Below are 72,089 nucleotides of genomic sequence, written 5' to 3'. Positions count from 1 at the left end.
CAGGATATCAGGATGCTGATTAATTCCTGAATAATCCTTTGTGAATTTGATACATGGATTATGAAAGTAAAAGGGCACATTATAAGTTCCTGGAAAGAAAGCTTTAACCACTGGGCTACCCTACTACCGCTGGAGTCAGCTGAGGAAGTTGTTTTGCTGTATCAAGTCAGTAAAATAATCTGTTGCCCATGGAAAACGGATAAACGTGAGTAACGTGCATTGAGCAAAGGGACTATGCTATCCAGCCACATTAAAAGTCTTTCGGTCAAGTCAGAGTATAGCCATCACTCATAACTATTGTGACAAGCTTGGGTTGGCGTGGATGCAAGTAAATCCCACTCCCAATCCAATATCCAGACATTTGCAGTCCCATATTTACCTTAACTTCTGCTCCTGATGCACCTGGCATCATTTCGGCAATTTTGCGTAAATTGATGCCACGGGTCAGGTTCATTTTTCTTGAGTGGATTTTCAGGATGTCTAGTCGAGCCTATGAAGAGAGTTTAAACATGTTTAAACAAGCTACATAAAAAACACAGTGCATCTTATTGATATGATCAGGATTAGAAGAAAGTGTCCCACACACAAAGGCACAAGTCTTAATGAGAGAAAACCAGGTTTGAATCATAGATTTGTAAAGAACTCACAATGCCTTCTTGAAATAAAACATGTTACATTTGACCTCTTTCTAAAAGGTATTGGTGTTACTAGCATTACGTCATGGCAATTTACACTTGTCAGAAAGGGGACACAAAGTATATGATCTGAAAAGCCAACTTTTATTTTTCATCGAAGCTACAGGGGCTGAGTGGGTAAGGTCACTGACTTTGTGTGCTGGGCTCTTATTTATTCTCGAAACGTTCGTAACCCTAAGAATTCTTAACTTTGATCGTAGCCAATTAGTTAAAGAATAGGCTTAAGAAGTCTGTAGGGCTACGAACATTTTGAGAATAGCTAGCCTGGTGATTAGGTGCCTCACTCTGACAGTTTCTTTTTCAATCCTGGACCAGACTTAACCCCAAAAAGTACGAGAGTCTGAATATTACTGGGAAAATGTAATCCAAAATATACCTTGGGACTTGTAATCCATACATTAACAAAACTGATTTTCCTAAGTGCCACAACATCAGTGATAATATAAGAATGTCCAAACAAAATACAATCACATACACCCTAGATATCAACTCAACAGCATATTTAATGCTGCGTTCATTCTAAGTGACCAGGACTTGAACCTTCATTGTCAACTGAACATTGCAAGAAGTGCACAGGAAGTATACACGTTATAAAGTCTCCAAGTAAATTTCCAGGTGAGCTAGATCTGAGCTTTGCTCCTCTTTCTTATTGCAGTGGAGTGAAGTAAAGACAGCAGCCTGTACCCACCTCCTCATTGGGTGGGGAAATTCTATCTTTCTGTCTATACGGCCTGGACGTAGTAAAGCTGAGTCAAGGATGTCGATTCTGTTGGTGGCCATAATAACCTGTAATTAGAGATGAATGACTTAAAAGAAGAGCTGGAGGCATCTGAAACTGAATTACTTAATATGACAACCCAAGTCTTCAAATCAACCTGAGGTGAGGTGAGGTGAAATTGGGTTTTTACGTCGTGCTTGAGAATATTTCGCCCATATGACGACGTGCATGCGTGTGTATGTGTATGTGTATGTGCAGCTGCTTGTACTAGCCCACTCTTAAGCTGGTTTCATAGTGCTAGCCCACTGAGATACCATGCCGCAGTGAAGCATGAATACCCCATTCAGACACATTATACTGACTTCGAGCCGACCAGTCCTTGTTGTACCGATTAATGCCGAGCGCCAGGCAGGGACCAACAAGTACCATATTTTAACGTCTTTTGGTATGACTTGGTTTGGGATAGAACCTGCGACCTTCCGCTCTCCGGGCGGATGCTCTAACCATTACACCATGGAGGCGGTGCAAATCAACCTGACAAACTGACAAAGATCTGACATAGTGAACATAATTTAGAGTGAGTGAGTGAGTATGTTTTACGCCGTTAGTAGCAATGTCCCAGCAATATCATGGCAGGAGGACACCAGAAATGGGCTTCACACATTGTACCCATGGAGGAATCGAAACCTGGTCTTCAGTGTGTTGAGAGAACGCTTTAACCACTAGGCTACAAAACCGCCCCACTAAAATTAGAAGGGAAGGGATAGTAATAGTAGTAATAGTAATAGTCCGCTTATATGGCGCTCATATCCAGGCACATTGCCTGATCACGGCGCTACATACATTACTATCCCCGGTCATAAGACACTATCGTACTTTTCGATACTTCCTTCCCTGGGGAGTATACAGCCATGCTGCCTGTTTGGTGCAACAAACTAAACACTCACATTGCCAGCACATCCTCACGGGTACCCATTTTACAGCTGGGTGAACTAAGACAATGTGGATCTAAGAATCTTGTCCAAGGATACTATGCAAATGTGCCTACCTCGGGACCCAAACCTAGGTGCCTCCACCGGGGATCGAACCCCGGCCTTCAGTGTGATAGGCAGACGCCTTACCACTGCACTACTGCGCTCCACTGACCTGGGATACTGACCATGTTGAGTAGATCTAAGATCACAATCATCACACCTACTTTTTATGTTGTCAGCTGTCATTATTAAACATGCTGAGAAGGATCTTATTCTTCCTAAACACATTAGAACAGTTTGGCCAGATAAACTTGATGAAGGTTATGTGCTTACAATATTGCTCCAAAAGTGGCTATCTTGAAAACAAAAAAGTATGATAAAGGTCCCTTCTGGCTTAGATACCTGCATGATTTAAGTACATGAAATGAAACATGACATATTATGAAACAAATATTGCTCCAAGGGAGACAACTAGTGTTTCGGCTCCTTACTTTGATATTCTGTTTCGGTTCGAAACCATCCAACTGATTAAGTAGCTCCAGCATAGTCCTCTGTACCTCACTATCACCTGAAAAAGGATTAGGTAATGATGACAATATCAATGATAAATACTTTTAGATGGTTCCTACCCATCTCACACTGCCTGCTAAGGTTCATCAGCTCCTGTGAGTCAACTGGGTGCTGATTTTTGCAACTGAGTGTCAGGAGGGACTAGGTTACCCCATGGGACAATGGAAATAAATTCTGAAGCAATGACCGTTTCTTAATAAATACAAGGAACCCTAGAAGATGCAGGTTAGAATTGGTCATAAGTGGCGACTAACAGGATCAGGTGGTCAGGGCCCCGTTTCAGAAAGCTATCGTAGCGCTACGACTGTCGGAAGTCTGTTACGGTACATGAGGTACGACAGTTGTAGCGCTACGATAGCTTTGTGAAAGATGGCACTGGCTTGCTGACTTGGGTGACACATGTCAGCGTATCCCAATTGCATAGATTGATGGTCATGCTGCTGATCACCTGATTATCTGGTCCACACTAGATTAGTTACAGACCGCTGTCATATATTGGAATATTGCTGAGTGGCGGGGTTAAACAACCAACAAAATAATATAAGGGACATGAAGACACACGTTCATCCTCTTTCCTTCATTAACATTCCCCAAGGACTAATTCCTTGAGCATATTTGCCTCTTACTATGGGAAAACAAGAATCAACAGTATCAAGAATGTTAGAAGTCTAATCTGTGTGAGTGTCAATTAATCTGGCATAGTAATAGCCCATGGAAGCATGAGGTTCTTCTAATGGGTCAGTATGGTTGCAAGACCAACATAATCAATGTTCCTCTCAAACTGTACGGACAACCACAGCAGTCAGAATCACAGTAACAGTTCTTTGTGTTTTCACACACAGAATAAAAACAACTTTACAAAATGGTAACAGCTTGTATCTGTAAAATCATCACAAGTTTATTTGTGCCTTATTATCATGATTATTCATAGCACGTTTCTTCACTGTTGCATGAATAAATAATCTTGTCTAATGATGTTTAATTGCAAATTTGACGATTTTGTCAAAGTTGTCTTTCTTCTCTTGTTTGTTCACGCAAAGCGATACGATGCTGTTGTCTTACCCCCTGCAAAATGTTTGACGAAAGTGTAACCTGTAGATAAGCCGACCCCCTTCCACAGACTGCTTTTTCCCCGCTTAGGCTTATTGACGGTAATATATACGGTACTTAATCAATTATCTGATTTAATTATTGATACTTACCTCCTGAACCTCCTTCTAAACGTGATGATCCAATTGAATCGATCTCATCCATGAAGATAATAGAGGGTGCATGTTCTCTGCAACACATAGGACAATAGTCAATGTCTTACATTCTGGATAAAAAAATTATCAAACAACTTCCAGGGACAAAAAGAATTGATAATGATTCCCTCTTCAACAACACTGGGGTCAGAATTTGTTTGGTGCCATGACTTGCACAAAAGTCTTTTAAGTGGCAGTCCCAAATGCCAGCATGATTAGCATGCTGATCCAGTGCTTTAACATGTGTGGGGTAAGAAGCAGCTGGGTACCAAACCAATGACCTGCTCTCTCTATGCAAAGGATCCTTTGACGAGACTATGCTGTACCACATGTTACAATAAAATACAATTTCTGCAATCTTCTAGGAATCAAAGACTTCTTGAAATACCAACACTGCTTAGTTCCACTTGTCTTCAAAACAGCGCTATGCACTTAATAGCAGGTCAAGTATGATTAGCTTCAGCTATACTCAAATAAGATGGAGTTTCAAACAATACCTTGCCATGACAAAGAGCTCCCTGACCATCCTTGAGCCCTCGCCAATAAACTTCTGTACAAGTTCTGAACCAGACACTCTGATGAAAGTACACTCAGTGTGATGGGCCACAGCTCGTGCCAGAAGAGTCTTGCCAGTTCCAGGAGGTCCGTACAACAGTACTCCCTGTCAACAAGACATTCACATGCAATACACTGAGCACTGTTGAGCAAGACCAACATAATCAATGTGCGTAGTAACATGTTGAAGATTATTTCATTCATATAGTGATGTGTGTGTGTGCGTGTGTGTGCTAATACTAGGTGCAGTACAATGGTGTTCAATATTGTCTTCATGAAGTTTATTTCACTCACACACCATAATGCACTTGTCTGGACTCAAGATTGAAATGCAGTTTAACATGGATACTTCACTCAGTCTGGACTAAAGTCCATATAGTAAATATATTGCTGGCCCAGCTGGATGCAGGTCTACAATGACATCCTACTTAGACACTTTGACCGCCTCCGTGGTGTAGTGGTTAGAGCGTCCGCCCGGAGAGCGGAAGGTCGCGGGTTCGATTCCTGACCGCGTCATACCAAAAGACGTTAAAAAATGGTACCGGTAATTGTTGGTCCCTGCCTGGCGCTCGGCATTAATGGGTACAAAAGGATGGGTTGGCTCGGAGTCAGTATAATGTGTCTGAGTGGGGTATTCATGCTTCACTGCGGCATGGTATCTCAGGGGGCTAGGACTATAAAACCAGCTTAAGTCTGGGCTAGTACAAGCAGCCGCACATACACATACACATGCACATGCATGCACGTCGTCATATGAGCGAAATATTCTCAAGCACGATGTTAAACACAATTTCACCTCACCTCACTTAGACGCTTTAAACAACCTCCATACCGACCAGTGGCCGTATGCACATGTTGGGCGTAGCTAACGTCAGGCGTAACACACTACGTCGGACTTAGCAGCACTCTGCTCTTACACGTCATGCACAACGTCGGTTAAGCCTAGGCGTTACTACGCCCGACTGAACAGATTTACGTCGAGGCGTAGTGTGCTATTTTTAGATTTTCGAACATGTTTCAACCACCAAAACAAATGAACCCATAGCATTAAACCGTAAGGTTGCAAGTACCAGCATTTCCAGGGTAAGGGTGGAACTGCTGTACGAGCCATAATCATTATCACTTCTGATTGTATCCACTATCTTGAAAATGTCAATTCTCCTGAATCTAAATCTTCTGTACAGGTCGTCGTATATTTCTAAAGGGTTTGACCTTTCTCTAAATATACGGTTTCTGTAGAACTGTTGTGTGTGAAATCGGTATATTACTTCCGCCATTACAGGGCTATGCCTGGCTTACGTCTGCTTCGGTAGGTGGCGTAAATGAAGAGTGCTACGCCTGGCGTATCTTTAGCTACGTCTAAGATATGCATACTGGCTTAAGGTTACGCCCGGGCGCACATTTTACTTACTTACGCCCATGCTAGAATTTACGCCCGACATATGCATACGACCACAGTCCTTCATTTATCTCCCTTATTCTGAGTGCCAGGCTGGGTATCAACAAGTATCATCTATTGTAACATTATATGGTGCGATAGTCTGGGAATCAAACAACCAACCTTCTGCTGTCCAGGCAGATGCTCTATCCAATCAATCTTCAAGAGACTACACGTGTGGCCAATGATACCTTGTCCTTTACTGACACAATATGCACATAGTATTTGTAAAGGTGCACAAGCTGGTTTGATTGACACTGCAGACAACAGCATTTGAATTCATTCAAATCCTCACCTTGGGTTGAGCTATTCCCAGGGCTTCAAACAGTTCTGGATGTTTGACAGGGAGTTCAATAACTTCCTTGATCTCCTTTATCTGCTTGTCCAGACCTCCTACCATCTCGTACGTCGAGTCGGGGACCTTCTCCACCATCATCAGACTCACTAAGGGATCAACCTAAAACAATGGTGCATCACATTAAAACACACATAAACCTGAACATGTTAAAGACATCTGAATCAAATTTATTATTCTCAAAGGCAAATGTGATCTTCTTGTGATTACTGCATTTGTAACTACTCGTGTCTTTCCGGCAAGCCGGATGTCGTCTCGCACCCCTCTCGTGGCCATGTTAATGACTGGGTCCTGTCTAAGCGCAAACGGGCGCGTAAAAGGAAAGATAACTCCAAACATGGCTCCTTTTTCCCGTGGACAAAACAGCACTACAGTCATTCTCTTTGTAAATATATTTCAGTGTTTAAATCTGCTGATCCTTTAGCTCAAAGTTTATGTTTAAATTATGCTTTGCATAGTTTAGCAAAGTTTCAAAGTTCAACGGTGCCTCCATTGTCATGCTTCGAAATGCGTTTTACTACGAGCGATTTGATTAGTTTGCCACGATTCTTGGCAATAATGGCATACGATAGGGGTATGAGTCTTCTTGTAGGTCACGGAAAGAGGCGAGTAGTTACGAATGGTGATTACTTTTTAGAGGTAGTAATAATGAAAAGAGCACAGAGAATATGACTTTACAAGCAACTATGTTTGCAAACCATTATTTGCAGTGATGTTGGGGAACACACTGATCTAAGTGTCTTTCTGTCTTTCTCATATCGACATTGTACTTGCTAGAGCTGTGACGATATATTGTAGTATCGATAACCGTGATACTTTATCTGACGATAAATATATCGATATGTTTTTCGTATTGTGATGTGTATCGTTGACCTTAAAATGTTAATTTTCAATAGATATTGACGATTATGTCAATATTTCTTGCTTTTAAATATGATTTTTTAAAGAAAATAACAAAAGAAAGTCTATCGTGATATGCATCGAATCGAATGCAAGATATCGCGATACGTATCGTATCGTGAAATTTCTGAATCGTCACACCTGTAGTACTTGCATTGTTTTGGCATGAAACTCTCCAGATTTCATGTACCTTTGAAAGCTACATGAAATCGACATTTTGTCTAGGCTATTCTAACTGGTTTTAAGCAATCAGATGCTGCAACTAGTTTCATGACAGGAGGGGAGATATCTCTAGCCCAAGTCTCTATTTGGCAGGCCAACTGCAAAACTTCAAAATACAGCATTGTGCATGATTTTGAACCCATGATTAAACAAGTTAAAGGACATCAACTGAACAGCTTCAAACCATGTGTTCTACAAGCTTAATGGTAAAGCAAGGGGTCAGGGAGTGCAACACAAGTGAAGGGCGTCATAAAGTAAAGATGCATATTTTTGGTTCTGTGTTATGTGATCGAAGAGATGAAGGGTATTGCATAATGGTTTATCTGGATAAGAAATAATTACTGACTCCAGTTATCAGTATTGACAAACTTAATGGATGACAACTTGTTTTATTTCGTGAGTGTGATGTTTTGATATAGATTCTTGTACCGTTGTCAAGCAGGAACATTCATGAAATAAAAGAAGTTGATGTCCATCAAGTTTGTCAATATGGTACTTCCCAAGAAATGCCACTCAAAGATCAAAGAATTGTTTATATACATATAAATAAGTCACATGCCTTATCCCATCGGGTACCCATTTTCTGCTGGGTGGACGGAGGCAATTTTGAACAAACTCACTTAATGTGAGACCACATGTATCACATGTGTTTTGTTGTGGGGCAGGACTGAAGTCCTGGAAACTCTTAGGAGTCAAGCTGCCAAACACAATCACCCATCCAAGGACTCTTTCTGCCCAATGTTGCCTAACTTGAACTGATTTGTGACCCGAGCTCTATGCACAGGACCACACATCACCACAAAGAAGTTATCCAGTTATCATTATCATGATTGTTGTTATAATTACATTACTGCCAAATACTACTTCAACAATCAATACAAAACCAACAAGTGTTTGCCACTGATATGGCAATGTCCCCCGCCGCTAAAGAATGGAATATTTATATTTACTACTTTTTATTTTTGGGTCACATACAAGATGCCTGAAATGACTGGTGTCTGCATAATCACCCAATGTAGGCTGTCAACATACTTGCAAACATTGGGTGCAATGTTTTATGAGATATCGCCTTTAAAAAGTGGTCAAAGTATCGTGGTGACCTTGAAGATAAGGCCACGGTCACCCAAATAAACTGGTGTCTGTGTAATACCCCAATGTAAACTCACCAAATTTGAAGACATTGGGTACAACAGTCCATGAGATATCGCGTTAACAAGAGTTAAAAGTGTGAAAAGTGTCGTGGTGACCTTGAAGATAAGGTCAAGGTCACCCAAAATCAACCGGTGCCTGCATAATCTCCCAATGTAGGCTGTCACCAAATTTGAAGACAGTGGGTACAACAGTTCATGAGATATCACGTTAACAAGAATCGGGACGGACGCCGCTGAATACATAGTCCCCCGTTCCGAGTTGCGGCAGGGGACAACAAATGGAAGCTGGAAGGAGACAAACCGTAAGTAGCTATAGCTAACCACTAGACTACACACTGGCCTTCAAAGTGCAGCGTCATTTCAGCGTGCTTACCTTGTTTGGCAAAATCTTGTGGAGAACATAACTGTCATTTCTGAGGGCAACTCTACAGTTAGGTGTGACAGTGTTGATGTCAATGTTCTTGTCTAAATCAACAACAAATTTTCCTTCTGGATGAACCTGTAAAAGGAAAATACAGTCGATTTTGGAAAGTCTGCAAATATTTTAAATATGCAATACATAGGAGCTTTAAGGTAACTTCATGTGCAGAGAACACTGAGTTTGTATGTACTCAATTAGGCTACGTGGATAACATGAAAAGTAACAAGCAGATAACAGAATTCGAGTTTGAGGTAGGTAAGTTTAGTGTGATGCAGCTTTGAACAGAATCACGGATTTGAACCTACAATCAAAGATTCCAGGCAAGAACATGGGAGTTGGTGAGTTTAGTTTTATACAGCACTCAGCAATATTTCCAGCTATAAGAAGACAATCTATAAATAATTGAATCTGGACCAGACAATCCAGTGATCAACAACATGAGCATCGATCTACGCAATTGGGATATGATAACATGTGTCAACCAGATCAGCGAGTCTGACCACCCGATCCCGTTAGTCGTCTCTTACTACAAGTACAAGCATGGTTTACTGAAGATAAATTCTAACCCTTATCTTCACTGGTCAAGAACAAGGGAGAAAATTCTGCAAATCTGTAAAATCTGAAGAGCTAACTGTGGTGGAAAAGTAGAATATGCAACCCACATGACCAGAAGCACATAATACACACAGAAGCTTCCTAATGCACAAAAAACAAACTTCAGTGATTGAGAATAACTGTCCAGTTTATGTGACGTACCTTCACAAGCACTTTCTTCTTGTCCATTGGTTTCACTACTTCTCCAACATACGATCCCTGCTCCTGCAGCAGCTGTAACTCCTCTCTCAACATCCTCACTGACAAACAAACAACACTCATCTATATCCCACGTAACATGCTGGCAATGGCTACGCACAACATTCAAAATATCGTGAGAGATTTCAAAGGATAAAGGGACATCCCAGCGGCCTGGGAGGTTTGCTCTTAAAAGTATTTGAATACAGTGGGGCCCCCTAAATGATGGTGTTAGTAAATCTGAAAGTTGAAGTTGAAAGGCTTAGGTTATCATAAATATAATACAGACAGATCAACATGATCAAGTCCCTTTCCTTGGATGACACTATAACTACCACATTTACACTGATGTGTAACGAACGTCTGGAGAGAAATTATTGATTTAAGAGAGATAGCTATACGCTACTGAAAAAATGATATAGAACACAAGATGTTTTCATAAAACTATAGATAACCATGACAACATGATTAACCATGTTAACTGAACTGGTATGTCAAATGTTATTAACTCCTTTTGTGTTGCAAGAAATGTCACTACCAAACATGACAATGGTCCATATATGAAAGAGGTAGGTATGAGTCTGTGTGAGTGTGTGCATGTTTGTAATCAAGTCCGAACCAAACAATCCATTGATTGATAATTTGAGGCCTAAAAAAAATGTTGTGGTTCCGATTACCCGACCGACCCTTGAATTCTGGAGTCAACCCTATTTCAGATACCATTGTTTTCCCCCGGCACAAACGGAGATCTGTCAGTGTCATTCTGATAGAAAAAGTCGACATGATGGCCGCAAGCTTGATTGAATAAACAATTACACATTGATCAATGTGTTATTAGTTTGTTCTTTACTTCTAAATGAAATGACCGCCGTGATATTGCTGGAATATTGCTAAAAGCGGCGTAAAACTAAACTCAGTCAGTCAGTCTAAATAAAATGATTTTTTTTTTTTTAGAATCCTACCTACCTACCCTAAATTTTAGGGGGTAATCGTAACCACAACATTTTTTTTATTTGGCCTGATTTATCATACAATGGATAGAGTTCTCGACAGGATAAAGCCAACTGATATGTTTGGTATCTGTTAGGGTCATATGCGGATATCGATGCAAATTAGAGAGGTCATATGCAAATTTTAGGGACTACTTTCACAGTGTAAACAAACGTGTCGGCGATCGTGTCAGGACTGACGGACGTGGTACTCAGTCTGGTTATGATAGATGGAGTGGATTATGAAGCGAAGATAGAAATTCATAGGCTTACTAAGCTACCAACACCAGCTCCCCAACCGATATTCAGTGTTAGCGAGTAGTAGGCGGTTGGGTAGCCTAGTGGTTAAAGCATTAGCTCGCCACGCCGAAGACCTGGGTTCGAATCCCCATATGGGTACAATGTGTGAAGCCTATTTCTGGTGTCCCCCGCCGTGATGTTGCTTGAATATTGCTAAAAGCGGCATAAAACCAAACTCAGTCAGTGTTAGCAAGTAGACGTCACAGGAATCCAGGTGCAGAATGTCACGCAGACATTTAAGTGTATTTGCTGTTCAAAAGGTTAACTGAAGGTTTCTGAAGTTCCACACAAATTTGTTGTTATTTTTCACATGTAAGCTAAGATTTGTTGACAACAATATGTGCTTTAAAACAAAAACTTACTGAGAACTAGATGACCTAATGCATTCAATTGAGTGATCAGAAGAAACTTGTGTCACCGGCTTGTGACGTAATGTATTACTACGTGCATATTTGTGACATCATAGCTATCTAAGCACATTCCATGAAGTTTAGCTGCATGATTTGTGACCATTGAAATCGCATATTTTTAAAAATTATAAAGTAAGAATGACATTGTATGATTAATAGGTTATCACACTCGTGTGTTTTGGGATGGTTAATATCCTGCCTCTTACCTTTTGCATTCAATTCATTTCTCTGAGCTTCTAATCGTCGTAAGTTCTGGGTCTTTTCAGTCACAACAAGCTGAAAATAAACATTTTTGTTTACTTTTTAAAACAATTTTATATATACTACCCATCACAAGTTTAGACTCACTTAAACACACACTATATGTTATGTATATATGTATATATATGGTTACATCGAATATGAATTTCTCCACTACCTCTGGGGAAAACCAACTGCAAACCTTAAGCAGATGAACTGCATGAGGATCATGCATCAAATAGCTGAAAAGCATCTGCAAATATCGTGCATGTGAACAGCTGCGTTTTGTTAAGAATACTCGAATTTTCACTGAGTTTCATCATTTTTGAACTCATGACAATAATCTTTCCAACATTACGAATATGTTTTACAAGACATCAATTCATGTGTAAACAGTACCTTGAAACAGTATGGAATATTTTGCAAAATCTAGTTTGGAACAGTTGACTGAAGTAAGTGGCTACATTTACACGAGAGAGTCTAAACTTTTGATGGGCAGTATATATTGACAAACTTGAAGCATTCATAAGCTCAGACAAGATAACATTCTGCAGTTCAGCATTACCACTTTCAATGATTCATGAAGGTCATCTCACATCTTTATATTTGGGGTGAGTCGAGCAACAGTTCTACTCTAGATAAGTACAATAGAAATCCTCACCATGCATCTTGTATTTAAAATGTTGTGATAGGGATACAGAGTTCATTGATCAGAGTCAACAGCAGTGTTCAATATGGTACATATCTCCATATCTTACCTCACACATAAATGTCACTTTCTGATTGGCTGAGCGCGCTCTTCTATTATTTTCAATGTACCCCACTTACAAGCGAATAACATTTCAATGTACCCCGCTGTCAATGGCAACTCATTTGGTACTTCGTGGTAGTAATTCTTTATCTCGAATAACATTGAATCAGGTATGATGTACGGAAATTACCGATGTTTTGCGAATGCAAATCGATGGAAGGGAGATAACTCTAAATCTGTTTTTCTTGTCAGCAAAATCTAGCGATGGCTACAAAATTATTTGTACCCGCGGCTCAAATAATTCAAAATTAACATTGAGGTGTTCGGTAAGATAAATACGTTGTTCACTTGTCCCTCAGGGCCCATGGGTTGATGTAACCTCGATGTTTGTTTATGTTCGAGGGTACATCAACCCATGCCCCCCAAGAGACCCGGTGAACAACTTATAACATGTGACAAATAATCAAGTCTGAACCAGACAACACGAATGGACCAGTGGTCGATAGAAGTGATGCTAGGTCACAAATTGTGTAGTTTAGTTTTACAATCAACATAATTCCCACTACATCACTTCAGTTTGTAAAGACTATCAACAAACCAGCCTTGTGTGAGTTATTATATACTATGACTGAGAAATCTCCCACTCCACTAGGGTACAATGACATGTAATCAAACTAGTCACTGTGCCTCACCATCTGATCCAAAATAGGAACCGATATTAATTCCACATTTTCATAGTTCTATCATGATTCTGCTGGGTATAACAAACACAAACACTGTTCTGTTGTCTTCTTTTGAACTAAGAGGAACCTTTATATTTTTAATTTAGCCCTTCCAGTTCATTTTGAAAACATGTGCAAGCAGCACATTGTTTGTTTTATTGGTTTTATTAACTACTGTTGGTAAGAAAAGCAAGATTTAGGGATGTCATCTTCTTTATTGTGAATAACACAACGTTTTGGAGTATATGCTTGCTTTTTCATCAGGTGTCTTCTTTTGAACTAAGATACACTCCGGAACTTTGTGTTAATACTGTTATTCGCAATAAAGAAGTTGACATTCATAAATTTTGCTTTTCTTATGCATGCCCTTCTAAATGCATTCTATTATCCATTTACACATATTTAAGCTTGACCGACCAACAGAAGATTCCAGCTGTTATGGAAAGACTTCACGATGTTTACAACAAAATGCCACCAAGGATTTGTACCAGGCAAATTACTGCAAAAAGGTTGAATACTTACTTGCAGCTCTTCAATTTTACTGACGTAGTACTGTTTGATCCCTTCATGGTTAGTAGCTACGTCAACATCCATCCTCTGCAAAAGGCAAATAATTATAGTCATACATGTATTTTATGCCACAAGGATTATCTTCAGGGTCACTGATCAGTGGTGGTTGATAAATGATCACTAACCTGTGTTTAAATCAGTTGATATTCAGCTGGAACAAACTGATAACCTGGGTAATAACCAACCATTTGATTGATTTTAAACGACTGTCATGTCAAAATTGTAAACAATCATCAATCACAGATGTTTACAACTTTATTCAAGCTTTGGTTAGGGTTCTCACATTCCAAGAATCCTTATCATGTTAAAAACTAACAAACATCATAAGAGCAAGTCATTAGTGTCTAAGCATTTTAAAACAAAAATAAAGATAAAAAAGAATGGATATGACATTTTGCATTGTTTTATAAATTATCCTTTGGAGACTTAACCACCAAAATAAGGGAGATATAGAAACTGCGCTGTTCATGAAACTTAATAACTTATGAAATTATGTTGTTTAGGAAAATTGGTTTTTCTTATGACATGTTTAACATGTTTGTCTACTGTAGTGTCAGGATGTGTTTGAAAGTTGATTTTTTCCACTCTTACTACAAGGTGTGTTTTACAAAGGCAAACATGGTCACTTTATGTTGTGTATGATGCGAAATAAAGCGTATCTGAGAACACGACAAAGAGCGTCTCTCACGAAAACAGGTGACAAAACGTATATATGTTTGAGTAGGTGATGAGAAAACTTGGTACAACATATTTTCAAGACTAAAGAGTGTACAGCAACTATAGATTTCATAACTGCGTTCGTGGCCAGCCAAGTATCAGTGTCTTTACCTCTGAAAAGCTAAACAATATATTGTTTGATTTTCAATTCAAAGCACAGCGTTTCCCATCTCAGAAGGGTCCGAGGGTCAAGTTAGCCCATATTTCATCATTCTATTAACTAGAATTCATTCGAAAGTGAAGGTTGAATACGTATGTCCAATAAAACTGAACAAAACATCAAAACGAGCATCTGAAGTTTCAATTATGACAAAATAACATGACTAAACAAAACTACCTGCTCCGCCATGATGGGCATCTTGAACCGGAAGTAGTGCCGGGATCCCCATAAAGCTCCCGACAGTGGTGTCTTCAAACTCCGCCACAGTACGTGACAATGCGCAAATGATCATCCGTCACCTTTCAGGGAGAATCATTCAAAATAGCTTGATTTTTATATATTTTTCCAACAAATAAAAGGTCAATTGAAAGTCTACACAGCCTTGATCTGTTTCATGAAAACATACAATAATAGGCAATAATATTATGTCCATCATGATTCATTTATCATTCGGTTCGCAAATTTGAACACTTCTTTTTCAGTCTTATCAGGGAAAATCTACAGCGTCTTCTATTCTCTCTGGTTTTATGCACGTCTGGAAACCAGGCTAACACTGTTTGAAAGCATAACCCTCTTTTGAACCAGCAGCCTTGGTTTCATGTCAAGACTTTCGTCCGTCAATTTGTATTGAAAATATTCTGGACAAATGACGATAACAGGGGCATTCATTATATGCCTTGTTTATGTATTATAAGAGATTTTACACCACTTGCTTCAAAATGGTAGCGTCAACAGCTGGTATTTTATATATGGAATGTCTTTTCTGGAAGCAATGGACATTAGTGTGAATATTGTGACTGGTGTTATGTACAGCTTTAGTTTGGAAAAATAAACCCACTGCAAGGTATTTTAGGGAGGTGTGTGTGTGTGTGTGTGTGTGTGTGTGTGTGTGTGTGTGTGTGTGTGTGTGTGTGTGTGTGTGTGTGTGTGTGTGTGTGTGTGTGTGTGTGTGTGTGTGTGTGTGTGTGTGTGTGTGTGTGTGTGTGTGTGTCCCGCCAGGCAGACATTTGAACCACAGGTTCACACCCGGACTGTCGAATGTTTTATCGAATACACACCCGGACTGTCGAAAAGCAGTGGAGTGTGGCAATGCTCAACACTGCTATAATAACGGTTATGGCCCGGGAAAGCGAAATCTAGACTAAACCTCCTCAATTTAGCTTTCGCTTTCGCGGGAACAGTTAACACTGAATTTCGCGTTCCCGGGCCTCTCAATACACAAGAAAAATAAAGAAATGTGAGTCGTCGTCTGATACCGTAGTCATGGTAGAAATTTAATATATAAATAACAATTAATGTTTGAGCCACAGACTGTTCACCGATAAGTCACATGGATGGATCATGTGGAGGTGGAATTGAAAATATCGTGCATAGACAACTTACATCGTTAAGCATTCATTGACGTAATTTACGTTACCGCAATGTACTTTACGTTACTTATATATATAGGAGCGATAACAACCTAAAACTACTTTCACTTGTCAAAGTTTGATTCACATTGATATTTCGGCAATACCACACAACAAAACACAAAACTTTCCAAATATGGCGGTAACGTAAATTAGTTCTGGTAATGAATAATGTTATGGCAAGATGAATAAATACAGAATGCTTGGTTGGGGCAAATGTATAACAGACCGCCCTGCCCCAAATGTACAGTGATGAAAGACTATTACTGGGATGCTAGATTTTTAGTTATAACGGGAACGTATGATTACTTGCTTAAAAAATCTCTACTGCTGTCGAGCATATTTTTCCATATTGTAAGAAAAATCAATGTTAACGAAACTATATGTTTTAGATATCGAGAATAGATGAACAGGCCAATCAAGAAAAATTATATTGTGGGTCTGTGCGATGATTTACCACAAGAAAAGCTGTAAACAAACACAACGTAACGTAAATTACTCTGACTCTACCGACATAATCTAAACGTGGGTTTGGGGTTTTGGTTGGGGAACCATCGACATGCTAACATGGGCGAATTAACCCGTATGTATGTTGGTTCGTTCATGTCACTAAATATAAAAAAACTTCCGTTGGATAACATTTTGCAGCAAGCTTAAATGCAAAGAATACGCACTACCGACATAGCAAAGATGCCGTCATGGAACCAGATGTTTGCTTCTGACGCTGCAGTATAACTTCTGCAGTCTTAATGAAGGTTGATACTTATTGTAAATTTAGTGTTATTTAGCATACCTGCACAGATGCACCTAGATTTAATATCAAATTTAAAAGCACCGACAGCCAAAATGTCGGCGACAGCAATTGTCCCAGTTAACTGAGAATTAGTGAGATCTGCTCGAACAACCGTCTTTGCACGGTGGATTAAATAGAATAGTCAAATACCAGTAAGTCAAACAACAAACACATTTTACTACACAGCTCCAATACTTCTTTTCTCGGAGGGTTTTCCTACACCGATGCTTAAACTTGTCAAAGATCAAGTGCTGAAACTTGAAACAACTGAAACTTCATTTCAGGCTAACAGATCGAGTATTGGGGTCGCGCGCTAATCGAAAGTACGGTAATCCGATGTTTACATAGCAATTCGCTTTCGCGGCACTTCTAGCACAACTTTGGTTTTCGCTTTACCTGGAATAGGGAATATTGAAATTTCGCTTTCCCGGGCCGACACCTTAATAACACCCGGAGAGTCAACTGCCTTGGAGAACATGAACCTGCGAATAGCAGAAAGACTGCGCTAATCCACTCTCCTCTAATTAACGAGGGAGAAGACATGAATACTATAATTGTTGAAACGAGAAAGAGTTTGAGTTACCTAGATTTGTCACAAAACCATGGAGGGTATGGTTAACAAGCGCCTCACACAATATCTTGAAACACAACATGTATATAATACAACTCAATCAGGCTTTCGCAAAAAAAGGTCTAAAAGGGGCACTTCTAAATTTTGCATCAGCCTTTCTAACAGAGAGAGACTTTTAGGTCTCCATAGACCATCAAATCTGATGATATATTCAACAACCTCAGTAAAAATATAAACGAATCCCAGTTTGCCGACGATGGAGCAATATGGGTTAATGAAAACCAGCACTTAACGTGGAACAAACACACTCAATTCATACAAGAAAAATGCTAATCAGATCTCAACATTATTAAATACCTATCACATAGTAAATGGGGGAGCAAAAAAAAAACATTACTACTACTATATAAATCACTCATCAAATCTAAATTACTCAATGGCTGCGAAATATTTCAAGATATGGCACAAACACCAATTCCAAGCACATTCTAACAAACCCAAAATTAATTAAACCATTCATTAAATATCTCATTCATGCAAAATTATACCAAACAATCTAGCAAAAACCCCCAATAATACAATAGTTCCACCTAAAAGTTCGACAAAAAAGGAGCCATATGCTAGTGCATGCCCGTATAACAAAGTGGCCACAATAAAGAATGTACTGTACAACGTATTTGGTTTTCCTTAATGCCCGGAGCGTCGAACGCCATAGTGTTAACGCCTAATTACCTCCTTACGTAATACCCGAAACACTGAATTTATAAAATTTCAATTTTCGACAGTCCGGGTGGACACCGACCCAAATAGACATGCAGAGGGGTGCGCCAGGCCGACTTGCCGGTGTCCTATGAAGTAATTAACGCCAACTGGCATTGTTTTGACAGTATGGGGGTCGTGTCAGCTCATGACGAGTTCACCACTTTAGTGAGTTCTAACTCATGGCTTAATTAACGAGTTCACCACTTTCTGAATTTACAGCTGTGAACAGTTTGCACACTGAGTATAAATAAAGTGATGATATCGATATATTTTATGTGAGTATTTGAGTGTGTGACCATAGGCGGATCCAGGAATTTTCAAAAGGGGGTGAGGGGTGGTTTGGGTTCGAACCCCTTGAATCCCCCATAGCAAAACATTAACTTCATTGTGGTCTTTAGTCATTGCGTATATCCATGTTCATGCGGTTGATCACTGGATTGTTTGGTCCAGACTCGATTACTTACAGACCGCCGCCATAGAGCTGGAATATTGCTGAGTGCGGCGTTAAACCAAACTCACTCAATCATGCTTTCAGTCATCATTGGTATAGCTACCATTATAAAAAGAATGCTTACACATGATTGTTCCTAAAATGTTTGGGCTCGCCCTCATTACTATCTAAACATAAAGTTTGGCAACCTATCGGGTTTACACGAAAAAATTGGGCTGGTCATTGGCTTGTCTTGCTCAGACAGCAGGGACAAAAAATGAAACATTTGACAAATCACTTACTCACTCTGCTGCTTTGTGGAAACACACATTGTGTCAAAGGTATTTATACAGAATACAGTCCCTTACAGAATTCCATACATTTCCAACATCTTGCAATACCTACGAAATTCAAAAACGTGGGACAATGGGGGGTTCAGAGTTGCCTCCCTTGAACCATCTCCCCGAGGCAAGAATACCAACTTGTCAATATCAAGACCATTCGTCACCACTCGCCCCTTTCCGTAACCTCCAAGAAGGCTTGTCCTGGAATAACACGAGTTGGTCACGAATGTATCAAGACTTGTGAAAACTGGACTTTGATAGAGGCTAGTGGGCACACCCGGCTCGGGTAGTTGTCCTTGGGTACGCCAGAAACCTATGATCATAGGTTCCGATCCCGTTCGTCCCGAACATGTTTCTTTTTACTTTTGTCATCATGTATCTAAGGCCTACCTGTGCTCGCGTGTTTTAGACTGATAACAGAAACAAAGTCATCTCGTTGAAAAACATGCACCTATATATTTAATATCTAATTTATTATATAGAAAAGGAAGAAATAATACTAAATAGATCCCAGAATAATGCTTAATTCAGTTAATCTAAAAGTGTCAATTCATTTTACACTTCTTTTTACTTTATTGTCTAGGCCCTGGCTGACTACGTGGGTTTCACCCCAGCAGTGAACGTCTGAGATCTGCATTACTTCGGGTTTTCCTCCCAGATTAATCTGACACGCCGTTTGTGACTGGAATACTGCTCTAAGCAGCGATGAAAGCCCAACCAGCCCACGATCCATAGTCTAACTCACCCATGAAGATCCGGGCTGGAACTATCTTCAGTAACCCATGCTTGTTGTAAGAGGCGACTAACGGGATCGGGTGGTCAGGCTAGCTGACTTGGTTGATACATGTCACTGTATCCCCATTGCGTAGATCAATCCTCATGGTGTTGATCACTGGATTGTCTGGTCCGGACTCGATTATTTACTGCCGACATATAGCTGGAATATTGCTGAGTGCGGCGTTAAACAACAAACAAGCAAACATAACCAATAGGTATACAGTCCAAGAAACGAAATATGTTCGTCATTAAAATGAAAACTATTTTCTATACACTTTAACGGCGAAAAAAATTGGCAACCTTGATCCAAACAGGTTTATCTTTTGCTTTTCTCCTTTCTTTGCATTTGAATAAAAAGTTGAATGTACTCAGATGCATTTTCATAACCTCGACTTGTCTGCATCAGTTTGTGTAGACACCTAGAAACACAACATCGCAAGACGGTCCATAGAGATGAGATAACGTGCACATAGCGTTATCGTAGTGACTCATACTACCATCATGCGTTTAATGACATCACGGTATGGAAAGTAGTTGGCGTAGTCGCAAATCACGTTCACACAGGAATTTCCGGTCTTTTCACAAAGACCAGAACGCAGACACGTCACCGTGTAACTGACTGGCAGATCAACAATCTCATTATGTTCAGATGCATTACTCTGAGCCAGTGTATTTCCATGAGAACATCTGACGTCACTTCCGTATAGAAGGTCGCGTTGACCGATGAATCTTGGGCTAACATGACCGCAGTCTATAATCAGGCGTCAGCTTTCTAAAACAATCCGGTTTCGTTTCCTTACCACCTGCATTTGGACATTTAATTTCATCAAAGGCAAGCACAACTTGTCACGTGACTGAACTTATGTTTGAGCGTACACTCCACGAGTGTATGAAATATCTACAATGGCGCAGCGAATACCTAAACGATTGTAAGAATGCCTCGTTCCCGAGGAGAAACTGATTTGTCTGGTCCAGTGCCGATTATGTACATACCGCCGCCATATATATAGCTGGAATATTGCTGAGTGCGGCGTAAAACTAAACTCACTCATTCATGCTTTCAGTCATTGGCTTGACTGGTTCAGACAGCAGTGGCAAAGGTGAAATATTTGATAAATCACTTAATCACTCTACCGCTTTGTGGAAACACACACTGTGTCAATGGTATTTATACAAAATACTGTCCCTTACAGAATTCCATACATTTCCAACATCTTGCAATACCTACGAAATTCTATCAAAAACGTGGGGCGAGGGTGGTACAGAGTTGTGTCCCTTGAACCATCTTCCCAAGGCAACAATACCAACTTGTCAATATCAAGACTTGTGAAAACTGGACTTTGATAGAGGCTAATGGACACATTTGCCTCGGGTAGTTGTCCTTGGGCACGCTAGAAACCTGTGATGATATGTTCGGATCCGATCATGTTTCTTTTTACTTTTGTCATCACGTGCTTGCGTGTTTTAGACTGATAACAGAAACAAAGGAATCTTATTTAAAAATATGAACCTATATATTTAATTTCTTACAAATAAATTAAAGAAATAATACTAAATGGATCCCAGAATAATGCTAAACTCACTTAATTCAAACTTCTCAAATCATTTTAGACTTTATATTGTCCAGGCTCTGGGAGACCTTGTTTCACCCCAGCAGTGAACATCCGAGATCTGCATTACTTCGGGTTTTTCTCCCACATTAATCTAACACGCCGTGTGTGACTGGAATACTGTTCGAAGGGGCGACGAAAGCCCAACCCGCCCACTATCCATAGCCTAACTCACCCGTGAAGATCCGGGTTGGAACTGGTCTTCAGTAACCCGTGCTTCTCTTAACGGGATCGGGTGGTTAAGCTCGCTGACTTGGTTGACAGGATGTCGTGTCCCCATTACGTAGATCAATGCTGATGCTGTTGATCACAGGATTGTTTGGCCCGGACTCGAGTTTTTACAGAACGAAATATGCTCGTCATTAAAATGAAAACTATCTTCTTTAAACTTTAACAGCGAATAATTTGGCAACCTCGATCCAAATTTTTTGTTGTTGTTTTGCTTTCCTACTGTCTTTGCATTTGAATAAAAAGTTGAATGTACTCAGATGCATTTTCATAATCTCGACTTGAGTCTGCATCATTTTGTGTAGACACCTGGAAACACAACATCGCAAGGCGGTCCATAGAGATGAGATAACGTCTACATGGCGTTTTCGTAGTGACTCATACTGTCATCATGCGTTTAATGACATCACGGTATGGAACAGAAAGTAGTTGGTGTAGTTGCAAAGCACGTTCACACAGGAATTTCCGGTCTTTTCACAAAGACCAGAACGCAGACACGTCACGGTGTAACTGACTGGCAGATCAACAATCTCATTATGTTCAGATGTATTACTCTGAGCCAGTGTATTTCCACGAGAAGATCTGACGTCACTTCCAGTCGCGTTGACCGATGAATCTTGGGCTGACGTGACCGCAGTCTATTCAGGCGTCAGCTTTCTAAAACAAACCAGTTTCATTTCCTTACCACCTGCATTCGAAAATTTAATTTCATCAAAGGAAAGCACAGCTTGTCGCGTGACTGAACTTACGTCTGTGGTACACTCTATACACGAGTGTAGAAAATATCTACAATGGCGCATCCTTTATGATTCTATCTCGATTTTCGAGACTCCAAATACCTAAACGATCGTCAGAATGACTTGTTCTTTCCTGAGGAGAAACTGAAAGCCCCCACGATGATTTTCTGACTAAACAGTTCACCCGACACCACCCCGTCAACAGAGAGGCATTGTATGGGAACATAATATAGATTTCAGATTCGTTGCGGAGCAGGATTTCAAATAAAAGAAATATGTCAGGTTGCCGCACAAGGGACCTGCAGAAGCTTTAGAAGCTGAATAGGCTCTGACTGAACTCAGGTATTACAAATGCAGTGTATTGTGACATATATCTCGACACATACATTCACTGCTTGACATAGGGACCCATACACCGAAATTGCGGGTCGTACACATGATCTACCTGCCACGGGCCTAAGGGCACCCGACAATTTCCAGCTACATGGTGACAATCTGCAATTATTAGAGCCTGGACCAGACAATCCAGTGATCAACAGCATGAGCATCGATCTACGCAGTTGGGATATGGTGACGTGTCAACCAAGTCAGCGAGACTCACCACCTGATCCCGTTAGTCGCCTGCTATAACAAGCATGGGTTCCTGAAGACCAATTCTACCTCGGATCCCACGGATAGATAGGAAGCTTGACTCTCAAATGTTTCTTGGGCTTCAGTCCCGCCTACACTGAAACATATTCCAAGGTATCTCCTTCGGCAAGTTGGTTTGTTTGTTGTTTAACGCCGCATTAAGCAATATTCCAGATATATGGCGGCGGTCTGTAAATAATCGAGTCTGGTCCAGACAATCCAGTGATCAACAGCATGAGCACCTTCGACAAGTGACTTAATTTATTGTAAACTGCCTTTGTTCACCTACCAGTGAATGGGTACCCGGTAGAAGATGGTAGCGCGACTGTTCTAGCGCCTCAATGCAGCGATGTTATAATGATGCAGGCTATGAGCATGCAGGAACCTCGGGCGTCGATGTTTGTTTACGAAACTGAAAGGGCCGTCTTTGTCCTCAACTTGTGTGTGTGTGCGTGCTTTATGATAATGCTATGTTTGCAATGACAACATCTGGGTCCTATTCCACGACTCCGTCTTAGCGTTGCCTAGACTAAGGCTTAGTCTCTGAATATATATAATTTTGATAGTAACAAACAAGCCCATTTATATTGAAAAGGAGCCCTAGGGAGACCAGAGATTCAGAACCTGAGGAAATCTAGACTTGCTTTATTTAGAGCTTTAGCACTGCAGAGAGGGCTTGGCAGTAGGGAAAATAATGTGGTTCAGGGACTGTGAGACAGACTAAGCGTTGCCCTGCTCGCTAGTCTGTGTCAGATATTGGGAGTTATGGTCGTTGTTGCGCTTTGTAAAAGGGGCCCATGTCCCGACTAGTCGAATCTCCAGTAAAGAATAATGCAATACACACATGCAGTATCGAACACCGACCTACCAATGTGTATATTTATGCTTATTACCCATATGGTGAAACATAACCAGTGTCATATATATCATATGTGCACATGTATATCACTTTTGCCTAGCAACCATTGTTTCTGTATGTCGTGGTCTGTGACGTGAACAAACAATTGAACGTGAAGTGACACTGATGTCTATGAAGAGGGCCGTCACACTTGCTTACCCTGTTTTACTGGATTAATTGCTCAAATGTACATGAATAAAATAGATAATTAAAAAAATAGGTGGATCCAGAGGGGGTGGGGGTCAGGGGTGTCCCCCATCCCCCTTGTCCTGAATGTTTATTAAATGACCATTGTAACTCTCGTGAAAATTAAGTGTGCACACCCCCATTTCTCAAGAGTATGACTCCGCTCCCCCCTCTCTCAAAAGCTGTATCCACCTCTGTACACTGCAGCAAATGCATTATATGACTCATACGAAACTCGTGCAAAATTATGTATATAATAGCCCTGGCTCTCGCTTGGGCAATACAAAATTTCACAAGTCGTATGGCACACTTGCTCGTGTAATAATCTCTACATATACGCAGCCAGCTGTTATCTGATTTATAGCGGACACGGATATGGGTTAAACGGTTTCTATGAGTCGTCTGTGAATGTTTGCGAATAGCTGTACGCCCGAAGTGATGGAGAAGCTTACGTGTCGATCAGGGGCCCCGTTTCACAAAGCTTTTCTCGTAGCATTCGTGCCTCCTAAAGTGTAACATATGAGGTACTAATGCTACGAGAAAAGTTACGAGATCTTAGGCTTACGAGAGCGTTGTGAAACGGGGCCCTGAGCGGTAGTAGCGCTACGACTGTCGTAAGTCTATGTTAAAGTAACGGAGATACGATCAATCTAGCGCTAAATTCGCGTTGAAGACGGGGGCCTGGTTGACGACTTTGTTACAATCACAAGCAGAGGGCACTGAAAAACCTAGAAATGTTCACAGCATGGCGGGACTGGAATTAAAGGTCACAGATGCAGACGACGTGTAAGGGAGGCAACTCTGCACAGAGAACATTCACAACGAACACCAACAACTTAATGCTGTTTATTTTTTGTTCATTTCTGTAATACAAAGTGAAGATGAAGCACAAACAGTTTCTTAACTTGTCAAAAAATATTACACAAACAGACTTACATAGACAATTGACAGTTGCTGAAAGAGATGGATCAGTCGCCTGTTCCACTTTCTTCAAACATATCCCGGCAGTGTATTCAGATCAAGAATGCCATAGATTCTGTAGGGGTGAGCGATATTCCAGCAAAATATGGCGGGGGACACCAGAAAACTGGTTTGTGACGGCCTTGTGATGTAATATGTTAAAGCTCCCGTTCCAGGGAACAAATGCAGTTTTTAGGTACAGTTTATGAAAGATAAAGATAACCCCTTCGCCAACAGAAATAATGAATGAAGTCACATGTAAGATAAATGAGATTATTACGTTTACTAGTTGAGGCTCGCTAAATCCTATGATTGTTCATAATACAGGATATTAATTTTACTCACCCGAAACACATGCCCAACATAACCTCTGTACAAGCATAAGCGAAACAGGTGAAAATAGGTGATATATTTCACATTTGGGAGAGAATTTTACGCTGGTTTTAGCATTAAATACTGTGTTATGATAGTCAGATCAATACCTTAATTGAGCTTCACACGTTTCACCCACGTGGAGAATCGAACTCGAGTTTTCTGCGTGACAGGCAAACACTTTAACCACAAGGGTAAATATTGCTGCGATGTATGATCCCACTGGCAGCAAAACATCGACTTAAAACATATACTTTCGAGATTGACAAGCGAAAACACTATGCTTATGAAACTGACTGAATTGTACATTGAAAACCTACTGAAGCACAAGCTGCCATTGAGCGAGGGGCAGGTGCGTGGCTAAGACTGACTACGGAAAAGGGCGAGGAACTCGTTCACGTTGACTTTGCCATCGCCGTCGCGGTCAACCTCTTTGATAATACGCTGAAAAAAAGTCAAAATAATATTATTACAATTATTGCTATTATACAGATTAAAATAAACAAATACAACAAAGATGGTTTGGGTGATATTAGACTAACGCTTATACATATAATTTTGATATAAACAAATAATTCCATTTTAATTGAAAAGGAGCCCCAGTGAGATGGGAGAATGTAACCTGAGGAAATCCAGACTTGCTCATTTCGGGATTTAGCATTGCTGAAAGGGCTGGGCGGAAGGCAAAATGAGACTGTGAGACAGACTATCAGGCTGGTGGGGCTGGCTAAGCTCATCATCAGTTCACGGCCCATGCTCCCCTTTACTCTTGTATTACCGAGAGTGTCAGAAAAGCTGCAAACCCAGGTACTTCCCCAGTGTCAGTGAACAGATTAGGAAGTACCAAAACAGGAATCAAGAACAATGGCGAGTCGGACAACTAAGAACAAGGTCAATCACATTGGGGTCAAAAGGGACAGAAAACTCATTGATATAAACGATTTCATTGGAGTTATCAAAAACGCCAAGGTCGTGTTTATTGTCCTGGGCGTGTCTGAGATTGAATATGTGCTCCTTCCAAAGAATTTTATAATTATCATTTTCCATGACAGCCTCAACATATTGGGATCGTACCATTGATGTTCCTCAGAGCCAAAACAAGAAGCATGACCGAGATTGAGGATTGAGCCTCGCCAACATATCGCTAACAATATACAGTGTTTGTGGAAACGCTGGAATCCAGTGACAGGGAACGGGTTCATTAAATTCATTGTATAAAATTCATTTAATATTTAACATTTTAATGATTAGAATTGACCGGTCCTGTGCAGCAAACAGGATGCCTTCTGTTTCACTTTTCACGTCAGCCTATTGTTAATGATCTCAACTGGATTCTATATTTACTGGTATTATTATGAAATATAAATGGTTGTCAATCACCATAAAATATATCAAACCGAACACACATATATATACTTATTGCAGTTGGAATGAGTGAGTGAGTTTGTTTTATGTCGTTTTTAGCCGGGTGTTGCGTGACGGGCGAACGCTTTAACCACTAGGCTACCCCACAGCCCCCATATTGCAATTGGAAGTTGTGTAACGCGACAGAAGCAAAACGCAAGCTGTATTACGCTAGCCTGAATTTAATCAAGTCCTGGCAAGACCAATCAGTGGTCATCAGCATGACCAAAGTCAACGTAGGACAATGTAACCACCCAATCCTCATTAGCCAGCTCTTACGTTAAGCATGGGTACCCGTAAGGCCTATAATACACTGGAACAACCGTGAGTTTCAAAATACAACTTCTTCACACCATTGGAAGAAAGTAAATATACTTGAAAATGATTTTATTTCCTACCTGTGCAGTGGCATCACTTATTTTTGTGCCGCATGAACTCAAAGCTTTCTTTATTTCACCGGCATCAAGGGTCCCACTGCCGTCTTTGTCAATATCCTTGAATGCTTTCCGTAGTTTGGCCTCACTGGAAACATGACAAAGAAACGGTCACGGTTATATTACTGAACGCCTTGAAATGTCAGATATTCGCTGGATCAATGATCAACTCAGCTGTACATTGTGATAGTCAACAGAACAGGAAATACACGCATACGTGTGTGTGTGTGTGTGTGTGTGTGTGTGTGTGTGTGTGTGTGTATGTGTGTCTTATGACTCTATCTGTCCTAGGTGGATTAGTCCAGGGTCCGGATTTTCGATTTTACATAATCTCCTCCTTAAACAAGCATGGTAATTCGTGGAGTGAGTGAGTTTCGTTCTACGCCACACTCAGCAATATTCCAGCTATATGGCAGCAGTCTGTAAGTAATCGAGCCTGGTCCAGACAATCCAGTGATCAAGAGCATGAACATCGATCTGTGCAATTGGGATATGATGATGTGTGTCAACCAAGTCAGCGAACCTGACCACCCGATCCCAGGGCTCCAGATAATGTTTCATGATCAGGAGTACGTACTCCGTATTTTTCAATATAGGAGTACTGGAAAACAATAAGTACATTTAGAGTACTGAATGGAATTTAATGGAGTATCAGTAATCTTGTGTATCGTTTCATATATGCACCACAACATTGCTACTCTTGTGTAAACAGGTCAGTACACAATAAAATAATACTTTTTTCAGATAAATACATCTGTAGGTGATTCTAAGACCGTACACCATTGCTATGGTGCGTATCTGTTACGTTTTCTAAATTATTTCCTACCGTATCGCGCTTATTTTATATCCGTACATACGCCGATACGGTCCTTATCTGGAGCCCTGCGATCCCGTAAGTCGCCTCTTACGACAAGCATGGGTTACTGAAGATCAATTCTAACCCAGACCTTCACGGTCGTGGATATGACGTGAAAAATCTGTCCTTACACTTATAATTACACTTATAAACAACAAGGAGCCAACAGGTTTAAATATTTCCTTACTCAAGTCGTGATGGGGGCAGCTTGTTCAAAGCACCCAAAAATTCAGCCTTAGTCACTCTACGGTCACCATCTTTATCAAACTCCACGAACATATCCTGAAACCGAAACGAAGAATGAAATTCAACATTTTAAAACTACCTGGAGTCGATTGGAATGTACACAAACAAAACTTTTAAACTCCAAATAACAAGATTAAATGAGATCATTAATATATATTTAACTGAAAACCTAAAATGTATTAACCCAACAAATATTTGGTTCAAAGCACGTTTTTTTTCGGGCACAAAGCATGCACATTGAACAATGCTCTTGTCAAACGAGTCCAAAAACATTTTATGCAGGTATTTTCTTTATCAAATTATTGTTTTCAAAAACAGCAGAGGGCTGTGCGGGTTTACGAGTTTCCAACCATCGACATTTAGTTTGCTTTTTTCAAGACACCTACACTCCCCCGAAACCCTGCCGTCACAGATGATACTTGCTGAAAATATGAACTGTTGACACAATCTGTGCCTACTCATGTTACTGATCTGTATTATGACTTGCAGCTGCTGCAACTGATATTTGGGATTCTTTGCAACAGATGTTTAGAACGCAATGTGATTATCCAGTGTAATATAGCTGTAATCTGGTTTGAGTCAAGTGTGAATTTCACCACTTGAAACATGTCCGCCTAAATATGATTATGATGTTATGTTATCGCTGCACGATTCTTTTGTATCGGGTGATTTTACGCCGTATTTAGCAATATTCCAGCAATGTCATGGCGGGTGACACCAGAAATGGGCTTCACTGTACCTACGCGTGGAATCGACCGTGTCGCCCCTGGTACAACGGGTAGCATCTGATGGACGTAGGACGCATATCATTTAAACACTCTAGAAATAATCATTTTCAGTTTGTTTTAGCAATCTTTCCATTCCATAAAATATACCGATTGCTTGCTGGTACAAGGCTGCCATTTTAAATTACAACAATCATTTAGACTAACGCTTAGTCTATGAATATGTATAGTTCTGACACAAACGCGTAACTCCATTTAAACTGAAAAGGGAGTTCCGGTGAGCTCAGAAATTTAGACTTGCTTCATCTAGGGGTTTTGTTTTACAGAAGGTGTTCGTCGGAAGGGAAATAATGTGGTTCAGGGACTGAACAGGCTACACCCGTTCAGAGGAGTCAGTTTGATGGGTTGTCGAATTGAAGCCAGAGAGTAGGACAACATGTTGTACTCATCATTACTCCAGCTGTATGACGGCAGTCTGTTTCTAGTCGAGTCTGAACCAGACAATCAAGTGATTGAGAATATGAGCATCGATCCAGGCAATTGGTATACGATGACATGTGTCACCAAAGTCAGCGAGCCTGACCACCCGATTCCGTTAGCTGCCTCTTACGACAAGCATGAGTTGCTGGAGATCAATTCTAACCCGGATCTACACGGGTAGGACAAAATGTAAGATTAGTGACCGTTCATAATTAATGGCTAGGGGGGTGACTACTTGCCATAACTGAAGAGGAGCACATTTTAAGGTTTCAAAGCTTTATAGCAACAGATGCGACGTTTCGGTGCAAGCTCGTTCCTCTTCAAGCAAGCTCGTTCCTCTTCATCATACCAGCTTGAAAATGCCCTCATGGAGATACAAAATATTAAAGTGATTTGATTTGATTTAAAGAAGTTGTCACAACTGAATGGAATTATAAAACCTTTAATAATTCATGATGAGAATTTATACGCTTATGGGATTCTAACACGCCCACGCTTAAGAGGGGATTAATAAATAGTTTCTGGGATGGCATCCACTTACACCACGGTCGAGATAACAGGTGACCCTCGATGAAGTCATATAGGTGAATTACTTTTACCAACGCTGGGGAAAAGCTGTAAAATAGACACTGGTCAGAAACAGATATGATGGTCCCTTAAAAATATGCCTAAGGAGTGTACGGAAGCTGCTATCAAACGGAGGAAAATGATACGATAGCATTCCTCAAGCCTATCATAGCGTTAGGTGTGGGCTTCTTTACCGTGGTCCTAAATCAGTTTAGAAGTGAGTGTTGTGAAATCAGGACGCCTGACTCTTTGTTAAAATATGGGAACTCCTCCACAAACCCATAAGACTTGTCAATACAAACAGTATAAGATAGCGGAAGTCAGTTCGTACAACACTCAAGCATATCTTGAGTTAATGTGAGGGGAGATGTGTCTGTCATTAATGACGGGGGGCGGTGAAAGTATCTATTGACAAGTGAGTGAGTCAGTATGGTTTTACGCCGCTTGTAGCAATATTCCAGCAATATTACGACGGGGGGACACTAGAAATGGGCTTCACACATTGTACCCTAGACTAAGGCTTAGTCTCTGAATATATATAATTTTGATAGTAACAAACAAGCCCATTTATATTGAAAAGGAGCCCCAGGGAGACCAGAGATTCAGAACCTGAGGAAATCTAGACTTGCTTTATTTAGGACTTTAGCACTGCAGAGAGGGCTTGGCAGTAGGGAAATTAATGTGGTTCAGGGACTGTGAGACAGACTAATTGTACCCATGTGGGGAATGGAACCCGGGTCTTTGGCGTGAGGAGTAGTTGGCTACCCCGCTATTGTGTATGCAAAACACACACTATATGGCGTCACTATATGGCTGAAATATTGCCGAGGTGACGTTAAATTATAACGGACTCACTCGCTCATTTGTTACTCTTTTTAAATGTTTAAAGACATTTAACGGTGTTTAACTCAACGACACTTAGTTAATTCCAGGCCCCGATTTCTCGAAACAAACTTAAGTCTGAGTTTTGACTTAAGTTAGAATTTTACTCAAATCTGAGAAAAACTCATTTCCCAGAATGAACTGAAATCCATATTAAACTCAAAAATAGTAGACAATTTGAGTTTGGAGAATAGAATACTTAAGTTGTTTGGGCTTTTTTATTTTTAAAATGCAGCTGAGTTAAATATTCAGCTGTTTCAAATTGTCAAACTCAGATTGGAGTTTGAGTAAAAACTTAAGTTTGTTTCGAGAAATAGGGGCCAGACGTACTGTCAACCCTGCAGTTCATAATCACCATAACTACGAAAAGGTAATTTCTCCCGTTTTACACATGACAATACTGAACTCAATACGGGCACCGGAACGTGACGCACATCTCCGTATGACAGGTGTGTGTGACGGTCGGGCTGACATTTATATGTGTGAAATGGGTGCGATTTTGATCAAGAAGACCATACTCTATGATTCATGGACCTGAAACAGACCTTGAGGCTACGTTCTGATCGCTCTCCGAATACTGAGGCGACCTAATGGCCCCACGAATGCGGACTACTTGTAGCTTACGTAGATTTCCTTGAGTTCAAGGTTTTTCGATGTTATTTATATCTAGTTTTTACTTATTGCAGTTTAGAATAAAAAAGTAAGAGAAAGCGTTCAGATTAAAGGTCGATTAGAACAAGATTTCCGTTCATTCTCGGCATATCGGTTTCAGATGTGATGGGGATTTCGGATTTTGGTGGAACCTCTAAGCATGGTTATATCGGTGACTGATCGAAAATCGTAATCAGAATTAATATGGAATTCGAACCCAGACAGACACATAGGCAATAACAGTCAGACGGTTGTCGGACATCAAATTAATGTCGAGCCGCTCCATACCACGAAAAACTATTTTACGTAAAATACAAACAGAATTAAACACAGGAAACAGTGTTCCATATTTCATAATATGAATCAGGTATTTTGCATTATCTTGTGTTAGAATATTGAGTTTGGGCAGATAAAAAGGCCACATTTCAGGAAATGACAAAATAAACTCATGTTTCTCAACATCTTTAACAGACATGGAATGTCTATATGTGTGTGACCTATATTTGCAGGAATGTTCCGCTGCAAAAGGTTACCAGCGACCAACTAAAAGGATATGACGTTGTCATTTCATAAGAAATATTCGACTTGTCAAAACATAGAATTTCTGCATACATAAGACTGCAAGAAACTATGGATTCATCGGCCCACTTGCAGGTAACCTTAAGACCGACCTTCACAGCGACCTTGACATTAACCGCAGGTCACTAAAAAGTTTCATTTGCCTACAGTAAACGTTTCCGGGGCAGTCATGTGACCTTCAAAACGACCTTGACCCGTGACATAAGAGATTACTGTTAAAAGTCCCCAGGCCACAGAAGTCTATATACGTAATAGGATAACCTTGAGCTGCTTCAACACCCCATACTTTCAAACACAAAGCCGGGGGATGATAGTGTCTACTGGCAAAGTTCCAACAGCAACATTCTGTCAACGGATTATGTTCCAGAATAAACTGGGACAGTGTCCGTGTAAGAAGGAACAACACATTTACTATTCGCAAGGGAAACTAGAGTAAATGCTCTTTTAAATGGATTAGGTTTTTTTTTCAGTTTCGAGTGAGTGAGTGAGTGAGTGAATATTGCCTAACGCCGCATCAGCAGTGTTGCAGCTATTCGCGGCGATTTCGGTTTCGAAAAATAACCAGTATTTTGCAGAACATAGTAAGTAACTATTGTTTTGTTTGTGATTTAAACCACAAGCTTTATAGATTGACAAAAAATACTTTTTCCGTTCGCAAGCAAAACTGGTGTCCTAACATTTTTAAAACTAATGACCGCTTATTTTCAACACATCAAGAATATCCAGTGAATGGTCATTTCGCTTTTGTAATGAAGAGATAAAATGCGGAATATGTCGTGAGTGAATAAAAGATATGTTAAAGGATATGTTAATCGTTTTTCAAATGTCCTCCTGGCCCAAGATCAGTATCCCTTTAAATGCCTCTACGAGCTCACCACTCAAGCACATGTGTTCAACATATTAAATTCAGAACGAAAGTATTCCGCCCCCCCACCAACATTTGATGCCAATACGTGCAGGCTCGTTAAGGTCTAATGACTCATAGATTCACATGGGGCTTGATATATTTAAAAGTTGTTAAGGCTGATTATCCGATAACGCTGATATTTAGACGACATTTTACGTCGCCATTTAAAATTCTGATTCTAATGACTCACTCAGATATAATTTGTTATTTGTCCAATTTTTCATGCAGCAATACCCATGCAGTGTGAACTTTATCTTGACATTAACATGTACATTTTAGAATCTACAAACTATTCGTGTAATATTATAACATAAAAATAAATTGGAGTAATTATTTTAAATATGTAATAAACAAACAACATTTCCTCAGACACACACAAGAATAATGCCAAAAATCACTACGGTTAATAAAAAAATACATTTAATATGATATGGTCAATAATTAATACCACAGGATCGAAATCAACTCAAAACGTCAATCTACCTCTCTTTTCTTTGCAGATTTAAAATATTTCGGATTTAACTTATGACTGAACAAGACTTCAAAACTCAAAATTTCAAATTCATATTGTGCCTGGCAGTTGTGTTCTTACACAATACAGTCATTCCGACGTTGTTCAGCAGTTGAAAAGGAAATGGAATTCAAGCGGAACTTTTCTTTTTGACCTCAATAACATTTAAACTGCATTAAGTTACCGCCGTATGTCGTAATAAGGGTCCTAGCATACATGCATAAAAACCGAACAAGCATTAAGCATGAAGTCGGTATCACATAAATTTACAAGTGAAAACATAGATGTATTCATGTCGCGTATGCCTCCATTCTATACATGCCGCAATTCCCAGGCACGCTGTATAGTCAACAGCAAAGATTATTTTACAAAAGCCTGGGTCAACAAGACATAACGCCTGGATGCGGTCAATAAATCCCGGGTTTATCCTTAAAGTGAAACGCGACTACCTGAGCCCTGTCGGAAAAAGAATACTGAAAACTATACTTTTTATCATAATCAAGTTATGCGTAGTGATAAGGGCTGTGAACGTCGAGACTCAAAGATGAAATAGTTTACTTGACAAACGCCGTTGACTGCAGTGTTTGCCATTTTGATGTCCACCTTGATGTGATATTCGTCGTTGATTTGCCATCAAACATACAGGTAGTTTACTTTCACGTGTCAACACGACTCCGATGTAATAAAGTATAGATAGAAACATTTTGGGCTTACCAGAATGGTTTGATCGTCGAATCCGGAATTTTTGAGACATTTTTTTAACTCCTGGATGCTTAGACATCCGCTCTTGTCCGCATCAGCGTGGTCGAAGAAAGCTTCGTAGTTTTTCAACTCTTCGCTGGTCGCCATGTCGGTGTGTTTTGGATGGGACGTCTGGGTTGAGATGGTTGGCCGTGCAGCGCGACTTGACTGGCTGGATGGTTGACGGTGTTCGGAGTGAGATATACAGACAGGTTCAGACACACTTCACTGAGCACCGCTGCTTCGCGAGAATCCTGTCACCTGACCCGTTTTTCTGTGCAGCACGCCCCCACCGCTCGCATACGCAGGTAAACAGATTTACAAAACAACGGAAGTGTGTTTACGTTGAGGCGATTGTCGCGTGCGACTGTTGTAGTTATTTATGAACTGGTTGCAGGTTTTGCGTTTTGTGATGTAAAAACCTCTACATTTTACGCAGATCGTTTAACTTAAACACACCAACAGCCTGGATTTTAATCATATAAATATTTCATACAATAAACTGCAAACAACAACGCATATTTTGCGATCGATAAGCCCAATAAACAACACAGGCGATGAAAGTTCGTCGCTAGTGGGCGTGGCCTAATGATTCATTTAGGTTTATGAAGACATAAACACAAAATATTGCACGGCTGGTCACTGAGCTGTCGTGGAATTACTTGCGTTTTTTTAATGTCAGCATAGCATACTCAAGGCAAATGGAACTGTTATCGTGACTGCCGACTTTATATGTGAATGATGTTATTCAAAGATTTACATTACTACAAAACAATTCGAAATTTATTTCATGATGCCTCAGTAAGGTGAAGATGGACCAGAGTTTTAGTCAAGGATTCAAACTGCCCCCCCCCCCCCCAACCGCTAATATTAATGCACACTATACTGTTGTGTGTGACCAAAATATATTATTCATTAAGGCCTGTTTACATTTCCCAATTAGACATACACAATTTGAACGGATAGACAGTTTGACGTTCGCATTTGTGTTTTACCCCTGTAGACATGAACTGACATCAATATACACAGGCCTAGATAGTGACAAGATGTCTGTTGTTTGTCAAAATATGCAAGGGTTAACTGTTTGTTTGTACTGTGTTGAAAAGCAAATAATATCAAGTTTGAATTTCGATACTATTCAAACATATCATACAATAGTTGCCGTCTGGTCATACGAAAACCTCATTCAGTTCATACATCAACATGATGATGGCATGCTTGCATATGAGGTTAGCTGTAGATTTTGTATAGAGTGGCGCAATGCCCCCTAAAGAAATTTTACCGCGAAACTGTTATTCATCTAACAGATATTCCATATACCTCTCCTATGAGTAAATAGCGCCTGAGGATATCAATCGATACAGCAACACGACCCTTTGTGACACATTAGTATGTCGCGGTTGTGAATGTGTTGAATAAATCAACGACATAGTCATAGATCTCTGGCTCTGGTGCGTCTATACTATAGTGTCTTATAGCCTATTCATTGGAACGTGTAGTTATAACGCGACATAGCTGGCCACGTGACAGAGGAATGCGTGACGTCACGGGGAATCACCTTTCAAATTAGGCCATGGAAGCGTCGGTCTCTTAGGGTCGACCGCATGTGAGGCTCAATGTGTTTACCCTTGCAAGTTTTATTGAAAAATTTAAATAAAGTTAAAAATTATAACATTTCACTTGTATGGTTGATAAAATTCTCATTAATGTCTTGTTATATGGGCAATGAACGTGTTTAATTGTAACCGCACAATTACCATGGCGCTTATATACGTTTATATGAGTGAGTGAGTGAGTTTTAGTTTTCACCGCTTTTTGCAATATTCCAGCAACATCATGGCGGGGGACACCAGAAATGGGCTTCACACATTGTACCCATGTGGGGACTCGAACCCGGGTCTTTGGCGTGACGAGCGAACGCTTTAACCACTAGGCTACCCCACCGCCCAAAGTCTATATGATGTACATTTGAATATGGCATGATATTTAAACGGTAGTTATGCACGCTCGCACTCATGAATATTATACGTGACCTTCAAATATCCTGTCAGACCAGGGAGAATAATAAATTGGGCATCAATTCTAACGAGAAATATCTAGTCATATTATGTAATAAACAAGTCAATGGCGATTTCCTCGTTTTTTATTTATTTCAGATTAACTTTATCATAGGCCAAGTTTTGTGTGCGAGCTCATCGTGATTCCTTTTGATTATGAAATACACAATGCCATTTTAGATTGAAATACACAATGCCATTTTAGAACGTGATCAAATGTAACATATGTTATATTTGGGATTACACTTTCTTAGTAAAGTACAGATTCTAGTACTTTTGGGGTTGAGTCCCATCCGGGATTAGAATAGGTCTTCAGCAACCCATGCTTGCCTCAAAAGGCGACTCTGTTTGTCGTAAAAGGCGACTAACGGGATCGGGTGGTCAGGCTCGCTGACTTGGTTGACACATGTCATCAGTTCCCAGTTGCGCAGATCGATGCTCATGCTGTTGATCACTGGCTTGTCTGGTCCAGACTTATTTACTGACCGCCGCCATATAGCTGGAATATTGCTGAGTGCGGCGTAAAACTAAACTCACTCACTCCACAACATGGAAGTCGGACAACTGGTAGTCTAGATTGCGGACTTTGTGTACCACTCTGATATGCACGGCTCCCACGGCCGAAAACTATGAAATACACAATGCCACTTTGTGTGCTGGCGATTAGGTGCCTGACTCTGAGGGTGTGGGTTTGAATCCCGGATGGAACCCCAAAAGTTTAATCCCAAATATAACATATGTTACATTCTTTTTATTGTTGCAATAAACATTCCAGATACATACTTCCTTCCTCAGTGTGTGAAAACCAGCAGCGTGAATGACGATTATTGAAGAAATGTGCCCCTGCCACATAAAATTTGAACTCTTGTACACAGTAGGGTAGCCTAGTGGTTAAAGCGTCCGCACGTCACCCCGAAGACCGGGTTCGATTCTCCACATGGGTACAATGTGTGAAACCCATTTCTGGAATCCCCCGCCGTGATATTGAAGGAATATTGCTAAAAGTGGCGTAAAACTAAAACTCAGCTAACATTCAGATCACATACACTGCTTTCATGATTGAAATATATACATGATAGTGATAGTGATTTAGAATTACACAGATATTTGGTTTGTTTTGTTTGTTTGTTGTTTTACGCCGCAGTCAGCAATATTCCAGCTATATGGTGGCGGTCTGTAAATAATCGAGTCTGGACCAGACAATCCAGTGATCAACATCATGAGCATCGTTCTACGAAACTGGGAAACGATGACATGTGTCAACCAAGTCAGCAAATCTGACCACCCGATCCCGTTAGTCGCCTCTTACAACAAGCAGGGGTTGCTGATTTGTGACCTGAGCCATATGCGCAGGACCATAAACCATAAGATCGAAACGACTGTTGTCACACACCGAGATTCGAAGCCGACCAGGCCTTCATATGCCTTAAATGTTGATCGCTAGGTCACACTGATTCTAAATGTGAAATGTTCACCTTGTTTTGAGACAACGCCATCATATCGCTGACAGAATAATCAGACTCTATCAATAAACTTTTCATCTCGACCTAGAATGAAACATGTGTTACATCGATTAATTAATAAAATGCACTGCAGGAGAGAATCGTTTCAATATTACATTGCTTATAGATTTTCTGGACAGCACAATGAAAGTATTATTAACTTCCAACATCACATTGAGCGTCTGTGGCGTCTCATTGTGTCAACATGACAAAATAACATTTAAAAAAATAAATCATAAATAAATTAAATGCAATATAAAATACAATGAACCGACACGCCTACTTATCTATTAATCAAAGCAATTTTGACGTTATTGAACTGTTGGCTTGGAAACGTCAAAGCGATGCATGACTTGATGCTTATCATTGGCAGTGAATATGGTTGGGTTAAAAAAACTACAGGGGAGGGGTTGGGTGGATAAATCAACTTAAATTCTTTTTCGCTGGATTCCTACGAGTTTTCAGATCCAAACCGGATTCCACATCTTGTCGCGACACCTATACGGGCACATATTAAGAATTAAATCAAAACAAAACCAAACAAAACACCTGTATGTTTCGTTCCTGATCCCTATGAAATAATGGACTGATCCCCTTCCCCTATGACGCGTGGAAAGTGTCCTTGCACCTGTGAGAGCACTTCTTGAGATGGTTGTTGGATCCAAGAGAGAATTGATCACATTGTTTCCAAACTTAGATGTCACGGTTATAGCGTGTCCCGAGCTGTTGATCTATTATGTATAATCGCTATTTGTAAACAGGCACAACAGAGCACCACGGAGACTTAAGTCATTATTCATAACGAAAGCTTGTTTCGGTGTCAGCGAAAACTGTACAAGTCGGCAGGAGAAACAATCAATATCAATTCACAACAGTCAAGTGTAGGGAATAAATGATAATTAACGTAAACATATCTGACTTATTCGGGAAAGATTTCCTCCTGTATAACTACCGTTTTTTTTATCAATCAATGCCTAAGATTAAATAGTTATTTTTTTAAAAGGGGCGCTTATTCATTTTTGGGGGGTGGGGTGTTTGTTTGTTTAACTGACTGACTGACTGAGTTTGGTTTTACGCCGCTTTTAGCAATATTCCAGCAACATCACGGCGGGGGACACCAGAAATGGGCTTCAAACATTGTACCCATGTGGGGATTCGAACCCGGGTCCTCGGCGTGACGAGCCAACGCTTTAACCACTAGGCTACCCCACCGCCCCTCCGGACATCTGAATCTTTTTAGAAATCTTTTTATTCCCCCAAACTTCTAAACCCCCTTTAAACGCTTTAAACAAACAATGTGTGAAGCTCATTTCTGGTCTCCCCCCGCCGTGATGTTGCTGGAATATTGCTAAAAGCGGCGTAAAACCAAAACTCAGTCAGTCAGTCAGATGTCCGGACCGGACCTAACTTAACCCTAACATTTCAGGCGGGGATTACGGGCGGATCTCTTTCCTTTATTCGTGCACTGTGTTACAGTAACGTAATGACCTTTGAAGATGTAAATTCCAACATCATATAATCCAGAAAGCAGTGAAACATATAAGCAGGTCAATCTAGTGTTTGCTTATTGTTTAACGCCACACTAAGCAATATTTCAGGTATATGGGATGATCTGTAAATGATCGAGACAGTCAATTCAGTGATCATCAGTAAGCATCGGTCTATGCGGAGTGAGTGAGTTTAGTTTTACGCCGCTTTCAGCAATATTCCAGCAATATCACGGCTGGGGACACCAGAAATGGGCTTCACACATTGTACCCAAGTGGGGAATCGAGCCGGGACTTCGGACTTCGATGACATGTGTCAACCAAGTCAACAAGCCTGACCACCCGATCCCGTTAGTTGCCTCTTATGACAAGCAGTTGCGGAAGACCAATTCTAATCCGGATCTTCGTGGAAATGTGAAAGATGAAGGCGATTGTCATCTTTTCATCTTGTGAGTTGAAAAGCTTGACACACCTTGTCCTGTATCCCAACCCTAACTGCCATAAACTATACCGACTCATGGTACATTGTCTATCTCAGGCAGAACTGACATGCAACATCAGGAGTGCATACCCGAGGACTAACTACCTTGGTGAGACACTTTGCAGACATGGGGTTTCACAGGCACCAATCACTGAATATACATACCTTTGATAGAAACACACGACTGTTTAATTGAAAAGAAGCCCGAGTGATGAAAATATAAATAAGCTGACTTGGATCTCTTTACAATTTCAGATTTTTGTTTGTTGTTTAACGCCGTACACAGCAATATTCAAACAAGATGGCAGCGGTCTGTAAATAATCGAGTCTGGACCAGACAATCCAATGATCAACAGTATGAGCATCGATCTACACAAATGGGATACGATAACACGTGTCACCAAATTAGCGAGCCTATCCACTCGATCCCGTTAGTTGCCTGGGTACGACAAGCATGGGTTACTGTAGACCAATTCTAACCCGGATCTTCACGGTCAAAGGTATAAAAGGAAAAACTGTTGTTCAGGGATTGGGAGACAGACTAGGAATTACACAATAACATACTCAAATAAACACAAAGGTGAAAAAATAGCTAACAATGTCTGAATGGCTAATAAACACGGCTAGACATATTTTCTCCAGGCGTGCATTGACAGCACAACAACTGTTTATTGTACCCCGTCTCTCACTACACAGCAATATATTGTCCACACAGTGATGCTTGTCAGACTGGATGAATCACGTGGGAATCCCCAGGCAGTATAGCTCATGAATAGTGCTCGCAATTTGAGGAGGTATTGTATTATTTTCTGGTCTGCCCGACTACATCAGCCGTCAACAACAGCAGCGGCTTTGACGAACATGGCCAAATCACTCGGTGCAATTGTACTGTCAAAGTATCAAGTTATAATCAGTGTACTACATAATATGGATGTAATATGGATGTAATATGAAGCAATATATGTTAGAAACGTTTTGATGCATGTTTGTTCTTGTGCATATTACGTTGTTTTCCAGTGGTCTGGTAGTAGTGATGTTGAAAGGCTGGGTCGTTTATCTATAATGTCTTTTCTTTCATACACTTATAGTTTGTTTGACTCAAAAGCGGACCGATGAATTGCAATCTAACTCGAAAACTAATAAACATATAATACTCAATGAAACGCTGATCATAATTAAAACGTCAGACCAACTCTGTGAGGTTTTTGCAGAATGTATATCCTAAATATAAAAATGTTGTTTAACAAACTATCATTAAAATTTGGACACAGTTCACTATTTCTTACGAGGGAGGAGTGCAGAGAAAGGGACAGCCAAGTGTGCGAGAAAGGATGGAGACGGCACAGCACAGGTTAATGAATCAATAACTTGGTGGGCACTTGTGTACGTGCGTCTCTGGCTGTCCCTTTCTCTGCACCCCTCCCTCGTAACAAATAGTGAACTGTGTCAAACTTTTAATGATAGTTTGTTAAACAACTTTTTAAATTTTAGGACATAAATTCTGCAAACAAACCACAGAGTTTGTCTGATGTTTTGATTATGATCAGTATTTCATTGAGTATTATATGTTTATTAGTTTTCGAGTTACTTTGCAATTCATCGGTCCGCTTTTGAGCCAAACCGTCGACTATAGAATGAAGTGAATGTGACATAAACCGAAACAAAGACAATGCATGTATTTTGGCATTATGAGATGAAATATTTTTAAAATGGAAATAATATATAAACAACTGCGTAGAAATATTATGGGAACACGAAGGAAGGTTACAAACCAGTTGAAGTTAAGCAACGTTGAGCACGGAGAGTCCTTGGATGGGTGACTGTGTTGGGCAGCTTGACTCCTGAGAGTTTCTAGGACTTGAGTCCTGCCCCACAACGAAGCACATGTGATACATGTGGTCTCACCTTAGGCAAGTGAGTTTGTTCAAAATTGCCTCTGTTCAACCAGCAGAAAATAGGAAACTGGTGGGATAAGTCATGTGACTATTAACTTTCTAGCGTCTCACAGGCAGCCAGGGTAATAATAATCAGACTATATTTGTTAGCGCTATGAGCATTCAGCTAGTGAATGGAGTTGTGTGCATTATAAATGCATTCTCTAGAAACAGTAACGGTTATTACTTGACAGCTATCAATAGTTTGCAGAATTTTAAACACAAAAATACAACAGATACCTGCATGTACATTTCACGGACTATCGTCCTGACAAGGAATAAACGCAGTGTGAATTCTGCTTGTTTAAAAATCATCATGTGCGTTTGTTTCACCATAAAAGATTTAGCTGAGGGCAACCCATGCTTGTCGTAAGAGGCGACTAACGGGATCGGGTGGTCAGGCTCGCTGACTTGGTTGATACATGTCATCGGTTCCCAATTGCGCAGATCGATGCTCATGCTATTGATCACTGGATTGTCTGGTTATTTACAGGCCGCTGTCGAAATATTGCTGAGTGCTGGTTAAACAACAAACAAACAAACAAACAAATGCATTCAGCTTTAATCGGAATGCCCTGGTGTAATGTGGCTGGAATATACATAACAACTGTGATAAACAATACTCACTGACTCACATTCAGTGACAAGAATGCAATATGAAATCGTTGTACCTTACCAAAATAGACACCCTACCACAATACACACCCTACCACAATGCACACCCTACCACAATGCACTTTTCTACATATACTCTTCACAAAAAGTTAAGCAACACACATTTGTAGTCTCATTACATTTTCATTTATTGAAATTGCAAATCATGGAATGATGCAATAGAAAGGTGAAACATATGTACATACGATAAACAAAATGAAATGGTATTGAGCAATAATAGACTTACAAATCATCAAAAGCAACAAGGTTCAAGTCAGCTTTGGACAGTGAAGCTGTGTTCAGTAGCCTATGACAACCATGAGCACAAATGCAAGCTTCTACACGTCTTTTGCATTGACCAAATGAGCCTTTAAGTTGCTGTTGTGGAATGTTCTGCCATTCTCTCTGTAACGCCTGCTCAAGGTCATCCAGAGTCTGGGGGTGAACATGGAGACCATAAAGACGACGTCCAATAATGTCCCAAGCATGTTCAATGGGATTAAGATCAAGTGACCTTGCATGTCAGTCCATATGTGTGATGTTGTTGATCTATACAACATCGATAACAATTCTTTCCCGGGCATTATCATCCATAAAACTGAAGTTAGTACCCGCTTGTTGTGCCAGAGGAATGATTACAGGCAGGTTTACACCGATCAGAATGTATGTGTGAAGAGTGGAGCACATTCATGCCACACATTTTGCATGTTGTTTCTGAGGGTGGTTGTGTTCTGGTGATGTTGTCAATGTTATGAGATAAATCAATTTGATAGTCACTTAAGGTTATGTACTCTTTGAATATTTACCTTTCAGTAACATGTCGGCAAAAATCGCTATCGAGATTGATAAAGATATTACACTGAAAATACTTGTTGCTTAATTTTTTGTGAGGAGTATATATGATGTGAATCAAAACAGTTTCAGCTGTTTACATTATTTCATTCAATCTTCTGGACAATTCAATACAAACAAGGATAACAATGTATCACAAACAAAGTGGTCATACTAAATATATATTCTTGAAAGATCAGTAAAAAAGCATATAGTGACTCAGTCATGTCCATTTCATGGACCATGGGAGTTGGTGAGGTAGCCCAGTGGTTAAAGCGCAGCCCGAAGATCCACGTTCGCTTCCCCACTTGTGTACAATGTGTGAAACCCACTTCTTGTGTCCCGTGACATTGCTGGAATATTGCTAAAAGTGGGGTAAAACCCAACTCACTCACTCATGGACTGTGGTGATGCATCTGATGTTTCCACATGTAAGCACAAGAATATACTAGAATACACTCTTGACTGGAAACACTCATCATAGGCGGATCCAGTGTGTGTGTGCGTGCATGCGTGTGAGTGTGTGCGCACACACACACGGTTGTGCACCCCTCCTTTTGCCCTGAAAGTTGATTACATGACCATTGAAACTCTCGTGAAAAAGAAGTGTGCACCCCTCCTTTCTCAAAAAGATGCATCCGCCCCTACTCATCTCACATGGTAAAGAAGTCTTTGGACAGCATTTAGAAGGTAAGGGACCGTTCATAATTTATGGCTAGGGGGGTGTGATGATGATTTTTATGGAGAAGCATGTACAATGTGAATGACCCCCCCTAAAATTTATGTAAAAAAAAAGTGACCCCCCTGCATGTCATGTACAAAATCAATGCCCCACCCCCTAACTTTTAAGCTATAAATTTAAACATATTTTTATGTACAAAATTGCTGACCCCCCTAGTATGTGTGTACAAAATTGATGACCCCCTCTAGCTTCCCAGAACGAAATGGGTGACCCCGCCTTTAAATCACCCCTCCTAGCCATAAATTATAAACGGTCCCTAAGAATATATGGATGTCAACTTCTGTACGTTTCAGAGTATATTCTCACTTCTTCATCAGATCAATGATGATGATGAAGGAGTGGAAATGTAGTCCTAAGCGAAGTGTTCCTCAAAATACAAAAGTTGACATCCATAAATTCTCACCTTTTTGACAAACTAATCAAAAACACCTGCAAGGGCAACACTAGACATTTTCCATGTGCAGTGGAACCAACACAGAGATGGCCATGTTACATGGGCATAATATCCAGACCCGTATTACACCCCTTCCCAGGCTGATATTGTTTGTCAATGCATTTTGGGTGGAGCTAAATCTCTTTTCTGTGACAATATCTTCCTTACAAGGTGAAAATGCATAATGTTCACTTGCAACAAGGTACATTTGCATTTTGATGTTATGGTAAGAGATACAAAGGTTGTTGAAGGCAGTCTTCATATCATAACCCATACCAAACCTATACCCCATATCAGAGGGTGCCAAACCCTTTTCCGCAGGATGCCGGATGCCGAGCCTGGTTATGTGGTATCCCTAGAAATGTTTATCTGATGTGTGAATGCCAAAATGTCAGTGGCTAAATGATAAGCTATCTAGCTCTAAGCTCATGCCCTTGCATAATATTGCATTTTATGTGAAAAGCGAATCTGTGCACTCTGATATGACTCAAGCATACTGGAATTGGTTGCCAAGACAAATTATATAAGAGCTGGATGAAGAGAGGGGAGGGGTTGTCACCCTCATATTAACCCGCCCCTGGGTTAAAGGCCATACGCCCCCCATACCAGATCGAGGGCCAAAGGCCAGAGGGATACTGTAGGGTGAGGGTTGATATGATATCTGCACTATAATAATCTCTAATTACCACCTGTAGGCGTGGAAATATCAAGTGTCATTACATCCTGACATTTATACATGTAAATTTCAGTGTTTTGTCACATTGCATTATAACATTGTTTCAGTTGATTGTTTATTTTATATATTCAGTAAGTATCTCATGTTGTATCTCCAGAACTGACATTTCATTCATGTTTCTTTTAAAATGAAAATGAATAATCTATAGAATATTGTACTAAGAACACACTAATACTGATTGACACTGTCTGACTGTCCTGATGTAAGCCCCTTGCATGTACTCTGAGTTTGTTTCTTCCCACAATAGTCAGTGTGGGTAGCCTAGTGGCTAAAACATTTGCTCACCATGCCAAAGACCTGGGTTTGATTCCCCACAAAGGGCACAATGTGTGAAGCCCACTTCTGGTGTCCACCACCGTCGTAATGCTGGAATATTGCTAAAAGTGGCGTAAAACTAAACTCACTCGTTGTTCTCTGAATATTCTGTTCAATTGATCCACATGTATATAATACCATGTCAATGGTCACTACATCTTCACCAAACACGGAAGGAACAGAAACAATATCCAATCCATACACTCCTGCAATTCCATCAAAGTTTGGATTTCTTGTCCAAATTAAAACTGCCATGTTTGCCCGATCCTTTCACAAAGCTCTGTGCACCTGAAATCATGAATACATACATATAACATGTAGTATTAGTACATGACAGGTTTATATACAGTATGCTCCTTAATTCCAGTGTTCGCTCTTCATGCCTTGGGCCGACATGGGTACAATGTGTGAAGCCCATTTCTTGTGTCCCCCAGCAGTGTTGGGAATTGGTTAAAATCTAATAATTGATGATTGGTCCATTACAATTGATCAATCATCGAAAATAATTGGTTAGTGTCATTTATTAAATGTCCCTGTTATTTTTGTTAATGCACAAAAAAAAGAAAGAAAAAACATATAGTAATTTTTTTGGGTGCAAATTACTTAAAGTCCATGTGCAAATTTTGCATATTTAAATGATGATTAGTATGTTAGGAACACATATTTCCTGGATTCTTTAAGATAAATTCAATCATGACTTGGAACGAGCTTGTAGTGCTTATGAAATGTAAATTTAATGACACAGACAAAACCAGCCGTGTGAAAAATATTGTTAATACAAACAAGTGTTCCAAGATTGGTCGTGTTTGATTACGAGAAAACATGTTCGACTGCTTGGTCGTTTAGTCACTGCGACCAATCTTCGATTATTTCAATTAATCGGACCACCACTAGTCCTCAGCCATGACATTGCTGGGATATTGCTAAAAGAGGGGTAAAACCCAACTCACTCACTCACTCCCTTGTGAAACTATACAGATAGACACTTTGCTATCTAGTCACTGAATCTAAAGCAGCTGTTTTGTTCCAGTGAGGATGTCGATTGTTCTGACCGATGAGAGCTCAGATTACATCACGCATATGGCAATATGGCTTGTGTTGTGTGTTCTTTGTACTCATCTTATGTGCACATTCCTTCAATACCAGGCATGGAATTCAAGTCCAGAGTTTGGCATACTGGACCTTCAGGACCAATATTTGGAGTCACCACTACACTGATCTCAGAAGGAGTCACCACTACACTGATCTCAGAAGGAGTCACCACTACACTGATCTCAGAAGGATGCAGAGGGAGAGATCACAGTGTACATAAACTTGTGAAGTACTGATGATGAATTCCAGTGAGTGAGTGAGTGAGTGAGTGAGTGAGTGAGTAAGCGAGTGAGTTTTAGTTTTACGCCGCAATATTCCAGCAGGTGACGGTCTGTAAATAATCGAGTCTGGACCAGACATTCCAGTGATCAACAGCATGAGTAAGAGAGTGAGTTTAATTTTATGCAATGGGGATACAATGACATGTGTCAACCAAGTCAGCGAGCCTGACCACCCGATCCCGTTAGTTGCCTCTTCCGACAAGCATGGATTACAGAAGAATAATTTTAACCTGGATCTTCACGGGTCTCTTATGTCTCATGAACAGCTTGATATGCCCACAAATGCTGCCATAAATGAAACCGTTTTCAAGTATCCACTGCCAAAAGTGGTCAAGATCAGCTTAACCCCTGTTGCCATTGATCTGCTTTAACCCATAGACAGCCAAGTTAATTTTGTGAGCATATGTATACATGCATGTCCTTAGATCCAGATTCATTCTAACCCAGAATTAGTGCTTACCCTTGACTGATTCCTTTGCGATGACTTTCATTCCATTCTCAAATTCAAACTGAAATGCATCAAGTGTATTTTTGGCATTGAAGGAGCTGTAATATGCTGACCTCCGGTCAGTAAGCATGCATTCCTGGGGGAACATGGAGATGTCTTTGGCCAGCTGGACTGCCTCCTCTACAGCTGGACAACACAAGGACAGAGTTACAGTATTTTCACGGTCCATTCACATATGTGAAGCAACAAACAAGGTCAAGCTTTTCAGGACTATTTACTCAGGCCAGACAAACCTGGGTTGATAGCAAGAGTACTTGTTTTGATGCAAGGCAGCCACATTGAAAATTAGATTAAAACTTTTTGAACAAATTTATGAGTAATCATTAATGAGAAAAAGCTTTGAGGTTGCAGATTAATTCCTCCATTTGTCTCCGAGGAGTAAAAGACTTCATCTACACATAAACCTCTTACTCTCTTCTAATGCATTCCGTTCGTTTGTTTGTTTGGTACATTCAGCATCAATATTCCACATATATGATGGCAGTCTGTAAATAATCGTCTCTGGACCAGGCAATCAAGTGATTGACATTGTGAACATCAATTTATGTGATTGAGATACAATGACATGTGTCAACCAAGTCAGAGAGTCTGACCACCTGATCCTTACAACAAGCATGGGTTGCTAATGACCAATTCTAAACTGGATTTTCACAGGTAGAAGTAAATGTAAATACTTGGAAAAATATCCAAAAGGAGCCTAAAACAAATCTTAACTTCCGACCACACCAGAGAAATTTTGGACTTGCTAGACTTGAGCTGAATTTCTTAATTTATTCTCTTTGGACTGGGAAACAGATTAGAGACGGTAATGTTGTCATTGTATGGTGACCATGACATGACATCATGTATGAGCTAAATATGAGTTGTTTATTGAACAGAAATATATATAACTAATGTCTTTGAGTGTTTTAGATAATGATGAAATACATTTTCATGTCCTGAGTTGTACTTTGTTGTAACACACAACTGACCACCTTGGTGACATTGTGTACCTGTGCCAGCTGCGACCACTCTGTTGGCCAATCCATATTCCTTGGCTTCAGCAGCGGTCACTGCCCGCCCAGTCAGGATGAGGTCAAGGGCACGTGATAACCCGATGAGTTTCGGCAGGCGAACTGTTCCTCCATCAATGAGTGGCACACCTTGAACAGACACACACAAGATACACCAGAATTGCCATTAGTTACAGAGATCTACAGTTAATTATATTCTATGAACACAGAATACCATTGTCGATTGTAATCTGGGATTCGAACCCACACCCTCAGAGTCAGGCACCTTATCGCCAGCACGCAAAGTCAACCGCCGAGCCCACTCAGCCACTGAGGCTACCAGGATGGGACTGTGGCATTGTATATTTATAGCTTTTGGCTGTGGGATCTGTGCAAATTTACACATATATATGAGAGGGTACACAAAGTCCGTGGTCTAGACTAGCAGTTGTCCAACCTCCATTTTGTAGAAGCTGTGGTGGTTGAGTGGGTTAGGCAGCTGACCTAATTATATTCATTCATTAATTTTTCAGTTACTGGTTTATGACACCACCACCAATTTTAAAATAAATTCACTTTAAAGCTTTCTTCATTACCACAAGGGGTGAAACGGTATACCGCAGTATTAGCAGAACCTCTGTATTTTGCCTTCGGTTCGGTATACCGTAATGCAATCCAAAAATTCGGTATTTTCGGTTTTAGTAGCGTCATTTCTATCTAGTCATAAAATGACAGTTTCGTTCATTCAAAATAACAAGGATTATGGTTAATTTTTTCCATGTTATTAAACAATGTAAGGTTTGGCTCTTGTTGTCAATTTTCTGCATTATGATCATATCTCATATACCGAACCGAAACGGACTGAACCAAAGGCCTTGTACCGCAATATGTACCGTACCGTGGTAACAGCGTACAGTTCTACCCCTATACCACAGAGCTTGATATCCATGTATGCACACACATTGTTTCTCTGCCTGACTGAGACAAGTCATACATGCTAAATGACCTGTGAATGATCGGTCCAAGTAAAGGATGTACCCACAAAGGGCATAATAAAACAGTAGGCAAAACTATGCTTAATCAGTTAGAACAGTTGTGTTAAAACAAACCATCCTTCTTCATGCACATTAAACTTTGATATGAAGCATGCTGGAGCTGGTTATCGCTACAATATACAGATCAATAATCGGAGCTCAGTAACAGATTAATCGATTGTGATTGTAGAACCCACCACAAACTCATGTAGGGGACACAATAATAACATTGTCCATATGAAACAGATACTAATTAATACCACGATCAAGATGATCAAGGGTACTTCCTGTTGAGACACGCATGTCGGTATATTGGTTACATTAGTTTTACAAGTCAGGAATCGGCCTGAGTTGTTTGTGTTTCGATTTGACAAACATAACCATTATAACATACTTTTTAAAGTTTAATTTGATGTTTAATTTTTTATGAATATCAATTAGTGTCCCCAGCCCATCGATAATCGGTGATGCAAGCGAGATTGACTGACTGATTAATCAATTAAATCGCTCCAGCACTAAAGCATGCACAAATGTCTCATTAATAAGCGTAAATTACATTTTTCACGGGACTCATATATTACATTTCATCTTCACGACCCCTGAGGTATCTGAGGTGACAAAAATAACTGCAGTTGATTTTTAAAGAGTGAGTGAGTGAATTGGGTTTTATGCTGCTTTTAGCAATATTCCATCAATATCACGGCGGGGGACACCAGGAATGGGCTTCGCACATTGTACCCATGTGGGGAATTGAACCTGCGTGATGAGAAAACGCTTTAACCCCACCGCCCCGAGTTTTAAAGATAAGTGCACTGTGAAGGTCATAGCTCACAGCTATATAAATAACCATACTACGCAAAATCATATAATAAATCTTTTAACAAAACACACAAACATGATAGAGAACTATCAATAAGATTGCAATGGTGGATTTTGGACAATTGAAAAACTTCAGTGTTAGGTGACTCTATAGCTCGGACTATCAATGCAATGATTTAGCTTCACAGTCTCAGTGTTCCTTCCAGACTTGAAACTAGAGTTCAGGGTGCTATATACATTCTGAAAGTAAAATCCTGCAGGTCTTCAACCCACCCAACCACCATGACAGCCTTACAATATGACAACAATATAACGAGCAGAGTCTTGCTTTCAGTCACATATGGATCATGCGAATAAATATAAAGCATAGTTTACCAAATCGTCTACAGAAAACCCCCATGATTGCCGTTTCGTCTACTACTCGCAGATCACACAAGCAGGCCAGCTCTAGACCTCCTGCGACAGCGTACCCTTCTACAGCTGCGATCACTGGTTTGCTGGGAAACATCCGAGACGGACCCTGAAAATAAAAAAACACAGAACTGACTGTCAAAGTTCTCAAACATGCCCTCACTATTGAATTTAATTGAATGCTAGAGGTCACTTTGTTCAGTTTGAACCTGAGGAAATCCCAGAGTCATGTACGTGACTAGACAATATCATGGCGAAGGTACATTACAGTGAGTGAGTGAGTTGGGTTTTATGCCAGTTTTGGCAATATTCCAGCAATATCACATGGGACACCAAAAATGGGCTTCACACATTGTACCCTGTGGGGAAATCGAACATAGGCTTTCGGTGTGACGAGTGAACGCTTTAACCACTGGGCTACCCCACCGCCCCAGGACACTATAAATGGGATTCACACACTGCATCCAAATGGCACTCAAACCCAGGTCTTTTGTGTGACAAGAGCACCAGCACTGTAGCTCACCTTGGTAAATAGGCAACAATAACTATCAACATAGAGAGCCACTTAAAATAAGTTGCAGTCAGCACAGATGAACATAGATGCATAGATGCTCACATATCTTATTATCACTTATTAATAAATATAGGACATCTAACTAAGTTTCTAGCCTCTTGGCTAAATTGTTTGCTTGTCATGCTGAACCGGGTTCGATTCTCCACATGGGTACAATGTGTGAAGCCCATTTCTGGTGTCCCCAGCCATGATATTGCAAGAATATTTCTAAAAGTGCTGTGAAACCATACTCACTCACTCACTCACCATTGAATGTAAGTGGGATGCTCAAAACAAAAAAGTTAAATTTGCTGTGTGTAACACAGTGACCCTAATATTCCAACTGATTCATAACGTACTTGTTTGGGTTTTGTTTGTGATGTTTAATACACAATAATAACTTTTTCCATTTAATGTTTTTAACAAAACAAAGACAAGGGGTTGTCCTTAATTAAAGCAGCTTTGTGTTAGCACATAGAAGGAACGTTCCGCTCAGTAGATGTTTACCATGTTTACAATGTTTACCACAAGTTTGAAACAGAAATATAGGTACTGACAAACTTGGGAAGATAATACCATCAGTCTTGGATTTGAATTCACTTTAGCGACATGGGTGGTCCAGTTGTCCTGACCATAAATGTTTCATAAATATGTCGGTCTATGTCCTCCATATTGAACATGAGGGAAGATTGGAGCAGGAGGTTTAAGGAATGGCTGTGTTGAACAATGGTGTTCATCACACCAACTTCTAAATGCCACTAAAGATGAATGGCTGTGTGTTGTACTGGGTTTTCTTGATGTGATTGTAATGATCTGTTGTTCTGTCACAATACTGTACAGGATTGGACTAAAGGTTGTGGAGCTTCAATCTTTCCCAGTTTGAGGTGCCAGAACTCACTGTGCAGAGCTGATTTACTTAGGAAGAAACCTTTTATCATGGGTTTGAATCTCGTTCATGCTGATTCTGCGTTTTTCACTACCAAATCCATGCTTGTGTGTTAAATGTCTGACATGCTGACATAATGATACATAACTGAAATATTGTCAAAAGTGGTATTAAATCACACTCACTCACTCACTTTTTCATTCACTCACTCAATTGTTCACTCACTCGTTCACTCACTCACCTACCCTCCCACTCTATATAAGCACGTTCGTTATATTATAAACATAGTTTACTGTACATGTCATTTTATGGTAAAAATATCACCCACCTTGCACTTTAAATATCAGTAGCAAAATATTCTCACACAAAACCAACCAACCCAAACAACAACAGGCTAAATATAAATGTTGAGCTATACAAATATGTTTTTATTTCGACCCACCTAGATATTTTGATGTCAAGACACTGTAAAGTACAGAATTATCAAAAGGTGGCCCAACTTTGGGATCAATTCTATCGCTGCTTATCAAAGTGAACAAACACACAGAATATGGTCGGCAAGACAAATATTTGCCTGGACATTGAGAACTCTCCCAGCACAGGCATGCCAAGTATTGATCCCTTAGATCTCCATTATTTCCACCAATATGGCCGACTAGTGGTCAAGCCTTGTGTTTACACTAGGCCTGATGACAAGTATGTCCACAAATTTTGTTATCAGCAGAATTCAGTTTTATACTGGTCTGTCCAGCCACTCCGAACTGACGCCTTATCATAAACTGCAGTTTGACCCACATCAAACACCCATGTACACCCGGACATACATGATCTGTTTCTTTGTGCATGAGTGAGTGGGTACATACGGATGTGTATCTTCTTGACCCACTTTAAAATGAAAGACATTGGCACCTGAATATACTTGATCTGTCTATTTATGTGAGCGTGTGTGCATGGGTGAATGCGCATGTGTCTCTGCTTGACCTACTTCTAAATGAAAAATATTTGCACCTGGACATACGTGATCTGTCTATTTGTGTGCAAGTGAGTGAGTGTGTGAATGCATGCATACAAGCATGTGTGCATATCTGTCTCTGCTTGACCCACTTTTATATAAAAAATATTTGCAACTGGATCTGTCTATTTGTATGCATGTGCATGTGTGTGCGTGTGCACATATTTGTCTCTGTTTGACCAACTTTTATATGAAAAACATTTGCACCTGGACATACATGATCTGCCTGTTTGTGAGTGTGTGTGCATGTGTGCATGTGTGCATGTGTGTGTCTCAGTCTATACTAGTCCTGACTAATCCGGGTTTTACAGTGATGGCTGACTGAGACAATAGAGTTTAACATGGATACCCAACTCACACAAAGTATGCTTCCTCTGAGTTGACCCTGTTTTATCTCATAATGCTGAACACAAGTCAGGGTAACAACAAGAACCATCTTTTAACTTCTTTTGATTAAGTGCATGATAATAATGAGCTTCAAAGGTTGATCCGTTGCGCCGTGTTCACACCCAATCGAGTTGGCTCCACGGTGATTGAAGTAATTAGGGTCAAGAGCTTCACATGGTGCCGCAGGGTGCAGTCGTCTCGCAAACACGAGACGATAGGCTGTCTACACAATACGTCTCTGACTGTTGATACATGGTTGATTTCAATGTTGAAAACGAACCACACTCTATAAGTTTGAGTGTAAGTGTTTCTTGCTATGACAGAAATTACAGCTGTGTGATAGAAATCTAATGATTCCACTCTTCTCTGTTCCCCAGAAAAATTTAAATCTGTTCTCAGTTTGTATCTGTACAGGATATTCTAAACATTGTTTAATCCATCTTCACTTCAGCTTCAACAGGTGTTACAAATGGGGAGATAACTCTAGGCAATTGTGTTACAAATGGGGAGATAACTCTAGGCAATTGTGTTACAATCGGGAGATAACTCTAGGCAATTGTGTTACAAATGGGGAGGTAACTCTTGGCAATTGTGTTACAAATGGGGAGATAACTCTAGGCAATTGTGTTACAAATGGGGAGGTAACTCTTGGCAATTGTGTTACAAATGGGGAGGTAACTCTAAGGAAATTGTGTTACAAATGGGGAGATAACTCTAGGTGAATCTAACAAATGTAGTGGCTGTAATCTCTTCTGTGGTTCTGGTGTCTTGGTTCTGATCAGCCTGAATTTTGCAAAAGTGGAATACCAATATTAGCAAAGTAAGAATGAATTTTGGGAATATCTCATTCATTGAATCTGTTATTTATTTCAGTGATTCAAATACCAGAAACCTAAAATAAATTTTCATAATTATATTTTCTATTCTGACCCCTGAAGCCAAGTCCTGAACTGGATAAGCTCACATCTAAACTAAGGAAATGGTGTTACATTAAACTGCATAATATTAAGTTAGCACTATAAAACATTCACCTTCGAACAATACCGATTTCCCTGCATTAATTGACATAAAGATAAATACCTAGTGTTAAACAGTTCCAGATACAGACCCCCAGGATTTGACTATTGATCAGCACTATAAAACATTCACCTTCTTTAATTGACAACAATACCCGATGTTTTCCAGATGCATTAATTGACATAAAGATAAATGCATTAATTGACATAAAGATAAATACCTAGTGTTAAACAGTTCCAGATACAGACCCCCAGGATTTGACTATTGATCAGCACTATAAAACATTCACCTTCGAACAATACCGATTTCCCTCCCTGCATTAATTGACATAAAGATAAATACCTAGTGTTAAACAGTTCCAGATACAGACCCCAGGATTTGACTATTGATCCCACTGATTAGCATCAGTGGTACAGTCCATTTTCCTACATAGGTGACAGCTATGCTATTTTCCCGACCTAAGAGAATGTTTCCATTGAAGTGAAGTTACAATAACTTTCAACAAGTTGTGGTGTTAACAGCATACCTGGCGACCATGGGAAAAATAGACTTATTAACTCTGCACCAGGAAAGAACTGGACAAGTGGGTGAGTTTAGTTTTATGCCGCTTTTAGCAATATTCCAGCAATATCACAGCGGGTGACACCAGAAAAGGGCTTCACACACTGTACCCATGTGGGGAATCGAACTCAGGTCTTCAGCGTGACGAGCCAACGGTTTAACCACTAGGCTACCCCACCGCCCCAAGAACTGGACGAATGGATGCTGATAGATATATCTCCCTGCATTAGGGGATGGGCAAAAATAGAGCTTGTTTGTTCGTTTGTTTGTTTGTGATGTTCAAGCTATATGGCAGCGGTCTGTAAATAATCGAGTCAGGTACAGACAATCAAGTGATCAACATCATGCGCATGGATCTATGCAATTGGGAAACAATGACATTGGTCAACCAAGTCAGCAAGCTTGACCATCCATCGCCTCATACGACATGCTTGGGGTGCTGAAGACCAATTCTAACCCAGATCACAGGTGTAAAAATAGAGTGTCATATAAGTACAGTATGGGTGATCTGAAATATATATTAAGTCATTCTGTAGATCAGCACGTTGATGTGTACACTACAACATCGGATGGGACAAGCATCAGCTGACATTTACCAAACAGCTGGCGCAGTGGGGTAGCCTAGGGGTTAAAGCATTCACTCGTCACGCCGAAGACCCGGGTTCAAATCAAAATACCGTCTACACAAGATTCACATAGGCCTACTTGACAAGCCATGACCTCATCTGGGACGATAGGGTAGCTAATAGTGGTTAAAGTGTTTCCATGTTCCGCCGAAAACACAGGTTCTATTCCCCACATGGGTACCAGTACAATGTGTGAAGCCCATTTCTGGTGTCCCCCCCGCTGTGATATTGCTGGAATATAGCTAAAAGCGGTGTAAAATAAAACTCACTCACTCACTATTTATGTTTTCCAATATGTCTGCCATGATGAGCTGCATGATGTGATAACCACATGGGTGTATACAGCATATTTGTCACATGTTTGCAAGCAGGTTCCAAGGCCGAGCTGATTGTTAGTTCAGTTTTATACTGCTTGTAACAATACTCAAGCCATATGAAGGCAACAAACCTGAAACAGCTTTCACTCATTGTACCCATGAGGGGAATCAAACCCAGGCCTTTGATGTGATGAGTGAACACATTAACCACTAGGCTACCCCACCCCCCATGATAGATGTATCTGTTAGGGAGTTTAAATGGTTAATGCAAGTAACTTAATTCATGTTCAGTACGGAAGAAAACATGTTCTAACATGATGCGAGAAAATGGTAAAATCAATGATATTCCCCGAACGTCTCTTACCATTTTGTTAATGTTGAGCTGTATTGATGTATTGATTGATACAGTGGTTAATTCTTTGATGCTTGGGTACAGACATTAGCCATGCATCAAGTGTCTCATCGATCGACCACCTATTTTGAAGTCTGTACTCAATAACTGAACTAAACACTTTTGTATCATCACTGCAAGACTTACCATTGGTGCTCCTATGTCCTGCACTGGCTCTTTCACCAGCAGGCTGCTTGATGATGCGTCCATCTTTGAAAGTGAACTCAGGTCATACCCGGCACAAAACACACCACCTCAAAATGGACAAAAAAGAACAAGTTCAACATTTAAATGGAATCCTACATATTTGACAAAATGTTCATCCAAAATACTTTTATTATTATGATTACTAATTGAATAATGAAGCATATTTTTATCAGATGTAATTGGTTCGATAAAACCATCTAAGAGACTGTAACAAGTTTTGCTTTCAGTTTTATTAAAATCATATTCAAAGATGGAACATTTTCACAGCGCTGACTGTAATTTGCATTGCATAACTTGTAAGATTCAAATACAAAACATTTTGCACAAGTTATTGTTTATCAGTATTTGATTATAGGGTTGAAAAGTTAAGCATGTCTGAATGACTATGTTTAAGGTATCACAATGTACTCTGCTGAGTTGCATCCCTTAGTTCTGTCAGGATCTGCTGATTATGTGTAGACTTTATACTCCTTGGTCCAACTAATACATCAAAGAGGTAAACATCTATGAAACATGCTTTTCAGATTTCTATCATTGATGAAACTGTTACTTTATGTTATTACTGACTTAAATACAAAGAAATATTAAGCCTCTTATACTCTTGACTATAGGATCCCCATGAAGATCCGGGTTAGAATTGATCTTCAGCAACCCATGCTTGCTGTAAGGCGCGACTAACAGGATCGGTGGTCAGGCTTGCTGACTTGGTTGACACGTGACATAGCGTAGTTGATGTTCATGATCACTGGATTTTCTGGTCCAGACTCAATTATAGACTTCTGCCATATAGCTGGAATATTGCTGAGTGCGGTATTAAACCACTAACAAACAAATCTGATTAGAAGACTCACCTTCTCCATACAACACGGCCACCTTGGCACCTTCCTCCGCCTCAAACTGCTGGAACGCTTTCAGAAGTTCTTTAGCTACAGCTGGGCTCACAGCGTTCCGTTTGCCCGGAGAATTGAGGCCGATCATGAACACCTCACCTCGTTTCTCAGTTTTCACCAGGTCTGTAAATATTAAACTTATAGTTAACAAACAGATCCAGAACCAAAATAAAACCTGAAATGTCTTGAAGACTCCTACCCATGACAGTCTAAAGAAGACAGAATCATCCTTGCAGGACATGGTTATACTACAACAAACCATAATCAGTAGTTAACATTTTACACCTTTCGTAGGGAGCCTTCAGTGCAGACTAAATCATCGGAGAGCTGTGATTGGATGATTTTGAGTAAGATTTTTGTGTTTCTTATATGTACATCTGTTGAGTATTTTAAACTGACCATGTATTTCAATATTTACTGTGGTGCTTTTCAGCAATGACTTGAACTTGACCACAGATATTTTCAAGTGGGGGACATTTTGTGCGGAACTGGGATTTGTCTGCTTGGCTTCCTGTATTTTTGTTTTTATTGCTGCTTTAAGATCACTTTGTTTGCAAATGCACACGTGATATCTGTTGAGGGCTTAGTTACTCTAAAAAAATATATAATGTTATTACAGAAGTCAATGTGAAAATATTTGGTTTCGTGTAACCTAAAGATTTATATAAATAAATAAAATGATGTTTTTTCATTGAGTGTTTCTCCTAAAGACATTAATGCCACCAAGATCTGCAAAAAAACATAGCACAGAGTTATCTCCCAAGACACTCTTTCAGAGATTGACGATGACATGAAATCGGGGACCATCTCAAAACATACAAAGAAAAGAAATTTGATGAATTCGATAGAAGGGTTGTGAGGGACGCATGCGTCGGTTACATCAATCCAGTGAGTCCATATCGTCAAGCAAACTGAAGACAATATTGTTCAAAAGAAGACCTGACATCAATGTATCAAAGCTTTCCATATGCAAGCTGTTGCTCAAATTTGGATATAGATACAAGAGATTGAGCAACCAGTATTGAAAGACACCAATAAATCTGCTTGTTTAAAATGGATTTGTGATGATTATACAATCCCTTTAGATTTGCTTGCAGGCGTAACAATGTAAACAAGATGCACGCGTGTCACACCATGTGTTTTGCTGTTCCATCGTATCATTTTACTCCCTTGTATAACTACTTCTATTTTTCATATTTTTATAAGATGGCTTCTTAAGAAGAAGCTTTAATAATTGACATAAAATTATGAAATGTAAACCTGAGATAGGTCATATAAAGAGCGTATGCCTAAAAACATTTTGAAGGCATTTTTGGTTAAAAACAGGGTGCCAAAAGTTCAGTTGACGGACTTTAGTGTGGCAATAAACTAACAAAAAACATTTTAGCACAAACTACAACTGAAGGGGTTGTGCACCGATTCAAAAGGTCAAAGAAGGCCTTCTCTTCTTCAGAAGATTTTCAAACATAATCCATACATGCTGTTCACTGGATCAGTATCCCCGTGATGGCAACAGGAAAATCTATTTTCAGCTAAAAACTTAGTATTATGTCATCGAATTCAGAGATTTGGACGATTCACAGAATTCATCAATTTGAAATAAAATTGGCGAAAATCCGCTGATCAGCTAAATTGTGACATATTCCCTATCTCCACAGTGTTTTCTTGAAACAATTGTATACATTAAAAAGTAATGGACCCCTGAGATGATCTGTGTTTAAATTGGTCCTTAGCAAACCATGCCTTGCAACGGCTCGCTGGCATTGTGGACGCATGTAATCGTGTCCCAGTTGTATTGATCGAAGCTCGTGATCAATAACTTGATTGTCTGGTCACGACTCAATTATTTACAGGCTGACATTATACTGCTGAGGGTGACATTTATGAAAAAACAGTGCATTACAACTGGGGACAATAAGCTAACAGTCTCTTAAATAAAATATGTTTGCTGTGTTGTAAAAATACCCATCCAGACATAAAGAGTTGCAATAAGTGATTTGCACAAAGCATGGATGCTAGGCAGGACTATACACAGGGTAATTTCACCAAGTACAGAGAAAAGCATCATGTTGGCATTTCTTTGTGTATGTAATTGGGGTACACTAGAATTATGTGGGCAAGTGCACTGTTTGGAATAAAATGAATTGTCAGGCTGCCATTAGGACCCACAGGCTTTAAAGGCTGCAGGGCAGTGGGGTAGCCTAGTGGTTAAAGCATTCAGGTTTGATTCACCATACGGGCACAATGTGTAAAACCCATTTCTAGTGTCCTCTGCCGTGATATTGCTAAAAGCTGCATAAAACTAAACTCACTCACTTGCTCATTTAAAAGCTGCAAGACCTCATATTAAAAAAATCTGCAGCTCACTGTGATGAATACATTGATATCTAAATTTACTTCAGGCCATAATGACTCACACAAATTTGGAGACTGACATTCCCTGGGCATATGGGCAGGTGTTTGTTTCAAACATTGGGCAAGTGATAAAGGATAAATAGTGCAGTGAAGATGAAAATTTAATTTAATAAATTATTTATTTTGGCCATGCATCTACTTTCTATGTGCATTCATTTTATGACCCAGAGAAATATTGCCTTATTACCTTGTAGCTCCTATGGATACGAATAATTTAAATGTAAAAAATGACAGACATGAACCCTTCTGGTGCAGTTAGACCCTAATGGTCCTTCAGTACACAACACCATTAGTGTAATGGGACTGTGCATGGCCCAGATAAGAACGTTGTTTCTTACTGGGAATAATTATATCAAGACTGGTGCACAAAATCAACTTGAGAACCATCACCCTTCAATCACGAGCAGAGGTAGAAAGTACTAGCGGTTTCACCATAGCTTAGTAGTGAATATCAGTGAATATCTGTTGATGTTGTTGAGTCTGGTGGTGTGGTGTGGTGTGGTGTGGTGTGGTGTGGTGTGGTGTGGTGTGGTGTGGTGTGGTGTGGTGTGGTGTGGTGTGGTGTGGTGTGGTGTGGTGTGGTGTGGTGTGGTGTGGTGTGGTGTGGTGGTGTGGTGTGTGGTGTGGTGTGGTGTGTGTTTGTTGTGTGGTGTGGTGTGTGTGTGTGTGGTGTGGTGTGTGAGGTGAGGTGAGGTGAGGTGAGGTGTGAGGTGAGGTGAGGTGAGGTGAGGTGAGGTGAGGTGAGGGTGAGGTGAGGTGAGGTGAGGTGAGGTGAGGTGAGGTGAGGTGAGGTGAGGTGAGGTGAGGTGAGGTGAGGTGAGGTGAGGTGAGGTGAGGTGAGGTGAGGTGAGGTGAGGTGAGGTGAGGTAGGCTTTGACATCTCATTTGTCTTGCACTGATGGGCTTACTCTGTCAGCGAAACATGATTCAATGCAGTCGCAAATCTGACCCCCACTCGACCCTATAATCATAATAAATGATCATAAATGTTCCTTTTCTCACGAAACTTCATTACATTTGGTTAGAAATAGCAGATTAATTGCCATAAATATGAATTTGAACATGTCTGCTGTCGTGGTCAAATTGAAAATTCGATTCCTAACTCATTGAAGAATTCAGGTGTCATTATTTGTGGGAACAAGCATATCAAGTTTTAAATTATTGATCCAAAGACATGTCTACATGTCTTCGATTGGTACCTGACTGATCTAAGCCAAACGAGAGGATGAGAAATTTAAATAGTTATGAGTATTGTTAATTTGCAATGGTGTAATAAAGTCCAAAATATGGAGACATAATATGTGTCAAACATGTAATGTCAAGCCCCATGATTAACTAAATTAAGCCAATTTTCCTATTTCTACTTGTCCATTTGGGCAAAACCTGGTACCTGTGTTTTCTTGTAACCCAACAACTTGTCCATTTTGAGGACCACACACGTATAAAATGAACAGAAACTATGACCTGTAGAGACTGCTTCACACGACATGAACCGTGCATGTTCTGGAGCATACTTGTGTCGGTCTAGAAACGATCTAGCCACTCGCCGTACAAACCCATGATAGCGTAACGCCATTTTGAACAATTGTTTTTCATAATATCACGTGATACCACGCAGTGTGAAGAGCATGGGTTGAAGAGTTGAAAAGGGTGTAGGCCAAAACGGCACCTAAAAAAACACGTCACCGATTTCACCTGACGAAAACTGCTATGGCACCTCATATTTATTTTACATAGGTGAAAACGATTTATGTTCTACCGTTCTGGGACACGGGTCTCTTGTTATCATTGGACATATCAATTTTATAACTACAGAAAAGCTTGTAATAACGATATGAAAATATTATTATCTAATGGTTAAATGACACTCTCTTTCTTCCTTAAACATAGACCCTTTCACACACTGAGTGAATAAGTATAGGCCACTTTCAGCTATATTCTAGCAAAATCCCAACTGGGGACACTAGAAAAGGACTGACTGTACATTGTGTGTAGTTGGTTGGTTTGCTGTTTAGAAACAGTTGGTTTTGTAACAACAACGCTATCGTAACGCTAAAACAGTATATAGTGTTATTGTTTGTTTGTTGTTTAATGCCGCACTCAGCAATATTCCAGCTATATGGCTGTGGTCTGTAAATAATCGAGTCTGGACCAGACAATCCAGTGATCAGCAGCATGAGCATCGATCTACGCAGCTGGGGTACGATGACATGTGTCAGCCAATTCAGCGAGTAAGTGGGTGAGGCTGAGAGAAAAGGCAATCGTTTTTCAACTTCACAAGTTTGAGCAAGTCTTCGACTCCAGTTTTTTTACCATATGTCTGTTCAGTTTTCATCTGCATCTCCCAGCTTGGGTTAGATTGCTCACATTCAAATATGAATGCATCTTATATAAGATTTTTTCCCACCAAACTTCATTACATGTATTGAATGAAATGTCTAATCCTTGTCCATGTGAACATGAGTCAAAACAATTTTATATGGTTTATTACTTTCTTAAACTGTACAGACCCTGTTTCCCAAAAGGACCATTACCATATATCAACCTATACTAATCTGACAGGCCCTTGCTCTAAACGGGGCAATAGGGTAGCCCAGTGGTTCAAGTGTTCGTTCGTCACGAAGAAGACACGGGTTCGATTACCGACATGGATACAATCACTCTTGACCAACTCGTGTTATTCCGGGACAAGCTCCTCCGTCCTTGGAGGTTACGGAAAGGGGCGAGTGATGTGTGTGTGTGTGTGTGTGTGTGTGTGTGTGTGTGTGTGTGTGTGTGTGTGTGTGTGTGTGTGTGTGTGTGTGTGTGTGAGTGAGTGAGTGAGAGAGAGAGAGAGAGAGAGAGAGAGAGAGAGAGAGAGAGTGTGTGTGCTTGCGTGCTTGCGTGTGTGTGCTAGTTGTTTGACGTCGCACTCAGCAATATGGTTATTATGATCGAATGATTTTGCCAACATTGCCAACGTTGGGCCAACGTCCGAATGCTATCTGGGATGGCGGCGGTCTGTGAATAACCGAGTCTGGACCAGACAATCCAGTGACCAACAGCATGAGCTTCAATCTCCACAATTGGGATACGATGACATGTGTCAACTAAGTCAGCGAACCAGACCACCTGATCCCGTTCGTCGCCTCTTACGACAAGCATGGGCTGCTGAAAATTTTTAAACCGGATCTTCACGGGTGCATGTCTTGTGCGAAGCTTTCTCGAATATGGACCCAGTCCACAAAGCGAGAAGCTGGCATTAAAACAAGGTCCCATATTTCCCCTCAATTCTAGAATTATGCATATTTGGTAAATATGCTATCAGTATTCTGACAATTGTTTCTATAAGGAAGAGTCCGACATTTGTTTTCGATCCGTAACATCAAACATGTTTACAAGATGATGTTTTGGGTGAAACAAGGATAACAAACGCGGCTTTCAAAGATAGTTTACGCCCGCTTCCGTAACTTTGCATCCCTTCCGATCGCATGGCTTTCAATAATATACTCAACAAAAAAAGTTAAGGACCACCCAAATTTTCAATATTAAAGTATTTACATTATGGTCACCTGTTGTAAACTATTTAAGGTAGGTCTTCCTTTCAGACAAATGGGGAAGTGTTTGAGGGTAAAGTAATGATACCGAGGTAAGATATCGCCTCACTCCCCATCCTCTGACGATGCTGTTTTGGAGATTCAACGTGCGCTTTCCAACATAATGCATATTTCGCACATGACCCATCTTCTAATCCTGTATTTCCTTACTACTCGCTTTGTAAATCTAACGCGGATAACTATTAAAATATTATTTTTTTGTACAGAGCAGAACTTTGTTGGGGGTGAATTTGAATTTAAAAATATAACAATTCAACCCTCACCATTCTAAATGTGTAACTGGAAAACTATTGGGGCATCCTATATTTTATCATATTAGTATGAGTTATGACAAAGCAGTTGCTTCTAAACTACCACAACCATACTTTTGAGCACATTATCGTAAACGCCAAACAAAACAAGCTTGCTTTCGATTGGTTCCAAGAAGTCGTGGCATCAAATCTTCAGCTACATTTATGAACACAAATTTAAAACATACCTTTATCTACATCTCATAAATAATAAAGCATACTACGTCTCTATCCAAGAATATGCTGATCTAGAATTGATATACTATTTAAAGGTATGTTCAACGGTATTGATTTGCTATTTAGAAGTCATCCTGTTTTGAACCAAGGGCTGATTTGCTATTCCGATCTTGGATGTAGCGGTTTTGGCCGATTCTAGAAACGTCGCTGTACGGAGCTTGCTTTGTAGTCACGTGATAATCCTTGCATCAAAATAAACAATGACCGTGTTATGCAAGTTCTGATTCGGTGTTATCTATGTAAATTGTCAATGTCACATTGTACTTGACATGTTACAGTACCTTGGAGACATGGGGAACAGTTTGATCAAAGCTGCAGCTCTAGATTTTGGCGGACAGTGGGCATGCTGGGCCGTGGCCGCCGCTTTGCGGACTGAAAAGTTCTATGACCTAGCAGGTTGGTGTAGGGCAGCTAACCTCGATCGCCATGCTCACAGATCTGTAATCACAAACCTGCAAACTTTTTAGGTGACTGCAGTACAAATAATATGTATGTCAAGTGTGTTTGTATCGGTATATTTACTTAGGGTATGCACATAATACAACTCTCAGAACATTTGACATACAAAAATAAAGTTCATGGTAGCTCACCCCTGCCCGCTGACTGATACTGATACTTACGAGATTCTGATACTGTTGGGCACAACATCAACATTTTAATATTAAAAAAACCCCAACAATTCCTGTCAGATGAGTAAGCTGACCTATTGAACTTAAGATTTTCGATGAAACGTCATGCTGAAAAATTGTACTAGGCAAGCACAGGGTTCTTGAAGTTGAATTTATCAGTAACACTTACAGATAAACATGTATTTTATGTGTGTGTAATTTATGATGTGCATACAACCCCCGCCCCCCCACACCCTACATACATTCGCACACGACTGATCTTACTGAATGTTTGCTGCTATGCTTTGTAATAAAGGCAATTGATTTTGCATCTGAAGTGGTATTAACAATTTTGGGCATATATTTGTTTGCTTTTTATATAACTTAATTGTCAATAAAATTTCTCATCATAGTGACTGGGCATCCGGCCTGCCGATGAAAAAGCTTGTGCACTCTGACGCTCACATACTCCCCCGATATAGTGCGAGCAATGCAATTGTCGAAATCACCAGAACGTCGAATTCAGCTCGTATTGGGATACATACATACCTACATTTAACCTGTCTGGGGTTTTCTTGGCGGGCGAGAGTGAAGCAGACTACTTTTTGGCTCGGTATAAATTAACCACAAGTTTTTTAAGTATGAATTGGTGTTCCGCTTAAGACTAACCACAAGTCTTTCATATGTAATGGTTAAAAGAATACAAAATAATACATTTGTATGGCGCCAATATCCAGCTCAGCTGCTCAAAGGCGCTTTGTTTTCCCCTTGATCATTGGATGTCAATCTCAACGACACATCATATTTTTCAATCTCAACTCCCTGGGGACCATACAACTCTTGCAGCCATTTAGGGGCACCAAGTTAATGTGGCTTTCCCATCCTTACGAGGTACCCATTCACAGCTGGGTGGACTGGGACACATATATAGTCACAGTACTTCATCCAGGTTTACTGCACGTTGCTGTGCCTACAACTACCGGTAGGTGTTTGCACGTATTCATGTGGCCACCATCTGATCATATACCAACAGATTCGTGGGTTCTTTTAAGTGCACAGGGTTGTGTACTGTACACTAGGGGTTGTGACAACACTGAAAGAGTCGCACACAAAGTTGACTCCAAGGTTTTTTACACTCGGTCACAGGTGGGCTCGATCCCAGCACCTCAGGCTCGCTGGATCACTAGCCTGGGGTCTTAGCCTGGTGGGCTCGATCCAGGCACCTTAAGCTTGAAATTATTCTTTAAAAATCATGTTTATGTACTTCATGAAATAATGTTTCTTTGTCCAAAATGAAATAATTTATATATCCTGTATATTTTTCTGTATGTTGTAGGTTCTGGAACATTTCTCCTGTTGGCATGGCAGAGTCTGAAATGGGGAAACACGTTCCATCCCCGACAAAGGGTGGCAACTGGTATGGTTATGGCATGGGCCTGTAGGTAGGTGAAGCTGATCTATTGGTGCCAGACTATGTGACAGTTACCATGGTTACTGTTTTTTTGTCTAAAAGTGGTAACAGCCACCATTGTAAACTAATGCTTATAATTTTCACAGTAAATCATAAACCCATTTAAATTGTAAAGGAGCCCCAGTCAGATGGGTAATTCCAAACATGAAGGAATCTAGACTTGCTTCATTTAGGGCTTTAGCATTGCAGTGAGTTCCAGGCAGTAGGGAAAATAATATGGTTCTTTGACTGTGAGACAGACTACCACTGTTGCAGTTAACTCAGGACTCTGTTTTGAAATGATATTTCAAATTGGAAAGTTTGATCTGTGTTTAAAGGTAAGGTTTGCGACTAAGAGGGTATATTGTTTTCTTTAATTTTCACTATGACATAGCTTGTGAAGTTGGCAGATCAGTGAGCTGGTTTAATGATGCTTTAAAAAGTACTTCAGTTATATTGTTGCATGTCAGATTAACATGGGAGGAAAACAGCATGAGCATCGATCTGCGCAATTGGGAACCCATGACATGTGTCAACCAAGCCAGTGAGCCTGACCACCCGATCCCGTTAGTCGCCTCTTGCGACAAGCATGGGTTACTGAAGGTTCATTCTAACCCGGACGGGTGAAGGTGAAAAGACTTCAGTACAATATTGATAATGTGTAAATTGTAGACATGTATTTGTGACTGGTTGATGACTGGTGGTTGTGTTACTATCAAAATTATATATATATTCATAGACGTGTTACTATCAAAATTATATATATATTTAGACTATGAGAAGTAAAGCAGTAGGGGAGCTTGACTGACACATGAGGTGATGACAGCAGCACTCTGGTCAGATTCCATGGAGATAGACAGGGTTTGAGCAAAACTATTTGGTTTTTGAATGGCCCCAGTGTAGAGCAGATGTAGGCTAGCTGTGAGAGACGTGCCTGGAAGAAGCATTGCATGACAATGGTATTGATTGCACCCATTGCATGAGTAGCTGCACATGCCTTGCTCATAAGACTCTCACGTCGGTGTAGCAAGTCGCACTATACATGATCGCGGACAACCTGGGCCCCTTCGCTAACAATGGCAAGCGCCAGTGGGGGCACTCATACATGCTAATACGGGTCAATTGTCAGGTCGGTGCTCAACTTATCCTTTTTTGCCAGTTGTCTCAGGATCTCTGATCTCACTGGCGCTCCTTTTCAATTTAAGTGGATTTGTTTGTTTCTATAAAAAATATAAAATCAGAGACTAAGCGTTAGTCTAGACAGGTGGTTAAGCAGAGGGGAACAGAGCCGTTACAGTAAAAATGCTTCACTTTCACCCATAACCCCCCAGATTTAACGTTATATCAGCTCCGCTTATGCGTCGGCGGTGTTACTGAATTTGTGGCTATATAACATATGGTATACATCCCCAGTACAGTTATCCCCTAATTGACCTTAAGTTATAAGGCTGTTTGGGATGAACATTAGACGTTTTATTAGACTTCAATGTATGTATACTCATGGTTGTATCTCAACATTCTTAGAGACCAATAGTCTGCCTCAAGTCTGCTGCATTATGTACTGGTATTCTAATTTCAAAGTTTGCTCCACATTCAAAGAGGGCTAAATCATATTGAAGAGTTACCTCCCTTAGTCATGTATGCGATGATGTGTTCCTTTGGTTATGGCTGTTAGTTTGTCAGCACCATTGGTTTCATCAATGTGGATGCAGCTTTCCTTCAACATTAATCTAACATGCTGTGATGTAAGGCCTCAAAAAAAATGTTGTGGTTCCAATTACCCAACCGACCCTTGAATTCTAGTGCTGACCCTATTTTTTATAAGAGGTATGAATAAAAGCTTTCAGATACCATTGTTTTTTCCTGGCACCGACTGACATCGGTCATGCTAATAGAGAAAGTCAACATGATGGCCGCAAGCTTGATTACATAAACAATTACACATTGATAAATGTGTTATTAGTTTGTACTTTGCTTCTAAAAGAATGTGAAAACCAAAAAAAATCGAACCTACCTACACTAAATTTTAAAGAGGTGTAAACGGAACCACAACAATTTTTTTATTTGGCCTAAATATGAAAAATGAAATGGTGTTAAATACAATGATGCCCACCCACTCACTCACTCATTCATATTGGCACATGTGAGCTGATGAGTACGGAGCAATGCAGTTGTGTGTACCAGATATAATGTAAATATTGTATATTTTCAGGCTTGGTCTGTACCTGTTCACGAGAGTTCTGAAGGATGGGAAGGACAGAAGGTTTAACAATGTGCGTGACAAGCCTGGAGTTTTCCTAGCATACTGGACTATTCAGGGTAAATCTCAACTAAATCTGAACTTTGGTTCTGTAGTTTGGTTTGGTTTGGTTCAGAATACACAAAATAGCAGTGCACATAGAAAATAGGATTTTACTTGGCCTTTGTTCCGTGTTATGTATAAGTTACTATAACGCGGGTGTCTCATAACGCGATGGGTCATCCATGGCCCCGGAGATCTGCGTTATGGTGAGCGGTGACTGTATCTAATAGTTATACAGTAAACTATGATTGTAACCAAAATGACCACTAATTTTAGTTCATTATGTCCATAGTTAAATACAAAATAAATTAGGTGGATATCACCAGCCAATAAATATGTCTCTGGAGACTTGTGTTGAGCATCAATCTACAATGAAAATCCTGGTTTATTGAAAGCAAGTCCTTGATTTATTGAAACAGCTAAAATTACTATTGTAGCTAATTCTGTAAAAGATTAGCTGTGAAAGATTTTTCTTAAGGATGAATTGGGAAACGACAGAACCTTTCAAGTGTTATTTCAGGAGGTGAACACCAAGGTGAGTTTAGTATTAGATAGTATACCTGCTTGTTTCAATTATAAGAAAAAAAAACAGGATCAGGTTACTATATGTCAGTTTTAAGGTTGTGCCAGTTGAATGAGTGAGTGAGCGAGTATGGTTTTACGCCACTTTTAGCAACATTCTTGCTATATCACGGCTGGGGACACCAGAAATGGGCTTCACACATTGTACCATTGTAGAGAATCGAACCTTGGTCTTCAGGGTGACGAGCCAACACTTTAGCCACTAGGCTACCACCCCTTGTGCCAGTTGAATTAGTGTCATGATATAGCAACGCTAGCCAATGGGTTCAGGGTTTATGGAATGGAGATGTTACATTGGGTAATCTAGAATGTTTGAAACAGGAACGATGATCATCCCCAATAAGCTGTGTTATTGATGAAGGACACTGTTTGTAGGAGTTTGGGTGATGTCCACCCTCCTTCCGGTGCTGATGCTCAACAGTAAGAAGGAGGACAAGCCCCTCTCCACCAGGGACTACATTGGCTGGGCGCTCTGGGCTCTGGGCTTCTTCTTTGAGGCTGTAGGAGACTACCAGAAATCGGTATTCAGAGCCAATCCAGACAATGCTGTAAGTATCCATCTATATCAGCTGTACTGGATTTGTTCCACAGTATGTGTGTATAAGTAAAGGCAAAGGTAGCAGTGATCATGTGAATTTATTGATAGCTGAAGATTAATTATAACAATGATAGTGAGTAAGTATGATTTTACACCACTATTGGCAATATTCCATCAATACCACAGCGGGGGACACCAGAAATAGGCTTCACACATTGTACCCATGTGGGGAATCGAACCCTGGTCTTCGGTGTGACGAGCGAATGCTTAACCACCAGGCTACCCCACCCCCACCATAAGAACAATGATAAGAATTTATCAATAACTGAAGATGATAATCATCATAAAATTAATTGATAGAGGAAGATTAATCTTGATATGAACTGAAGTGATTCATCAGTCACAAATTGAATACAACAAATTTTTGAACTCAGACCAGGGTAGCTTAATGTTGTTTTAATACATAATGGTTAGAAGGAAATACATGTACCTAGAATCAAATCTTGGCTCCTGCTCCATATGCAGCACATCAGTCTAATGATAAAACCCCAGATATATATCATCACAATGTGTAAGGAATGTACTGAATGTGATTGTGAAATAAATTTTTTGAATTTGTTTAAGTTCAGTATAAGTATTCAAATCTTTGGAAATCTCTTGGGTCCTCTTTCTTATTATCTAAACACTAGTACTCCTTAAGCCATTGTAGAAATAGGGATGTTTTGTATTACATGCTCATTTTTAGAAAGTTGCAATATGTGATGACTAATTACTTGATCAAATTTACTTTTGGAGTAGCAGTTAACATGGTTGTTTCAAGGTGGATCTAATGTCAGTGGATGGAATCTCAGTATTCATATTGAAATGTCCCATTTGTGTTTCCTGGTTACACTCACCATTTGTAAACATAAAAGCATTTAAATGGTTTGAGTTGAATCTCCCCACAGGTGTTGCTTACCACAGTGAAGCAAGATTTTAAATGAAACTAAAAGTCAAAAGTCCTGGAATTGATGCTTTTCATCAATGATAAAGATCATGTGAAACAAAAAAAAAAGTTTGTTCAAGGCATCGGGAAGGATCCTGGCATGGTAAAGGGAGGCAACTTTACAATTGATTTGCCTTGCAAAACTATAGTAAACATTTCCGCATTTAATATATCTATGGATGTACAGAATGATACTTAGTTACTTGACAAATAGTACCGGTGTTATTTCTTGCAGGGAAAGTTTATTCAACATGGCCTGTGGAGTCTATGCCGACATCCTAACTACTTTGGTGAAATTCTGATGTGGACGGGCTTGTATATTACATCATCGAAAGCCTTGAGTGGACTGGAGCATATTAGCATCATTTCCCCCATCTTCTTGTCGTTCCTTCTCACACGAAGTCAGCGGAATTCCCCTTCTAGAACAATATGCCTCCAAGAAATGGGGTAGCAATCCCCAGTATCAGCAGTACCTGAAGAACACTGCTAAACTGGTGCCCTATATTTGGTGAATTCTGTAACCATGGTAACAGAGAGATGAGAATGATAGTTGTTATGGTGATTTGTGTGTATGTGATCAAACTAGCAGCATGCCATGTCAGGGAATTATAGAGTATTTTGCAATGTGTGTATATGAACAATGTTTTACATATATATATCAGGAGGCATTACTGGTTCACACTTTAGTTTTTGTTTATAAAAAGGTTTGACTAGATAAATATAAATAGCCCTTTGTTTGTGTTTGTAGCTTGATATTGTTGAATTTGTTCGATTATTTTTGGACAGAATAATAATAATTCAGTTTAAGTGCTGAATTGTTTTTGTTGGCTAAATTGAACTTCAGTTCATTTTATGAATTATCATTAATTTAGTTATCTAAAGTTATCAAAATTATCTTTGTTAGCAGTTTTTGTGTGAGATTTTTGTAGCTGTGTCTTTTATGTTTAACAACATCAAAGAGAGAGGTGTTTGGCAAATAAGAAAATATTCTAAGAAATAATCTGAAAACTGTAAATATAAAAAAAACAGCATTGTCCTGGGTTGCCTCATAGCCAGCATAAATATTTTCTATTGGAATAAAATATTCTGTAATAAAATGAAATGTGTTTCTTATTATGTGATGGTGATTCTGGAACATTCTGCACAATTGGTAAATGATAAGTTTGATATCCTGACTGAAGGAACAGTAGCAGAAAACAGGGGGTTATGATGAGGACTGGTGGAGAAAGCCCCACAAAGGATCTCTCAGTAAGGATCAATTTGTACTCACTTTGCTGTCAACTGTCAAACTGAATGAAAACTTTGTGTCTGAAATCAAGATGTCCTTTCAGATGGATGCATCTGAC

The 72,089-nt window shown here is 40.0% G+C and overlaps 4 protein-coding genes across 4 annotated transcripts in view; 1 reads left to right on the top strand and 3 right to left on the bottom strand.

The window, feature by feature from the left end:
• Window positions 1-15,201, bottom strand: part of LOC124281664 (26S proteasome regulatory subunit 8-like) — a 17,969-nt gene extending 2,768 nt beyond the window's left edge. The window contains 12 exon segments of the mRNA XM_046717601.1: window positions 380-490; window positions 1,384-1,400; window positions 1,403-1,481; window positions 2,879-2,955; window positions 4,160-4,236; window positions 4,699-4,862; window positions 6,490-6,651; window positions 9,196-9,321; window positions 10,000-10,097; window positions 11,941-12,010; window positions 13,970-14,044; window positions 15,072-15,201. Of these exon segments, the coding sequence (XP_046573557.1) occupies window positions 380-490; window positions 1,384-1,400; window positions 1,403-1,481; window positions 2,879-2,955; window positions 4,160-4,236; window positions 4,699-4,862; window positions 6,490-6,651; window positions 9,196-9,321; window positions 10,000-10,097; window positions 11,941-12,010; window positions 13,970-14,044; window positions 15,072-15,092 (1,077 nt within the window). The 5' untranslated portion in view covers window positions 15,093-15,201.
• Window positions 15,202-25,099: 9,898 nt separating this feature from the next.
• Window positions 25,100-34,884, bottom strand: LOC124281661 (calmodulin-like protein 3). The gene is made up of 4 exons (XM_046717599.1): window positions 34,558-34,884; window positions 28,483-28,577; window positions 27,404-27,527; window positions 25,100-26,045 (listed from the first exon to the last, which is right to left on the bottom strand). Exons 1-4 carry the CDS (start codon window positions 34,690-34,692, stop codon window positions 25,962-25,964), a joined length of 438 nt encoding a protein of 145 aa, XP_046573555.1. The 5' UTR covers window positions 34,693-34,884; the 3' UTR covers window positions 25,100-25,961.
• Window positions 34,885-43,699: 8,815 nt separating this feature from the next.
• LOC124281660 (probable enoyl-CoA hydratase) lies at window positions 43,700-61,733 on the bottom strand. The gene is made up of 7 exons (XM_046717598.1): window positions 61,620-61,733; window positions 57,702-57,863; window positions 56,791-56,897; window positions 50,858-51,002; window positions 48,630-48,779; window positions 47,590-47,763; window positions 43,700-46,044 (listed from the first exon to the last, which is right to left on the bottom strand). The coding sequence occupies exons 1-7, from the start codon at window positions 61,729-61,731 to the stop codon at window positions 45,974-45,976; spliced, it is 921 nt and encodes a 306-aa protein (XP_046573554.1). The 5' UTR covers window positions 61,732-61,733; the 3' UTR covers window positions 43,700-45,973.
• Window positions 61,734-64,452: 2,719 nt separating this feature from the next.
• Window positions 64,453-71,840, top strand: LOC124281659. Its single transcript, XM_046717597.1, is given in 6 exon segments — window positions 64,453-64,674; window positions 66,223-66,328; window positions 68,549-68,655; window positions 69,596-69,768; window positions 70,979-71,140; window positions 71,142-71,840. Coding segments are annotated over 6 exon segments (789 nt in total). The 5' UTR covers window positions 64,453-64,547; the 3' UTR covers window positions 71,256-71,840.
• Window positions 71,841-72,089: the final 249 nt, after the last annotated feature.

Source organism: Haliotis rubra, unplaced genomic scaffold, assembly GCF_003918875.1.
Source record: "Haliotis rubra isolate DU_JTF1 unplaced genomic scaffold, ASM391887v1 Scf287, whole genome shotgun sequence".
In the NCBI taxonomy this organism is placed as follows: domain Eukaryota; kingdom Metazoa; phylum Mollusca; class Gastropoda; order Lepetellida; family Haliotidae; genus Haliotis; species Haliotis rubra.
Note: the sequence above shows the minus strand (reverse complement) of the source record. Positions and strands in the feature narration are given on the sequence as shown.

Bases quoted from the DNA above. Each gene is read 5' to 3' on its own strand.
- LOC124281661 (XM_046717599.1), bottom strand. From the start codon at position 34,692: ATGGCGACCAGCGAAGAGTTGAAAAACTACGAAGCTTTCTTCGACCAC. The intron at 27,528-28,482 runs GTAAGGAAATAT...TCATGTTTCCAG, and splicing joins CTGCCCCCATCACGACTTGA to TGAGGCCAAACTACGGAAAG. The intron at 26,046-27,403 runs GTAGGAAATAAA...ACTTTTTTTCAG, and splicing joins TAAGTGATGCCACTGCACAG to CGTATTATCAAAGAGGTTGA.
- LOC124281660 (XM_046717598.1), bottom strand. From the start codon at position 61,731: ATGGCGTTACGCTATCATGGGTTTGTACGGCGAGTGGCTAGATCGTTT. The intron at 48,780-50,857 runs GTAAACTATGCT...TGTCTGTTCAAG, and splicing joins GGTTTTCTGTAGACGATTTG to GTGTGCCACTCATTGATGGA. The intron at 46,045-47,589 runs GTAAGCACTAAT...TCATGATTTCAG, and splicing joins CGCAAAGGAATCAGTCAAGG to GTGCACAGAGCTTTGTGAAA.